Source organism: Ricinus communis, chromosome 3, assembly GCF_019578655.1.
Source record: "Ricinus communis isolate WT05 ecotype wild-type chromosome 3, ASM1957865v1, whole genome shotgun sequence".
In the NCBI taxonomy this organism is placed as follows: domain Eukaryota; kingdom Viridiplantae; phylum Streptophyta; class Magnoliopsida; order Malpighiales; family Euphorbiaceae; genus Ricinus; species Ricinus communis.
This window is the reverse complement of record NC_063258.1, coordinates 626,280-698,368: the sequence shown is the minus strand read 5'-3', so window position 1 is coordinate 698,368 and position 72,089 is coordinate 626,280. Positions and strand designations below refer to the sequence as shown.

At 32.0% G+C, this 72,089-nt stretch overlaps 5 protein-coding genes and 1 pseudogene across 6 annotated transcripts; 2 read left to right on the top strand and 4 right to left on the bottom strand.

The window, feature by feature from the left end:
• Positions 1 to 10,232: 10,232 nt before the first annotated feature.
• Positions 10,233 to 21,987, bottom strand: LOC8270704 (WD repeat-containing protein 75). Its single transcript, XM_002533178.4, has 16 exons — positions 21,689 to 21,987; positions 21,396 to 21,572; positions 20,885 to 21,064; positions 19,882 to 20,290; positions 19,299 to 19,417; positions 19,154 to 19,231; positions 18,537 to 18,677; positions 18,342 to 18,386; positions 18,054 to 18,220; positions 17,023 to 17,101; positions 16,854 to 16,939; positions 15,294 to 15,423; positions 14,494 to 14,626; positions 13,445 to 13,599; positions 11,710 to 11,908; positions 10,233 to 10,834 (listed from the first exon to the last, which is right to left on the bottom strand). Exons 1-16 carry the CDS (start codon positions 21,806 to 21,808, stop codon positions 10,629 to 10,631), a joined length of 2,424 nt encoding a protein of 807 aa, XP_002533224.2. The 5' UTR covers positions 21,809 to 21,987; the 3' UTR covers positions 10,233 to 10,628.
• An 8,968-nt stretch (positions 21,988 to 30,955) lies between these two features.
• Positions 30,956 to 34,342, bottom strand: LOC125369455 (annotated as a pseudogene).
• A 5,166-nt stretch (positions 34,343 to 39,508) lies between these two features.
• LOC8270703 (probable nucleolar protein 5-2) lies at positions 39,509 to 42,714 on the top strand. The gene is made up of 9 exons (XM_002533177.4): positions 39,509 to 39,667; positions 39,815 to 39,912; positions 39,997 to 40,038; positions 40,177 to 40,356; positions 40,443 to 40,607; positions 40,695 to 40,895; positions 41,266 to 41,763; positions 41,853 to 41,987; positions 42,077 to 42,714. Exons 2-9 carry the CDS (start codon positions 39,835 to 39,837, stop codon positions 42,464 to 42,466), a joined length of 1,689 nt encoding a protein of 562 aa, XP_002533223.2. The 5' UTR covers positions 39,509 to 39,667; positions 39,815 to 39,834; the 3' UTR covers positions 42,467 to 42,714.
• A 116-nt stretch (positions 42,715 to 42,830) lies between these two features.
• LOC8270702 (LEAF RUST 10 DISEASE-RESISTANCE LOCUS RECEPTOR-LIKE PROTEIN KINASE-like 2.4) lies at positions 42,831 to 44,978 on the bottom strand. 2 transcript variants are annotated; one of them, XM_015727815.3, is made up of 3 exons: positions 44,820 to 44,978; positions 44,597 to 44,716; positions 42,831 to 44,234 (listed from the first exon to the last, which is right to left on the bottom strand). In XM_015727815.3, exons 2-3 carry the CDS (start codon positions 44,712 to 44,714, stop codon positions 43,006 to 43,008), a joined length of 1,347 nt encoding a protein of 448 aa, XP_015583301.1. In that variant the 5' UTR covers positions 44,715 to 44,716; positions 44,820 to 44,978; the 3' UTR covers positions 42,831 to 43,005. The 2 variants fall into 2 exon arrangements, with proteins under 2 accessions (XP_015583301.1, XP_015583300.2); XM_015727814.3 differs by lacking the exon at positions 44,820 to 44,978 and having other exon boundaries at positions 44,597 to 44,813.
• A 1,414-nt stretch (positions 44,979 to 46,392) lies between these two features.
• On the bottom strand, positions 46,393 to 52,965 carry LOC8270705. Its single transcript, XM_015727812.3, has 4 exons — positions 52,530 to 52,965; positions 52,346 to 52,443; positions 46,828 to 46,894; positions 46,393 to 46,746 (listed from the first exon to the last, which is right to left on the bottom strand). Exons 1-3 carry the CDS (start codon positions 52,783 to 52,785, stop codon positions 46,841 to 46,843), a joined length of 408 nt encoding a protein of 135 aa, XP_015583298.2. The 5' UTR covers positions 52,786 to 52,965; the 3' UTR covers positions 46,393 to 46,746; positions 46,828 to 46,840.
• A 6,390-nt stretch (positions 52,966 to 59,355) lies between these two features.
• LOC125369454 lies at positions 59,356 to 61,992 on the top strand. Its single transcript, XM_048371884.1, has 6 exons — positions 59,356 to 59,513; positions 60,079 to 60,269; positions 60,552 to 60,555; positions 60,726 to 60,897; positions 60,997 to 61,309; positions 61,604 to 61,992. The coding sequence occupies exons 1-6, from the start codon at positions 59,356 to 59,358 to the stop codon at positions 61,990 to 61,992; spliced, it is 1,227 nt and encodes a 408-aa protein (XP_048227841.1).
• The last annotated feature ends 10,097 nt before the right edge of the window (positions 61,993 to 72,089 follow it).

The following is a 72,089-nucleotide window of genomic DNA, read 5'->3' as shown; positions in this document are numbered from 1 at the left end:
TTTTATAAGTTCTCAAAAAGTAAGTTTCAAAAGTCTTGTTAATATCACAATTAATAATTTCTAACATAGTTCAATAATGAGGTATGGGATAACAATCTTTAGTGGCTTTACAATAAATTGATCATCAATGTAAAAAAAAAAAAACGATGCGGAACCATATGAGTTTTTTTTTTGTAGCATTTTTTACTGTTAGATATATAGGTAAATACATCCTAACTAAAATTTGAGATACATTTCATATTATTGAAACTAGCACTATAAAGCTATCAATTATTTTAATCACAAAAAGACTACTATATAATGAACTATTTTAATATTTTTTTTTTATAAAAATTAACCATAGTATATGGTCAATTATGAATTTGTAATTTTGAAAGATATATAAAAAGAGAATATATTAATAGATAAATATACGTACTGAAATAATTATAGGTCCTTTTTTTGATAAAAAAGCTAATTATATTTTGTAATATCTATCTTTAGTTTTAATTAAAGATTTAGAAAATGGAAAATTCTGGCATCAATTTAAAAAGAATATAAAATTTGAACTTGTGCGTCTAACCTTGCCATAGCTATTAGAATTTCTAGTAAAGCATCAAGCAAATTTCTTATTATTTCTTTAGCAAACTGTATGTAGACTAGTTGAGAATGCAGTGATTAAGATTCCATTGACGTATGTTGTTGTGATAATCTATTATATTTATTTTTGAAGTAATATATTAAAGGATAGACAACCAAGAGCCTTAAAAATTTAGGGAGTTTTCAATTAAAAATTTGACTATATAATTGTTCATAATTTATAATAAGAAAATGTAATCTACTAAAGCATATATATACCTTTGTAATTAATCTCATGTCTAAATCGAAATAATAAAAATAATGTACATGTGATAGAATAGGAAATAAAGAATGTTTATATTCCCACTTTTACATACAGAATATTTAATCAAATCATGAAAGTTATCAGTTAAGTATAATTCTAACAAAATTGAAGAGAAAAAGACTAATACACACATCACAAATATTACAAAAAAAAAAAAACCAAAGAAAATATAATCTATGCATTCACAAAACAATAGAAACTAATTGATAAACAAAACTCACTTACCATCATAATTTTCAAAGGTATCTTCCAGCATAATATTATAATGAAGATAACTTTTTCTATTCTACTTTATATGTAAGAAGTAATCAATAATAAACTACTTAAACAATTTTAAGAACCAAATTGTTCCATTTGTTGCTCTTATGATGGTACAAGAATCTTTATCAATATAAAAATGAAACAAACAACTTAACATTCCTCAAATTACTAATTTAAAACATTTCCAATCTTAACTCTAAGTTATAAAAACAGAAATCACTATATATGTTAAATATCATAATATGAGTTCAAGATGTTAAATATTTTCATTGATTGATTAAGTTTTATCATCGAGTATTTTACCATTGAATATTGAGGAAACTATAAGGAAAGGAACGTTGTAGATCTTCCAGACTTACTGCTACATCCCATGTCTAGTCTCATCTATATTCTAGCATTGAAAATAAAATTAAATATCAAAATACTAATAAAATTTAAAATAAAAAGAGCCAGATTGAAAACTTAATGATATTTTTTCAATTTAAGATTCCATCAATCGAATCCTTTCAATAAAAATATATTAATATAGGACACGGCTTATGGAGATGAACATGAAAGGAATTTTTCAAAGCAGACATATTTTCAAAGTTGAGTCTGAACCTTTCACTTTCTCTTTTATATTTTTCTGACAATTCAATAATTCTTTTCTCCTGCAGAAATGTACTCATATGCATTCAACCTAATCATGTTAATTGATTTTCCAAGAATAAAAGAGATAATACCCCATGATTTAAGTAGAGGAATGGTGACAATGAAAATATCTAGTTACTAATTCCAATCTGTAAAGTCGTACATCTAGTGTAGAGTCATATTCCATGCTAACAGCAAAAAAGATCAAGAAAGAGAAAGAGTAAAGAAAGAAATAAAATGGACATAATGGTACAAGCCATAGGGAATAATGTAACAAAAAAGCCACAGAGAATATGAAGAATATGCTTTATTTAATATCATAGCTGATAATATGCTTGTAATTGAATCTAACATAAATATATCTTTAAATGAAAGTACTAATAGGTTATCAGGGATCCTACTCAACTATAGATGCAAGGGCTATCAAATTCAAAGAATAACGAGATAATAAGAGGAAACAAATATGAAAATAATTTGCATTTTAAAAAAGACGAAAAGTAATATTGATATCAATATCAGAATATATGAACATGACTTAACTCAAATTAACAACTATAAAATTTAAAAAGGAATGTTTATGAATTTGGATACTACCTTAACAACTGGTGTTAGTTGCTGCACAAGAGTTGAGGCATTGAATAATAAATCTTGTTTATCCTTCAAACTACTTGATATGGATATATCAAGGAATTTAGAAATGGAAGAACCTAATTGATTAATTTGATAGCAATAGTGTAACAATATAATTCAAGTAGAGTAAAAGACAACTTATGAATCGTATGCATTCCTTGTATTTGTATAGAAGATGAAGAGTCGGAACCCAATTGAGAATGGAGTCACAAGCCTTATACTTGATAGATTTGATAGGGAGAGGAATAGGTAATGACACAAAAAATATAAAAATAAATAAATATATAAATGAATTTTCTTAATACTCCACCTTACTACCTTAATGAAACTCTTAAAACACTTATCATCAAGTAGGTGAGAATGCTTTTCTCATAAAATAAAATGCTACAAGAGACTGAAACTCTAACAATTGAGAAAATAGTATTAAAATCAATATAGATTGCCAAGTAATAAAGAGAAAGCATGTTTAGAACATTGCTTTCATATATATATATATATAGATATACTACTTAAAAAAATAATAATCTAAAGTGAAAGTCATGAAAAAAATTTCAGAAAGATATAAATATGTAAAATAATTATATATCATAATTAAGGTGTTAAAATTATATATAATACTTTATATAAAATAGTAAGAAAATATTAAATTAATTAATTCTCTAAGAATTAAAAGAATAACTTAACATTCACATAATATTGCCATATAGAAGAGAAAATAATATTAAAATTTTAATTTATCTAAAGTAAAAATTATGAAGAAGAATTCAAAAGGATGGAAGGATGTGAAATAATTGTATATTATAATTAAAGTGCTAAAATTGTAATATAATATTTTATATAAACAGTAAGAGAATATTATTAAAATGATTAATTCTCTAAAGATTAAGAAAAATAGCTTAAGACCTATAGAATATGTTATGCAAGAGAGAGGAAATAATATTAAAACATTGCTTTATATATATATATATATATATATATATATAAAGGTATTCAATTTAAAATAAAAATAAATATTTTTAGAATTGTGAGTTGATATAATATTTAAAATTGAATATTTATTTAAATATTAAAATCTTTTATAAAATAAATGGATATATTTACAATTTAAATATGATTGCAGCCAATTCTAATTTTAATCTTTCTAATTATTATTTGATCCTAATTTAACTAGAAACATAAAATAAATATTTATATTATTTTAAGACAATAAATAATTTTTGATAATTTTTTCTATTTTTTAATTTTTAACAATGATATAAAATGGTGAATATAAATATAAAAATAGAAATAATAATTAATTTATTATAAAAGTAAATTTAAAATTAAATTATGATTGATTAATTATGTAAAATAAATAAGCTATATATATATATATATATATATATATATATATATAATAAAATATAAATTTATGTTTTATGTATATTTTTGGACCTCTAGAGTTATTATTAATATTATTTTATTATGAATTAACTAAAGAATTTACTAGCACTTCTTTTCCTTGGTGCTAAATAATAGTTGTTTGTTAACAAGATATTTATAAATTTAGCAATAAAAAAGATGCTATTAATAATCCCTAGCTGAATAATAATCCCTTCAAGAAAAAGTGTTAAAATGAAGTTCGCACTTGCCCATATTAATCAACAACATTTAATAAACAAGGCATGCAATGCTTTTGGGTGACTGGAAATAGGCACGTGTACCCTATTGTAGCACGTGTTGTACAATCATTAATCAACATTCAACAATCACGTAGTAACTTAGGATTTCTATTATCTTTTTACAATTGTTTAGAATTTTGTGGTTTCATATATAAATAATTTAATTCAATACATTCTTAATCTTAATAGAATTAATTATTAATTAATCTAATTCAATCAATAATTTTATCATAATTTTATTTATAATTTTAATCCTATAAATAATTGATGAATTATTATATCACACTATATACATAACTACGAAAAAATTTAAATAGCTCAATACAAATTTTTACAAAAATTAAAAAAAAATCAAAAAAGTAGATAAAATAATTGAACTTTTATTCTATTGAATATTAACTCATATTATAAATGAAATGCTTCAGTATCTTATAAACCATAATGATAATTTATTTAAAAAAATTATAAATAATCGAGTAATTTTGACCCATATAATTTATTTAATTACAACCTCAGATCATGTAAGCATCTAAAATCATTATATTAATTTAGATATATTTCAATTAATTTGACCCACTAAAACTTAAGAAATCTACAGAGCTAAGTCTTTTTTTAAGAGTAGGTATCATTAGTATAGTAGTATGTTGAAAGAGAGAGGAAAATCCTTTTCATGAAAGTAAAAAAATAAAAATCTCACATTCAAAATTTAAATTTCCAGCACAAAATAAATAGCAAGTTAATTAAATATTAATTCATAATGAAGGCAATGCCAGACAGCAAAGAGAAAGGAGAAAGGGTACTCCTGTTTTTTGACTTACTCGAATGGTTATGATAAACTTTGATTCACAGTTTCAGAGGGTTCACTTAGTTTGAAAGGTGAGGAACACCCAACTAAATGGATACGCCGGCCATATTCATCATACCCAGAAGTACTCATAAAGATAAAATTATATTTTTAAATTTTAAAAATTTAGTGAGTCTAATGTTTTAATTTCTTAATATAATTTAAAAATATTTAGATGTATATTTTTATAATATTTTAATATTTTTTAATAATGTAATTCTGTGTTTTCTGTCACAGATTCGTAAAGTAATTTTGATTTTATTTACGGACTAATAGATCAGTTTTATATTTTATTTTCTATGATTCCTTCTTAGAATATAAAAAACATTTGTTGAAAAAGAAAAGAAAAAGAACATATTGGAAGGTTGGTAAGTTCAAGATGGACTTGTTGGTATCGTAACCTTTAGACAAGGAATTAAAAAAGAAAAAATAATAACGTCTTGGTCCCTCTTTTAGAATCTCATTTTTCAAAAGATTTAAAATTTCATTTATATTTATTAGACTTTTTTCATTTTAAAATTTTAAACTTTTAAGTTTTCTAAAAAAGATTTCTATATAAGTTTCAAAATTTTGTAAAATATTCCCTATAAATTTAAAATTTTCATTTTGGTCAAAATACTTTAAGATTTTTAAAATCTTCTCAATATTTTCTTTTTATTTGTCCCTTTAATTGTTTTAAAAATAAAAACAATACATCTTTTCCTTTCTGAATTTCTAACTCCGTCTCTGACTTTATGATAGGCGATTTATTTGAATACTTTACTAACATTTTTACTTTTCACTTAAAAGGAAATAAAAAATAAAAAGAATATATCTTTTTTTGGGCGACGGTTTTGGCGCATACCTAAATGTCTTTAGTGACTACAGTATTGTAAGATTCTTCAACCTAGTTGGAAACACGCTAACTAGTCACAAAAGCTAGCGTGAAGATGAGAGTCGCCATCCGGATGACCGGAAAATTTTTATTAATGAGTAACGTTTTTTGGTTCCATAAAGAAGCTTATGTCACAAATCGAGAAATGAATCTGAAAGCCAACTTCCTTATTTGTGTATGTATGTCTTTAATTTTATGGTTTAATAGATTATTCTCTATAAATACAACATAATATTTATACACATCAAACACTACAGCATATGATGTCCATCTAAGTCTAGCCAATTTTATTATAGCCCAACTAATCTTTAAAGTTATTAACCTAATTTTCTAGTCAATTATGTATAAGGCCTAATTGTGTGATCTTAAATCTAATATGGTCAAATTATAATTAAAATATGGCAAAACTCACTAGGTCTATATTGATTTTAGTTTTAGCCCAATTACCATTTGATTAACCTAATGAACTAAATTTTCATGTTGGATCCAATTTTTAACCTAGAGTTTATGTGTCTAGTTTTAATTAAACAATCACAACTCAGTAATTTGACATATAACAGGCATAAAACAAAAATAGAATTGCAAAAAAACTAAATATAGCTATTACAACCCTTCCTACAACTAAAAAACAAAAAAAAAATAATTACCTAAAAACTAAGTACAGAACATGAAATCGTCAAAATACATTAAAAATCTAAAAATTAGAAGCCAAGATATGTAATGTCGATTGGCTCTAGGGCTTTAGATGATCTTTTTGTGATTTTCCTTCAGTTTATCGCACTCAAAAGCCGATTTCACATGCATAAAAGTTAAAAAAATCAATCAAAACATGTAAAATGAAATAAGAAGCATAAATAACATGAAATTTAACTAAAAAATAATACAAACCTTAAGAAATTATAACATACATTAGATAAATATAATATTTAAGATAGTTTCCAAATTTCAATTATATAACCCTAAAATCTAATTCAATTACATAGAAATATAAATAAATTATGTTTACTTTCTCATTAACTAATCAGATTTAAAATCCAATAAAGTCATATTATCATATTTAAAAACCCAAGAACGTAAAAGTTATCTATTTCAAAATCCAAGAAACATGCATATATATATAACATTAAAAGAAATAACAATCATAGAAAGAAACCATAAAATTCTAACATGTTTCTAACAAGAAAATAAGAAAAAATAATAAAAGAATTAGAAGAGAAGAGAAAAATGATGATGTGGATGCTTTAAAATTCTCGGATTATCACCATATTATAGAGATCTTTGAGTCTCAGGAGTAAAGGAGGAAGTTGAATCGAAAGTAGGGTAGAAATGCAGAGTGTTTAAGGTTTGTGTTTTATCGTAAAGATAGGTTCTTTCGCTTCCAGCTGACGGATCAATACCACATTTTTGTAAGTATATGTATTGCTAAAAACTCACTATCATTTTGCTGAAAATTGTCTCTCCTAAGCTTAGGGTTTCTTTTTTTATTTATAAGGAAAGGTTTAAAGAATCCTTAGAGACTCCTATATATATTCTAATTTGTTTGATAAATATCCATACTAAAAAACTTAGTTTATGGTCTTATAAAAATATTTAATGACAATTATCGATAAATACTGAAAATATTATTAGGACAAATAATTATCAAGAAAACATTCTAGAAGATGTATTTTTATTTATTTTGTCGTTTGAAGTGAAAAATACTAAAAAACGATGTAAAAATTCGATATTTAGACCAATCGACACTGCATAGAGACAAATCAACTATGTGCAGTGCTAATTATTAAGCCGATCGGCTTAGGAGGTAAAACATGTTTTAAAATATTTTATGGTTTAGTCCTTAAACTAGTAAAAATTATCATTTTACCTCTTAAATTTAATTTTTTCAGCCAATTAGGTCCAAATTGATTCTAGAAAAGCAATTTTAGTTCGATTATTCTCAATTCTAACTAGAATTTGCTCGTCTTCAACCTTACGAGACTCGAGAAAAGCAGTAACTTTCATCATTGGATTTTTTATAATTTTTTCGATATCTAAATTCGAAAAATGAGTGTCGAACTTTTTAGTTACAAATCAAGAGAATTAGACTAGAGTTGAAATATGCAATTGCATCAACCCTCACGTTAACTACGATGGGTGCAAAAATAAGTGTCTTATGCTCACTTTGCTCGTGGGATGCAAACTTAAGAATATATCATATCTGTTTTTATTTTTACCGAAGAGCAATAATATAATGATATTTACCACCATCATTTTTTTATTATTATATCACAAGTAGTTTTATTGAAAAAAAGTATATATATATCACAAGTAGTTTTATTATTATTATTATTATTATTATTATTATTATGAGGTTAATACAGTAAAAGCATGCAAGACTTGTGACGGGTTATGGAGATAAATTATAACATGGATTTCAATCTATGAAGTTACATGGTCTAATTTAGATATACGCGTGCCTCAGATATTAATACAACGTGCATAAGAAGTTGGCGTGCATTTAAAAAAAAATTATATTTCTTAAATTTGTATTAAATATTCATTAACTTAACTTATGTCCATTAAATATGGATTAAATGTTTATTATTTAAATTTTAATTGTTAATTGTTTGCTAACTTAATTTTGTTCAAAACATATATGTATCACAATATAAATATTTGTAATGTAACTTTAGTTTGATTTTCTTTATTTATTTACTAACTGTGTATGAAAGACGATTTATATATTGTCTATATTATATATGCATGTTTGAATGAATTATTAATATAAACTAATGAATATTATGCCTATAAATAATGAATGTTTATATTACACATAAAAAAATTCAATATCCATCACAAAAATAATGAAAACTTTCATAAGTAATTGATATTTTTATTTAAAAACATTGTTGAATATTATATATACAGATAATGGACGGTGTAATACCGGATAATGAACATTAATATTAATACTGATGAATAATACATTAAACAAAATGAATATGAACATTAACTATAATGAATATTAAGTTCACAAATAATGAATATATAAATAAAAGAATAATTATTATAGTATCTAATGAATATATTATACATATAGAAAATGAACAATTTTAGTACATGTAAATGAACAAAAAAATGCATTAATATGTAACTGATATAACATAATTTTTGACATGTTTTACTGTATTCTAATGCATATAATTTTTATTTTGACACGTGTATTTATTATTAACATCTAGAATTCAAGTTTATGTATAATTTTTTTTAATTTTTCTATTAATTTATTGATAATTTTTATTTTATTGTATAAATAAAATTTAAAAATATAAAAAATAACAAAAATATTAAAAATATTTAATTTTTTTATTATTTTTAAATATTTTAAAAAATAAACACACATTATAATAAAAAAAAATAGTGATACTGAAATTATTGCAAGAGTTGTATAACTCACAAATAAACAATTAGTTTCTATAAATATTTAAAAAGTTTATTCAATATTTAATTTTTAACATATTATTAGTTTTTCTAGATTTACTATACTATAATTTCAAGAAATGGAATAAAAGTTTCCATATTATACAATTTATAAAAAACTAAGTGAAGCAGGCAAAAACTCTCCACATTGTATAATTTCGTTAAAAAAACAAAAGTGGAGAAGCAGAAACAGTCTGCACACGTGTATCATGGTTCTCTGGTCCACAGTACACTGGATCGGAGTCCATTGATATAAGAATTGGGTTGTGGAACCTCAGCCCTTATTGACTAGATGTGGTGCAGGTTTGCGAGTAGGTTGACTCGGTGAATCTGTAACTCGGATTACTAAACATTGTTACCGGTTCGAGTTTTCCAGACGAACGATTTGAAGGCTACTAAAACTGAGTCGAGTCTTTTATTGAATCAGATAGCAAAATTGACAAACTGACAAAGTGCAATCCAAGCAACACATCTGAGTTATTAATGCCTCCCATTATAGCTTTTTACATTATTTTATCGCCAAATGCATATTTATTTTATAAGCATATTTGTGAATCTGAATTTGTACCGATCAGTCAATTTAATCTAATCTAACAAACACCTGCTTCTTTTTAGTTCAATATCTAAACAGCTTTAACTTCGAATTTAATTCTAACACTCGCTTAAATTTTATTTTCTAACAATATTTAAATACTTTTATAAAATACATATTTGACATATTTAATGAAAACACGTATCAAAAAATATTAAAATATTACTGGATGTGCCTGTTAAAATAATAAACTAACAAGTTACGCAAAAATTAGAATATTAAACTAAAAAGTACCAAAGTTCTGAGGTGTAAATATGCAATTTGGCCATAATTTATCATAAACTTCAGATGATACAATATTCAAAAAAAAATTCTTTAAATACTTGATAAATATCAAACAAATAATATATGAAACACAATACATGAAAAAACATTTAATGTTAAAGATGGACAAAAGATCACAGTTGATAAAATGATCATTAAAATGGCAATTTTATCCCTCCATCTAACTTTTACAACAATTGCTGATCCTACCATTGTAAGCAGCAGAGATATCTTTCCTACTAACATCTGTTGTAATGCTAATTCTGAAGAATGTTATGCTGCAATTGTGAAGTTCATCACATGATTTATACCCTACCAAAATTTCTGAAGCCTATTACCAGGCCCTTCGGTTTGACATAATTTTTTCTCATAAATATGACACATGCGCCTCCAAATAATTTTCAGCAATATTTACAATATAATACCTGTAACCGAGAAGCATCCGGTTTGCTACTGTAGCTGATGAATTTAAATTGACTGATACTCCAGAGGTGTCGTGTCTAGTCATATTCGCATACTGGTATCTAACATCACTCCACAACAGAGGTCCTCTTTTCCAACAATGACTCCAGAAATGCTGAACACAGCTTGGTTAGGGGTGGAAGATTATGTGATGACCCGCTAAATATGGTATCCCATGGCCTCTCAGATGGTACAGATGGAACCGATGAAGCCTGAGTTTTAGTAAAGTCGAACTCTGGTAGTTCCCCATAAATAGATGCATACCCAAATTTCCCTGACAAAAACAAAGGAAAAAGAACTGCTGATTAGGATCATCAATGCATATCATCTTCTCATTTAATCTTTAAAATGAATTATATTGTTTTTCCTGCTATTAATTAAAACATAAACTGAACAAAGCAAATACTCGCTTGACATGTATATATATACAAAAGGTATGAAAAAGAAAAAGAAAACAGTCTGCAACTAACGATAAAGTAGCTTTCCCTTTCTTATTAGCTAGGACTTGCAGAAACCCATTCAGTTTTAGCTATTAGTAAGAAAGAATCAAACTGAAGGATACTGCATTTTGACCCCAAAATGATTAAGTTAAAGTAGTTGCAAGGAAAACATATCACTAACTACTAATAGTATTAATCTGAAGTTACTTTAGGCGGTAAAATTGTTCTTTCTTGAAACAATTTACATTATAATTTTATGGTTACAAACAATACATATTATACATAACACAAAAATTCGTATATATATATATATATGAATTGATAATTACATGTTATCTTTCGCATTTACTCTGATTTATACACCAAATTTAGCACTATGTCTATACATCAGATGTTCTGGCAGCAGTCATTTTGCTGTCCAAAGACAAGTGGTTTAGAATAATATAGTATTTGATGTGGCAAACAATTTACAAATTTAAGGTTCACTTAATACCATCTAACTCCTCAACTTCAATTAAAATCATCATCACAGTTCAAGAGTTCATTTAGTATAGCTAAAACTTTACAGTTTAAATTGAAACTATACTTGAAATTCAAGGTGTTTTATGTAACTACTTATCTAATACAAAAACTTAATGCCAAACTTGAGTCTGAAATCAAAAGATATATTAACATAAAAAAGGGACTGCAAAATTATTAAAAGCCTCACCTGCTTCTTCGAGATCAAGGACACCATCCCTTCTAGATGTGCCAAGTTCATGAGCTTCCTTCCCATGTGGGTCAAATAGGACATACTCATGATCCCCATTCATGTACGCAAGCAACTCTCTAGGTGGAATCGCATCAAACGTTCCTTCTACAGAAGAAGATTGACTTAATTGAAGAAAAGCAAGGACCCCTCCCTTGGCCTGCACAAATGGATAGTTGACCAGAAGAATACAAAGTCATTCTAGAATACCCTGTCATTCTACTATGATTCACTATCTATATAAAATGTACAAAAGCAAAGGAAAAGTTTCTTACCATGTAGCATTTCCTGTTTATAGAACTATGCAAATGTCAACATTATTTTGTTAATAAGTGTCATTTGCTCTTCTGTATATTTATTTACATGGTGTGTTAAACCATGTGCATTTAAGAATGATATTAATACACAACAGTAGTTAGTTAATTTTTTTTATTAATCACTACTACTCACTTTTATTACTTTTTTCCCTCTGAACCTTCAACTCAAGTTATTTTACAATAAATTCTTTCTTTTAAGTTCAATTTAATTTAAATAAATTTTTATAATACCATGATGATTCCTATTACCATCATAACTAAATGGTTAATTAAACATACATATACAAACTAAGAGGCTACTCAAAATTAATAATTTTAAAACTTGATGTCAAATTCTCCATCCTGTTAACATAATTGGGTAAAATCTCATCAAATATAACAAAAGAAAAAGACATCCACCAATTTCCAGCAATAGAAATGTAAAGCAGACTACTTATCCCAAATCAGTAGCCGAATGATTTTTACAACCAGTATTTTCTCAAAATCAAAATAGAAATGTGGACAAACCTTAGGCAAAGAAGATGATCTTTCCATATTATTTATCTGAAAACTCAAAACATTCATTATATGAGGCATTGAAATGTTGTTTATATATTTCTTTCAATTATACCGCACACATAATATCAGTCAGCGTATCACGCAGGTGTTGACTAGTTCAGCCTCAATGCAAAAGAATTAGATAGTTCTTGATGTTATAGCGCCGGTAGAGAGAATTAGATAAGCCATAGCATGCCATTAATCTTTAGGCATTATTTCATTATAATGAACTCTTAAACAAAGGGAGAGAAGAAAAAAAAAATAACAGAAAAAGGAAATTAGTGAGTGCAGGGGGAGATTTTACATGGTATGTTCCTTTTTCTGTTCACTAATTCTAAATCCTAGAGAATAATGTAATTTTTTATCTTTCTTTAGTTAAACATGATAAGAAAATGAAAAATAACGCATTAAATATGCTGTAGTCAAAAAATTTAATAATCAGCCTACACTGCCACTCGACCATTGCAGAAGTTGTTACTCCAGAAGAGCTTCTAATGATTAGCACATTTAAAATAAGCTCATGTTTAGAGCACTGATATTTTATCACCTGAATAATGCCTAACCTTACATGTTTTTTAAGGTAGTAAAATTCTTCTGCTGTTTGGTGGAGGTTTTAACTATTTACAATACAAAATCGAGCCAGTTTTAATGACCCCAGTAATCAGGTGTAATTATCAGGCTATCCAACCAAGTGAAAAAAGAAGATTACTGCAAGCAAAAGCTAATATAAAAGGCCAATGACAGTCAAGTTTTATATGACTTGAAAGAGAAACAACCTATTGGAGGCCCCCGATCAATTAGATTTTAACCATGCATGTGGCTGGAAATAGAATTAATCTTACCTTATTCACCAACCAGGTAGCCATCGGGATTGGATTTGCTGCATTGAAAAATAAAATTACTCCATCTCTTGATCCAAATGTTTCACTGGATGCAGATGATTCAGGAAGGAGGATCAGAGCAGCAAAACAAGATGCAGCTGCTGTGCTGGCTATAGCTGCAGAATACATACATAGCTTTAAGTCAAACAACAACCAGATTGATTCCAGTTACATAATTATTGCATGAAAGTAACTCCCTCTGCATTGTCCAAGAAATAATAATAACAAAAATAAATGAAAGCCAATGTTTTATGCTTTTGTCATGTGGCTTACAAAAGCATGTAACAGAAAATATTTCATTGCACAGATTGAATTGACAACATAGCTCTAATTAATGTAACACGACTTCAGGTTAACTAGAATTTAGTAAAGAAATATGGATATCAAATAAGAATTCAAATAAGTAGAAAAGAAACAGAAAAAACCCATTCTCACAACATTTCAGATAAAGAGAAAATGAATAATTTATATGGCTTTATCTATTTTCTAATATACAAAGAGATATGGAGAGTTTATAATCACCCACTAAGCAGGTGATTGCAATGGAAAAGTATCACCTTTCCATAACTTAAATAAAGCTTTACGTGAGATGATTCAAAATGCTGAAAACAAACATAAACCAGAGCTACGAATAACGCATTCCACACTAGTTAATCATGTGGTACCAAGATTAACCAACTGAAGTTCAAAGGATTACTCAATTGCTAGACTAGCACAACTGCACAACCCAAGGCCATATCATGAGAACATTACAACACATATTTCCAATGCAGTACATGCCTTTTTCCTTGCTGGCAGTCCTCAATGTCAGTAATCATACTCTGACAGCTTAAAGCACACCTTTTACTTTTTATCACATAGAGTATCAATTGGAAAAATAACAAAAGAAAAAGTGGCTACTATTTAAGCAGGAACAACAAGAATATCGATATTCCAGGAATTGGAAAGAAGGAACACAGTAGTTGCTAAAAAGTAGAAAATTTTTCATCTCGAAGAAAAGGAGATTTCACCTTCTACATGAAGCCTATATGACCAAGACATAGAAAGCTTTGACATGCTCCAAACAGAAAGTTGTGGTTTTGAACCCAAAGATGCAGAAGCAAGATACTCAGATTTCCCAACAAATGAGAGGGTCCGAATTGGCTGCAAGAAGTGGCATAAAATATAATTAAGAAGGGCATAAACTACACAGTGAGAGATAGTGAACATATATTCTTAACTGGCAGTAACATGGAACAAAGCAGTAATAATAAAACTAAACATGCCTTATGTAAAGCCTTTACGTTGTCAAAGAGCAATTCATTCCAGCGACATTCTATATCTATACTTATTTCAGCATCATTATATATCTGTAAACCTTTACTTTTGGTTTCTTCAGGCACGCATGACAAGTTTGTTATTTCTTTACTTGGTAAATGCTTCTACTTTCTTGCTTAAACAGTGGGATAGTGTCAAAGCTTTCACACTATTAATTCCCATATATATAACCTCAAACTACACCGTTGAATAATACTTTATAAGCAAAATGAGACTGTTATTTGTTATTTCCAGCAGATATGTCATAGGTGAAAAATGACACTTTAATGATGGAAAAGCTACCAATACGCAGAGAACCTAAGAGTAAGGAAGGAACCACACTTTTGTTCTTGTATGGTGAAGGAATATAACAAACAATTATGAGTTACATGGAGATACTGATGTGTATCATGCACAGCATGTATGCACACCTACACCTCACCACACATGTTTCTGTGCTTGCATGATATATAATGCATGTCAGACAATGATTTTCAGGATTTCAACGAATCACCGTGTCTGTCTCCCCAAGTACAGCTACAAGAATATTCTTGTCTGGGTCCCATAATGTAATAACAGTTTCAGCTGCAACGGCCAGAACAGAACCATCATTAGAAAATGCAGCAGCTGTCATTGGCTTTTTTCTGCAAGGAAAAAAATTGCAAATGGCAGAACATCAATTAGTTTAGATAACCAGAATAAATTACACAAGACCCAATTTATAAATAGGATGCCAAAAGAAGTATGAAGAGTGACCGAGAGGTAATATGAAGAAGAAAATTCAACTAGAGAACACTGAAGTGAAAACATTATTCAAGAGCCCATTAAGAAGGATCTTACTAACTGAACTAATTACAAGTTCAACTCAGCTAGCATATTGAAGCGCATAGCATATGCTAAGGGAATTGAGGCAGAAATTATGGAGCTAAGCCAGAGCAGGTTTAGGTATACATTAATAAGAACTGTGATCTAGAATTCATTATAGACCAAGGGTGTTGAGCTTTCGAGAGAAATTAAAGAATTTCTCAATGATGTAATCAGTGAAAGATACTATGGACCTAGATAAGAGATTTAAGAAAAAAGAACGAGTTACACAGGGATACTATAAAATATAGAGAAAGTTGAGTTAAAACAAGAGATTAAGCAAAGATCAGTTAACCAAGAGGATATGAATTTTCTTATTTATGAAGAAATTCAGAAAAGCACCAAAATACAAGTAAAAAATAAGGGAAAGTACAAAAAAATGCCTGTGGTTTGACCTTTTTCAACTTTAAACATGTGGTTTTTTCTCGACAAATTGACGCTTGTAGTTTAGTCTATTAATAGATTTAAGTATATTGTCATAGCACGGTTAGTTTGCTGATGTGGCGCTTACATGGTAGAAGAAAAGGATTTATGTTGCATCAGTGCCACATCAGTAAAAAAGTGACTCATGTCAGCGGAATATGTGGCATCATATCAGCAAAAAAATAGCAATATTATGGCAATATACCTAGTTTTGCTAATGGACTAAACCACGTATAGTAATGTGTCATGAGAAAAATGAGGTACTTAAAGTTGAAAAACAGTCAAACCACATGCATACTTTTTGTACTTTTTCCTAAAAAATACTAGAGGTTACTAGTGGCTCTCATAAGCACAGTCCACAAAAGAAACTTTGAGGCAACAATATTTAGAAATTTGATAACTGGGAGAATGGCGTTAATTTTTTTGGGAAATATTTTTCTTAGAGGATTAATTATTACTTAATATTAGTTAGTTCTCCATGCACATAAGTTGCAAATACGCATTGCACAATTTTCTTATTATAGCCACTCCCTCATTTATTCTTAATGGAAGGACCTAATACTGATGTTAGCAAAAATCTTAGATAGGAAAATTGTGGATACGTAAAGCTCTACAATTCCTTTGGCAACAATCCCTTTCTTCAGGCACTTACCAATATGGTTATGGTACAATTCCTTTTCTTTTTACCAGAACACCTTAGAGAACATGACATAAAATATTTCACAATCTACAAAGCAAAAGGCCGTTCAGAAAGAAAAAACACTAACTCTGCAAAAAAAGATCATACTTATATGAGGCGACAGCATGACAAGTCCATCTAGAATTTGTAAGCACTTGATCTTTCCGCAGAATGCCATAGTTACAAACCCATACCTGCAACATTGAAAAGAATATTAAAGTTGTGGGAGTTTAGAAATGTAATGCAATGAAGCAATATTACAGTGTTTCAAATTTACCTTAAAGTCCGCACCATAAGATGTGCTGACAGCCATACAACGGGTAGGATGAAACGTGAGAGATGAAATCTCAGCATCCCTGTATAATATGAATAACAATTAGTGTTCATCAGTTTAGCACAATACATTTATGGGCATAACACATTTTTCAGATTTCCATTTCAAAAATAGATATTGAACCACAGCAAACACTTCATTAGACAGAATGAACTTTCAAACACTTAAGATTCACCTACTTTTCCTTGGGGTTTCTTTTGCTTTTCTTATCCAAGCAGTGAGAATATAATATAAACCAAATCAAACAGACTGATTGGGTAATTTGCTGAACTGAAACCACATCATCAAAACCAACTAATGATTCAATCAATTTTGTTAACTAATTTCTAAGTCTACTCTCAGTCATTCCAAACCACAATCCATTTTGTCCAACCCAAAGCTAAAAGCAGTTGCTGAACCTATACCATCTGCAATAACAGCATAAATTCAAAAGTTGATAACCCTCATAATCACTAAGACTGTTACTAATAAATAAGAAGGGAAATCCCAATAGAAAACCTCACCACCAGATCTAAGAATATTAACCATGAATAGAAAATGAAACAGAAGTCATGCAAGGTTAAGAAAGTTGCCAGGTTTAGACTACAGGAAATAAATCAACTAAAAGTCGCAACAATAAGGAGAAAACAGAAAGGAAAATATGCTGTGAGTGAAAAATTGGAGATGGATGAGATAAGAATCTGGAATTGAGAAATGAAAGATGCATTCTCAAAAGTGTTCAATACATAAAAGATAAATTCTGCTTATAGAGTAACTGAGAAGTGAGAACGATATCACATAGGGAATGACCTATACCAAAAAAATCCACCAAAGTTAAAACCAAACCAAGTAGCCAATCAGTCAGGCAACATTTCTTAAAATTTATTTTGGAAAAATGAAACATTGCTGCCAATCTGGCTAATCTTCATACATCCTATAAAACCTTTATAGTTTTCTTCATTCCATTATTTTCAACAAATATGCAATGGTCAAACCTGTGAGGGTCATAAACAATGGTGGACAAGCTGAAGTTTTTGTTGTCTGATCCCAATGCCCAAAACTTAAGACAAACTAGTCCACCTAAGCCCTCCTCAGCAAGCTTCACCTCGGCAGTACTCATCATAGAGCCATCCAGTGACAGAGCAACTAAAGCCACTACTAGCTATGACAGAAAATGTTCAAAGATGTTAGAAATCCAAATACCACATTTGGAACTGTGCGTATAGATGGTCATCATGGCATCATCTGATGGAAAAGAAATCACAAGCAAGCAACTCTATTACCGTAATTTCATCACTCGGTTGATAGTTTCTCTCACAAACTTGGACCTGGAGGAGGCACATTTAGAGAATTCAAATTCCAACATGACAAATTCATAATCAAGAAGATTAGAAGGGAATAGCCATAATCAAGAAGATTAGAAGGGAATAGCCATAATCAAGAAGTTCTCCGTTCGCACAGCAACTAGACATGCTCACCTCAGATATTCCACGATCATCAAATAGACTATATAACTGGATGCAGTAGTTCTCCGTTCGCACAGCAACTAAACCAGAAGTGCGATCAAAGGCAACCCCACTAAATGAGACTTTGGACATCTTTGGAAATGAACATGGGAGCTGAAAAGTAGAGGATAAAAACCTTTCAATGAATTGGTAGAACAGTGTTAAAATGAAAAGTACATGGAATAAAAATGTGGGAAGTGTCAGTCTCAGACAGTCAAAATATCAACCACATATTTAAAAATCCTACTTCCTAAAACCCTACTTCTCAAAAAGCATGAATTTTGAGGAGAAAGATCGTACTATTGTAAACAAAGAAGTGGCCTTAATTTCTCTCTATGCATCCATTACTCTCTAAATCATCCCTTCTTCCTTCATTTCTTTTTCCTTTGTTCCTAGACCCTTCATTTTCTGTTCCTAAACCCATCACCTTCTATCCTCATCCTAATCAAAACGATTTATATTTCCCATTTTAGATATCATAAAGCTTACTATTTATCATATGCAATCAAATATGCAGAGATGGTGCACAAGGGAATGGACAATCAGATATAAACAAGCTATTAAAGTTTTGTAAACAGATCATAACTAACCTTGATCCCAGAAATGGACTTCAAAATTCCCATGGAAGGCATTTTCAATATATGAATTTGATTATCTGCACAAGATATCTAAGGAACATTATTTTAGTAAAACTAGTTCCAGAATTCTATTGCCCTACAAATGTATTCCACTCACTGAGGAAAGTGAAGGATCTGTAGAGTCCGTGTAATATAGGAGTGGAGATCCAATTCTTGGTAAAAATTTCTTCTTCCCTGTGTCTAGTTGCCAAACCACAAGAACTCCTTCCTTCCCACCTGAACACCATAACTTTGAACATGAACAAATATACAGTGAAGAGGGGCAAGCCATTACATTTACAATAAACAATCATTAAAGTAATCCGTGCCAATTATTATCTGACATTTTCAATAACCATAAGGTAATTAAGCATCATCTCCTATGAGTTCTGATTGCAACAGCGACACACCTTTCAACTAGTTTCTGAAAGGAAAAATGACATGACACTATTGCAAAGTTTGTAGCATATGCGTATTATATAAAAATGAGATGTCACTAACACACGGTCCACATTAGCTATACCACTGAAATTTCCAGTACATTTGGCATGTGAATCACTATAAATCAAACTTTTATTATTGACAACTCCAAGGAATAGCTAGACCAACCATTTCCCTCATTGAAGCCTGTAGTTTAGTCAGACTACAAGAATACGAGACCAAACAAGGTTTTACCCAATTATATATTATAGTTTCTGTACCTGAATACAAATAGGCTCCATCAGAAGAGAAAGAGAGGACATTTACTTCAGAAGGATGCCAATGCCATGTGGTGCAAGACTCTGCATCATCATCACCCCTCACTCCAGGTCTTTCTTCATCATTATTCATTGAAATTCCACTCATTAATATATCATTTACACCAAATGATCTATTTCCAAACCCCCTCCAAATCAAAATTCTACCAGTCACATCTCCTGCAGCAACAATTTTTTGAGTTGGGTGGAATGCAACAACTGTCATGTTTCTTGTATGATGCAGTGTGATCTTCTTAACTATTGCACGTTCAGAATCTGTGCTAGGAACAATCCATATGTGGAGCTTGCGCTTGGTCCAGATGCCAAAATATTTTCCAGATGGGCTAATAGTTATAAATTGTGGTTGCTTTGTCTGTCAAAGTCAAAAGGTCAGGAGAGCATAATAAACCCTACACAACATATAGAGCGTACTAAACAGAGAGCATAAAATATTAGATTTCAAATGCTTGGATAAAACGCATCATAAGATACTTGGACATATTGGACGCAGCTACAGGTTAGGATTTCTGTACGCATTTCCTACAATCTTCTGGTTCTGGAAGCATAGAGCTTTAGCACATAGCAACAGCCATAAAAACTTTGATAGGCACAAGACACGCATAGATTTACTGGTTAAAACTACAGCTAATTTTACTCTTTCACCAATCTCTTAATTGCCTTAGCAGCAAATAATTTAGTCTATACTTGTTAAATACTTAGTTTTTTTTTTATTCTCTTTGATCTGGTTATCCATACCCAAAATAAACAAGTCAAAAGCACATAGTCTCACATTCATTCATACAGAGATGAACTTTAAACTAATTTGATGTACTACATAATTTCTAACTTCAAATTACTTCTCCAGCCCTCAAAACTTGAAAAAGGTAAGTGTTTAAGATAGAAATAACATAATGCACAATAGAATAACAGTATAGTATCTAGAGAACTGAATAACATGAAATTCTACCTCTGTCAGAGTTACTCCACCAAGAAGTCGAGAATCAGTCAAGTTACATTTCTTGATTAGTCCACGTAAAGATTTAGACTGATCTTCTGTCTCTTTAGTATTTTCAATAGACACATAAGCAAATAGTTTAGACCGTTTTTCATTTGTCTCAGCTTGTTGGCTTAGTAGAGATGGAATAACCTGGCAACCAGATATTACAGAAGAAAAAGAAAAAAATATATTTAATAAATCAGCATTTATCCTAAAAAGTGTAAGCAGAAGAGATAAAAGGAAATGTTGATACATAAAAAAACTCCTCCCATTGTGGTGGACAAAAGTGCTTTTCAACCAAAAAAATTGTTCCTTTGAATTCTGAAAACTGCTTTCAGAGAGAAGCAGGTAATTTGAATCAATATGAACACAATGGGGATTTAAAATACAAAAAATCAAACTAATGAATAAATCAAGCAGGCACAAGTGATACAAATGTGGATTTAAAAATTTAAATACTTTGCAGCTTATAATTAATTACCATGGAGAATATGGGGAACTTAATATCAACTGTCTTGATTAATTCCGGAACCGAAAAATCCCAATACCGAATAGTCCCATCAAGCGACGCCGTCCAACAATAACACAGTATCTTACTCGTCGCTGGTACCACTATTACCCTTGTCACGAGAGCCGTATGGCCTTCCAGCGATGCAACCTGCAAATGAAAATACCAAATTTAAATCTAAATGAGTAAAATGATGTGTTCAGAGAATAAATATATGATAGAAAGAATTATAAAAAAAAAAAGAAAAAAAAGAGGGAGAAAGGAACCTGTAAGCCAGTGGCAGTGCTAAAGATGGAGACAGAGTTGCCAGAGCAAACGAGAAGTCGTTTGGCGTCGTTGGAGAATGCTGGCGGTGATGTGACGTAGCTCTTGCCGCCGGTTATCATGGCTAGGAGGACTGTTTCCGTTCCAAAGGAAGGGGAGAGAGAGAGAGAGAAACTTATGTTTAGCTGCTTATAATCGACAGGCAAAAGCCCTAACTAAACCCTTTGTTTTTTTTTTTCCCTCTTTTAATTTTTAGAGCAATGCTTATTTGGTTTTTCTTCTCTTTTCTTTGGCAGAAGGTTAATATTAGTCACCGAATTTTCTGCCAAAATACAATTAATCTCTTAAATTCTAAAATAACTCAATTACATCCCTAAAGTTTGAAAAACGGAACAATTAAATAGTTCAAGCGAATTTTATTTATTTTACCATATAATAGCATGAGATTTAGTTAGTTAAAAGCACAAAATAAATCATTTTATCTTTTTCTAACTTCTATTTTATTCATGTAAATAAATTTCAATTTTACTTTTTAATAGGTAAAAATCTAATAAATTATTTTTTATTTTAATAATAAAAAATCAACACAAATAATAAAAAAATTAGTTTTAATAATAAAATTATTTTATTTTTAAATTTAAAAATTTATAATTAAGCTATTATGAAATTTAAAAGTTTAATTGTGTCTTGACTAAGAATTTATCGTAACTTTTATCTTTTTTTTCTAAAGGAAAAATAGAAAAAAAGGTAAATTTACCGCCGCATACCTAAAAAATTAAATATTTGGTCCATTTAGGATAGTTTTTAAACTTTTTAGCTTAACTATATCCAAATCTAAAAAAACAGAATCAAACTAAAAACTAGGAATTTTTTTATGTTAGGAATATGAAGATAGAACTCTTTCATATATTTTTGAAACCAAAATAAATACTGGATTCCTTCAAAAAGTTTATAAATAGGATTCATTTGTCTTAAAATGATAAAAAAAGGTTTAGAATTCAAATAATTTATATTTGATTGAATTGAATGACACTAACTAAAGCAACAATAGAGTAGGACTAAAAAAAGAAAGAAAAAATTGTAGGCAAAAGGTGAAGGTCCATTAAGTCGAGGCTTGTGCTTAATAACAGTAAAGGAAGAGTGGAGCAAACCGTGAGTGTTCATGCTTTAGTGATGGGGACAATGGAGGTGTTTATGGTTGTTGACTCTTAAGAAAGATGGGATTGTGAGAAAAGAAAAAGTAATAATAATAATAATAATAATAATAAATTTGATCATACTACTCAATTGGCATTTTAGAAATTTACTTTCTTTTATTTTTTATTTTTTATTTTTTATTAAAAAATTTTATTGATATTTTTTTATTACATTTTAAAATATAAAATAGTTGAATTAATTTTGTTGTAACAAAAAATAATAAGATTTTATTACTTTTTAAAATTTAGTTCTATTAAAAATACTTGACACTTATATATTTAAATAGTAAAGTATCCGTACAATGCTGCGGTTAAATATATTTAGCTCTAATTATTTTATATTATTTATATGTAAAAAATTTAAGTTAAAATGCCAATTTACTTCTTGAGCTTGAGCCAATAGGCATATACCTTATTTTTTAATTTTTTAATTAGTTTATTTAGCAATTTGATAAAAATAGTCAATTCATCTCAATTAAATATTTAATTAATAAAAAATTAAATTTGATTCTTAAGTTGTATATTAAATATCAATTTTATAAAAATAATTATTTATCGATTTAAAGAAAAATTATTTAACTTAACATAATTTACTTTAATTATCTAATAAAATAATTAGATAATTTTTAATTAAAAACTAAATTAAATAATATTACTAAACTCATATAATATTATACTTTTAAATTATTCTTTTTAATAGAAATTAAAACTAAATATTGTTAAAATGAAAAAAATATTCTATTTTTATAAAAGTAAAATTTTATATGAGTTCGATAAAATTATTTAAATTAAAAATATTATTTAATTATTTTTGTTAAATAATATGACTAAATTAGGTTAAAAATAAATAATTTGGATAAATTGCCAATTTGGTACCAATCATTTGGACCATATTTCAAATTGATACTAATACTTTAATTTGAATCTAATTGGTACTCAACCTACATGAAAGTATATAGAGCAGCTTTCCAATTTTCGGCCAAATGATGCTGATTTGGCAATTTAAGAAGGTATATTCTGTTTGATTCTCCGCTTCAGCATGTGCTATGTCGTAAAAGTCAGTCCAATCAGCCAGCGAGTCCCACTCCCTAACTTCCCTTAATGACATAGCACATGCTGAGGCGGAGAATCAAACGGAATATATCTTTTCAGAACCAAATCAACATCAATTGGTCGGAAATTGGAGAGCTGTCCTAAATTGATATACTTTGGGTACCAATTAGATTCAAATTAAAGTATTGATATCAATTTATTGGTATCAATTTAAAATATGGTCTATAGGATTGGTACCAGCTGGGCAATTTACCCTAAATAATTTACTTTAACTAAATAATTTGATATTTAGTATAAAGTTCCATGACTAAATTGAACGGGTAAGTCTTATGATTGAGTTGAATTAACCATTTTTATCAAGTTACTCAATAAATTTGCCAATAAATTAGAATCTGAACTAACTATCTATTGATTCTAAATTCAAGTTACTGGATAAATTTGCCAATAAATTAAAATCTAAACTAATTATCTATTGATTCTAAATTCAAGAGCAAATTGACATTTTAGCCTGAGAATTTTAATAGAATTTTAATAAAAAATATAATCACGCACTAATTATAAAATCTTTGGTCATGAAATACAATAATTTTTTGAATATTCAATATGCATACTCTAACATAATAATTTATATAATCTATTAATTTTCTTAAATTATTGTTTCATCCTATATATATAAGTAGTAGAACAATTTTCTTTTTCAAGCAACATTGATTGTTTATGTATCAATTTTGGTTAATTCTTACTATTAAGACCTACAGTAATTTCTATAATGTTAATTATTCAAGTAATAAAACAGTTAGAAATTGCCAATTGGCAGAACACTAATAAATCAATTAGCATGGACACTGTTTAATTTTATTAGTATATAGCAATGAGATTACGAGTCATGAACAAAATTGTTATTTTAATCATAATCTAATAAAATGAATTTGATATAATACATGAAAGTGGGCATGCATGCTTCAAGTATTAGTGAATACACTTGCCAAAAATGGGAAGTAGAGGGAACAAAAACTAATGTAAGATTCTTATGACAATGTATTTGCATAAAAGAGACTTTTTATATTAATTAATTTATCATAAGCTGCTTATAATAGTGAATACAAGTGACAGTAAATTCGATTCTCTTGATATAAATTATATATAATGTATTTAAGCATTTAAAATCCAAAATACAGTTTAAACTATAGATCTAAATGTTAATCTCAACCACTGTATATAATATACTCCAAACTACATAGTAAAATAATAAAATCTACACGATGAAAGCTAAAAGAGAACAACTATACCAAAAGCTAGCACTAATTATGAAGCACATGTGCAACTTTTATATAATGTTGAGGCTAGCACCAACTATAAAGCACGTATATAACTTATCAGCAGTTGAAGATGCCACCCTATGGTTGATTTAGGACCACAAATAGTAAAAATATATAAACTGTAAGAAAAAATAAGTAAGAAAGAAGTAGCATTAGAATAAAAGAATAGAAAAACATGGATCTAAAGTCTAATAGCAATTTAGCAACATCAATCTAATCATCCAAACAATAACCTTATTGAATGATATTAAAATTACAGAAGAGTAAGCAAAGTGTGAGGTAGAGCCATATAAGCAATAACTGCAACCAGGCAGTCCCAAAATATTAAGCAAAATCACAATAGAACTTATCAGCCCAAAAACAGAAGGCTATATCAAACTAACAGTTCTCTAAATTATAACAAAAGAGCAATAGAATCGACATGCAATTGTAATACCTAAAATAGTAACATCCAGAAGCAACCATTAATAACCAATAAATAATAATATATCACATCTTATTTACCCAATTTAATCAAAGAATAAGGTATTAAAAATGAAGACAAGTCCACAAGAGATTCGAACAAATGTCAAAACTTGAGAAGATCTGCGCCTGTGAAGGTATTAAGAAAATTATTAGAAGGGAAAGATTTAAAAAAATAAAAAGAATTGGTTAAAAAAATAAAACGAAACCAAAAAAAAATTCTTCTTTTAGGAACAAAGAAATCACAAGACTCAATGATAGTAGCAAAGAGGCAAAATTTCAAATTCTTAAACATGTTAAATATGAATATATGTATAAAATATATTCTTGATATTCTTTTTCAAGCATGATGACTTCTTAAAAACACATTTTTTATAGTAAAATTTATCCAGATGGAAATATTTATATAAAAAACATACTACCTTCATCCGTATATTTAATGAATTTGTAATTGGAAAAGAAAATATTTACCTTATTATTCATTAGAAAGAATTCATACATATTCAATGAACCTCACTCGAGAAGTTTTCAAAACATCCAAAAAAAAGAATACCAGGAAGAGAAAAAGAAAAGGTTATATCCGTGGATTCAAAAAGTTTTTAGTTCTAATATATGCTTGATCAAAGTGAGAAGAATATACCTTATTGTTGTTCTAATTATTGTTTTCTAGGATGTTTGCCTCCCTTTTGAACTTAAAAGAAAATACGCATAATTTTATTAATTTCTCTAAACATCCAAGTATTATTTGACAAAATAAAATTGCATGTATAATCAATAATTTTTTTAAATTCAAATATGCAGAATACACACCCAAAAAAAGCAAAAATAAGAATACGTATTTCCACTATCAGTAAAAATCCTCAAACCATATCCTTATTGAGTTTGCAAGTAGTATAAACAACCATTTTTAGAAGATATTATACCTAGGTCAATCAACATACACAATAGTAATATCTTATACTTGATGTCTCTCTCTAAACTCATTAACCACCTCAGGATCAACTGGTCCACCAAGTTTTCTTAGCCTAGGTTGAACATTCCTTACTGTTGGCATTGTCCTTATCTTATTTGCTTAGGCAGTGCCCTCTTTCTTTGGCCTTCTAGGTTTTTCTTAACATTAATGAGAGGTATTAACAGAAATGTTGGTCAAACAAGCATGAACATATATCCATTACCAAATGACATAAATAAACATATAGTTCAATCCATACCTTAGATTTTGATACAATAAAAGTGTTGGCTGTAGCATCCTTATTGGGACATGTTTTCTTGTTATGTCCAAACTTGAAGCAAATTTGACATTTCATTTCTACACTAGTTATAGGCATCTTGTGAGGGTTCTTTTTCTCTTATTCATGAGCCTTTCTCCTATTAAGCTTGGGCCTACCAGATGGCTTGATAAACACAGGTGGGTATATGGGATTTTCAGTCACTATGGGCTAATTTTTTGGTCCGTTTAGGGAAGGTAATGATTATTGATAAGCAACCAAGTACTGAGTTATACAATAAAATCCATCAACATAATCAATAGGGTCCTTCCTAAGGTAGTAGATACAAGTTATGGTGTGACAACAAGGAACCCCATTCAATTTCCAAGCCTACAAGTATGAGTCCTAGTTAATAAATCAACAACATATCTCTCTTCAAAGAATGTGATCTCATACTTTCTACCCACAGCAGGTTTGAGCTTACAGAACTTCACCAATTTTTTTATTTTTTTAAATTTTTTTCTAATCTTAAGACAATTGTGGATTTTATCCTAGACTTGACAATATACCCATTGAAAGTTTCACAAATATTATTGTCTATTACATCACTCCTAACTCAAATAGAAATAAAAGACTTACAAAAAACAGTTGGATTTTTCTCTAGAAATGCCTCATATGCTTCAATAGATTCATCTTTTAGGTCCTTCAATTTGGAATGATACTATGCTTCATATGTGCTCTTTGCAGTATCCCAAAACAACTTCTTGAATTTAGGACCACTATACTCCTTTTTCCAGTTGGTATAAATATGTCTGGTACAATTTTTCATCTTTGCATTTAGTGCTAACTTTCTCAATACATTTATAAGTTCCTGCAAGAAGTAAGCATTAAAAAATGCCATTAACTCACACAACTTATACAAGCACAGTGTCATTAAAGTAAAATTTTTATTACTACATAAAGTTAAAAAGTTGGTCCACACAGTTATCTTATATTGGTCAGTAATAAAAGACCAACCTAAGCCATCCATCACTCCTAGATCTTCAAATAAAATCTGCATAAACTATGTCAACGTGGCTTCATTTTTATGCTCCACCACTGCCCAAGCCACTAGAAACATTTTATTATTAGCATCTTTGGCTACTGCAGCTCCTAGGGCCCCCTCCTAACATTGTCTTTAAAAAGCAAGCATCAAATCCTAAAATTAATCTACAACCAGCAAATCTCTAGAAAACACATCTATACTTATCATCTACTACAACTCTTTGAAGTTCAACTGCATATAACTTAGCATAGTGCTCTTGAAAGCTACCTCTAAAAATGTTGAGAGCCTTCTATTTGGCTCTGTAACATGTCATCAAAGTCATATTACAATTATATGTTAGCATCATATTATCTTCTATTTACTTTACTCCAAAATAAGGGTTCTTTTAATAGTAGCCAAATACTCCTTTGCAAGCCATTCTGGATTAATTTGTTTGTTATAACTTTCTTTTACATAATTATGCTCCCCATACAAGGTCCTAATCATAAAAGTGTTCTCATCTTGCATCTCTACTGCACATAACCTCCATGTACAACCTTACACACACCTTACATCTAATTTTCCACAACCACTCTTATCCCAATGAAAAATATGGCCATTAACAATGACCCACCTCTGTATAGCAGCTTGCACTCAATATCATCCTTGAATCTCAGCCCTAATTCAAATTGTAAAGTTTTATGGTCACATTTAGGATGGTACACCTTTGGCCTAGGTCTTTTCCTCACATGAGGACTAAGATCACCCTCTTCACTTGAAATTGGTGTGAGTATAGAATCATCTGAAGACTGATATTCTGTTTATATCCACTCTTTCCTTATCAGCCTTATATATATCAGTTGCCATAGATTTTTGGGGTACAATTTTATCAACAATCCTTTTAACTCTCTTTTTTGGTAGCTATTTTCTTCCAGCTTGTAATAGTTCCAGACTTCTTCCATTTAGTAAGTGGTTTACTTATGGCCTTATTGTTGTCATACTTATGAAATTCATGCTCATGTTGTCTTGCCCATCTCAATTTCTCCTAATTTACAAGTGTTTTTCATCATTAAAGCTAAAGTCATCATCTTCTAAGCCATCATCAATGTCACTCTTGTTAAGAGGAATATACTCGGGATCTTCACTGTCACTTGCACTACATTTACATCTCCATGCAGCTCACCTCATATAGCAGAAGTGTCACGACCCACTTTGGGGGCCCTTGACCGGCACTAGGGAATGGGTAGGCTTAAGGCCACCGAAACCCGTAGTAAGCCTTACCAACCCGCAAATCCATATATATAATTAACCAAATATAAAGTAGTCATAATTGTCTTGCATAATACATCATCATACTACCAACAGAAGTCAGAATAGTTATATAAATTTTAAAATTTCCTACTGCGGATACTCTAGAGTAAAAATGACAAGTATATAAGTACAAGATAATTACAAAAGTCCAAGAAGAAGAAGTCGGACTGTCGAATGCGATGGCGAAGGTCTTTAACTATCACCCGAAAAAATTACAACCGAGTCTAGAGTGAGATAAAATCAAATAATCTAGAGACTATTGCAGTCTTCACAGGAAATATTAATTATTCGAGTCCATATATCAAACCCCCGAACATAAATGTGAAATCATGATGTCATCATACCATAATGAAATAAATAAATAAATAAATAAATAAAAAATATCTTTGTTTCTTTTCTTTTCGGGACGAGTGGCTCAGTAGAACCCTAAACCCCAAATTCTAGTAGCCTTTCGGCTCTCTTAATCCAACAGTCTGGCCGAAGAGCAAGCTCGATCAAGGTCCTTACCTCCGACTGAACACTTGAATTCCAAATAAGCCAGAGAGCATTGCTCGATCGGGGACCTTAACTCCGTGAATCAACTCGAACTCTAGAGCAAGCTCGATCAGGCGACAAATTCATAATAACCTTATATCCATGATCATTACCGGCAAGACGCGTCCGATGTAACCCATCAAAGTGACATGTTCTACAAGCCACATTTCCCAAATCGCAATCACCACATTTAATAAATATTATTGTCTAAAGAAGTCATTCAACTATATCAAAATAACGATTAACAATTTTAAAGTAAGACATCATGCAACTCATGTGGAAAATTGATAATATTTGATATTATTATAATATTACTATTAATAATATTTATATTATCTTCAATAATCCAGTTGAAATTATTTATGTTGCGATACTAATAACCATATTATGCATAAACTTTCAAAATAACATATTAAATTCGGACTTAGCAATAGTGCAACGATTAAGTGACTTTAACTCATGATTTGATGCGTTCCACAGGCCCTACGCCTCGGGTGGAGTCAAGGAAGGCCGAATTATCTAATAACAAAAGACATACAATTAATAGACATTCGAAATTTTTCCTAAACTTAGACCCTAAGGTCGACCGCCTAGAATTAAATTGGACTCGAGGATTCTCACGAAATTTGTGAACCTCCCTAAATTACGGATATTTACCCCCCGTAAAACGGGTCCAGGACTGCCAAAACATATCGGACATGCTGGAATTTAATAACAGGAGCCACAAGAACTGCATTAATATTTTCCCGACTCCAAAACACCACAATCCAAACAATTTAATTTGATTTATTTTTAAACTACCCAACACAAGCAATTAATAGCCACAATAACTTTCTAATATTAAAACAAAATTTTTAGAGTCTAAAATAAAATTATACCGAGTTAAAAATTAAAATATTTCAAGGCGTCCGAAAACACCGGTCCCGCCATGTCGAATTCAATCCGGAGCGCCTACAGCTCAAGTTGGAGTCCAAGTACAAGAGTTTTGGCCGGAAAGTGGCCGGAAGGCGGCGGATCGGGGCCGGAAAGTCGCTGCTCACGCGACACTTCCCAAGGGTGTTACATTCTACCCTCCTTAATTATTATTATTACAACTAAGGGTGTTACATTCTACCCTCCTTAGAAAAAAAAATTCGACCTCGAATTTTAAACCATGGCCCACTTAGGATTGAAATAAATGAGGGTAGAGGCTTCTCACTTCCTGCTCGGTTTCCCAGGTACACTCTTCAGACAAATGATTTCGCCACAAAACCTTGACCATCGGAATAATTTTTGAGCGCAGCTGGCGAACTTGAGTATCCACAATACTGACTGGCTGCTCCTCGTAAGTTAAATCTTCACCAACTTCCACATGTTGCGGTTGAAACACATGCGAAGGGTCTGAAATATACTTTCTTAACATCGATATATGGAATACCGGATGCACGTGCGAGAAGTTCGGTGGCAAGTCTAGTTTGTATGCCACATCTCCACTCCCGCTTAATAATCTCAAAGGGTCCCACATAACGAGGTGCCAATTTGCCCTTCTTGCCGAATCGCAACACACCACGCATAGGAGACACCTTCAAGAATACATATTCCCCAACACTGAATTCCACGTGCTTCCGCTTTGGATCCGCATAACTTTTCTGCCTACTAAAAGCTGTCTTCAGTCGCTCGCGAATAACCAGAATCTTTTCTGAAGTGATTTGAACCAATTCTGGTCCTGCTAACTTCTGTTCACCAACTTCTTCCCAACATATGGGGGATCTACACTTTCGACCATATAAGGCCTCGAAAGGTGCCATTTCGATACTTGCATGATAGCTGTTATTATACGCGAATTTGACCAACGGTAGATACCAATCCCATTGACCACCAAAGTCTATCACGCACATCCGAAGCATATCCTCTAAGGTCTGAATAGTCCTTTCTGATTGTCTGTCCGTCTGAGGATGGAAGGCCGTACTGAAGTCCAACCTGGTACCAAGTTCCTCTTGTAACTTTTTCCAAAACCTTGAAGTAAGTTGCGGCCCCCTGTCAGACACTATGGAAACCGGGACGCCATGAAGACTGACAATCCTTTCCAGATACACTCTTGCATACTTAGCTACAGAGTAGGTAGTCTTTACCGGAAGAAAATGCGCTGACTTAGTCAATCGATCCACAATTACCCAGATGGAGTCATAACCAGCAGAAGTCTTGGGTAAACCTGATACAAAATCCATAGTAATCCTTTCCCATTTCCACTCTGGTATAGGAAGCTACCGCAGAAACTGACGGCCGATGCTCTAATTTAACCTGCTGACACGTCAGACATTTGGAGACAAACTCTGCTACATCTCTCTTCATCCCGCTCCACCAATAATTTCCTTTCAAATCATGGTACATCTTTGTGGAGCCCGGATGCACGCTGTAAGTTGTACAGTGAGCTTCTTCTAAAATCTCCTTCCTGAGATTATCCACATCGGGAACACAGCCCTAGAGCCCATCATGAGGGTGCCATCATCATTTATAACAAAGTTATTAGCTCGACCCTGCTGCACATCTTCCAAGATTTTCTGCAACTGTGGGTCCCGATTCTGAGCCATCCTGATTCTGTCGACAAGCACAGACCTAACCCTGAAATGTGCTAACAACACACCCGATTCTAATATTTCCACCTGAAACCCTTGATCATACAGTTCATGCAACCCTTCACCAAATGGCCTCTTCTACACCGACATGAGCAAGACTACCTACCGACTTCCCGCCTCAAAGCATCAGCCACAACATTCGCATTACCCGGGTGGTAGAGAATATTACAATCATAGTCCTTCAGAAGCTCTAACCACCTTCTCTGCCTCAGGTTCAAATCCTTCTGTTGAAAAATATACTTTAAGCTTTTATGATCCGTATAAATCTCGCGACGCTCTCCATGAGATAGTGCCTCCAAATCTTTAATGCAAAAATTACCGGTGCCATCTCCAAATCGTGGGTCGGGTAATTTTGTTCATGCTTCTTCAATTGCCTAGACGCATAAGCTATTACCTTTCTATTTTGCATCAGAACACAACCCAAACCCACTCTAGAAACGTCGCAATACACCGTGAATCCACCAGTCCCAGAAGGTAAGGTCAACACCGAGTCAAGTCAAATACCCTTCAACTTTTGAAAGCTTCTCTCACACGTCGGTCCACCGAAACTGACATTCTTCCCGAGTCAACTTAGTCAAAGGCTGCTATTCTCGAAAAGTCTTGCACAAATCGACGGTAGTAGCACCGCCAACCCTAGAAAGCGCGACTTGATCCTTTGACCGGTTGGCCTCTGCCAATCGATCACCGCCTCCACTTTCTTAGGGTCCACCAGATACCCTCTTTAGACACTATGTGCCCCAGAAAAGCAACGCTTTCCAACCAGAACTCGCACTTGGAGAACTTAGCGTACAATTGATGCTCCCTCAAAGTCTGAAGTACTATCCTCAAGTGCCACGCATGCTCCTCTTCGCTTTTGGAATAAACCAAGATATCATCAATGAATACGATGACAAAACGATCCAGAAATTCCTTGAACACTCGATTCATCAAATCCATAAAAGCCGCAGGGGCATTAGTGAGTCCAAACGACATCACCAGAAACTCATAATGCCCATAACGCGTCCTGAACGCCGTCTTTGGCACATCTTCACCATGGATCCTTAACTAGTGATACCCCGATCGTAGATCAATCTTGGAGAAATACACAGCTCCCTGAAGCTGATCGAATAGGTCATCGATGCGAGGCGGATCTGGGATTCTGAATCGTCGCCTTATTCGATTCTTAGATAATCGATGCAAAGACACAAGGTACCATCCTTCTTCTTTACGAACAGAACAGGAGCACCCCAAGGAGACGTACTAGGTCTAATGAAACCCTCACCTAGGAGGTCTTGCAACTGCTCCTTTAGCTCTCTTAACTCGGCCGCCATTCGATGGGGGCGGCGAAAGAAATAGGTGTTGTGCCCGTATCACGTCGTCATGAATTCTATCTCTATTGGGCGGCAATCCAAGTAGTTCTTCTGGAAACACATCAGGAAACTCGCAAACCACCGGAACATCTTCGACGCAACCTTTCCTTGCAGAGGTATCCCTAACCAAAGCCAAATATCCCTGACATCCGCGGCGAAGCATTTGCCTAGCTGTAATCGTCGACACGAGATTCGTGGGAGAAGGTATCTGCTCACCTTTAAAATAGAACTCTGAGTCTCCGTGGAATTTGAAAAGTCACTTGTTTCTCCGCAATTCAACATGGCGAAATGCAAAGCTAACCAATCCATTCCCAAAATCACATCAAAATCCATTACATCTAAAAGAATTAGGTCAGCAACCAAATCTCGACCCTCAACAGACACCGGACACGACAGATACACGACATCGGTCTCTAAGGCCTCACTTAACGGCGTAGTGACCGACATCGGAACTGGAAGCCTAACGGGCCGGACATCCAATCTTAAGGTAAAACTAGGGCGATACGAAGAATGGGTAGCCCCGTGGTCTAACAAAACTCTAGCCTTCGGAATGACAAACAAGAATAGTACATGATACCACGGCATTTGAGGCTCGCGATCTCGAGGAGTGAGGGTGAACACTCTCGCTTGCCCCCCGACTGGCTGAGACCACGAAGCTCGACCTTGAACCCCGCCTGACCGCCTCAAGATCTACCTCCAAAACTACGGCCCTGGCCGGCCAACAAACCGAGATCCATCTTGAAAATGTCCCGGGTTGCGGAAAAGTCGGGTCGCACTAATGACGAGCCTTGCGGAAAAGTCGGGTCGACCAAATAGCAAGGACACTCTCGAGCCATATGTCCCATCCTCACCACACCTAAAATAGGCTCCACTGGATGTTAGGCACGGTCCACGATGTGACCGCCACACATCCGACAAGGCCGCCCTTAACTAGCTTTGAGACTCACCCACTACCATGAAGCCACCAGTCGAAATACTCGATTACTCCTCCGATTATGCCTACCCTTTCTTTGGACACGGTGACCTCTCTGCAGTGCTGGTGGTACCGCCAGAGTAACTTCCACTACCATAGTACGGCACGACAGTCGCGCTGGGTGACCCTCAACCCCGGTTTTCTTCTTCCTACAATCGCCGGTCCCTCGACTAAACCTCGTAGCGTCATCTCCATCTCGCCTCGCCATGTCAAGAACTTCTAGGAAGCCGCTCCTCCTAGATTGAACCAAGAAAACAAACTCGGCCGAGCCTGAAATGTATTTTTGTTCTTCGCTCTTCAGTCCCCACAAAGATATGGTGCATACCTACTCACCGAACAAATTGCCCGGTATACTCGTACCACGGATGATTTTCCCTTGACTAACCTTTCAAACCTCTCCTGTACTCCCTGCCTTACACTGAAAGGGATGAAGTACTCTTCGAATCATCTCCGAATTGCCTCCACGATAACCCATCCGGGGAAAGGGCGGATATAATCTCCGAACCACGGGGATGCTATTCCCTTCAAGGAAAACTTCGGCCATCTCGATGGTCCTCCTGTCGAACAGTTGCAAATCGACGCCTCTTTTCAACCTCATCCAAAAAGTCCAGGAGGGTCTCCACCGTCCCATCAAACTCTACAGTCTTAACTTGGTATACTCGGACATAGGAACATCGTCCGGATTCCGACACGGGACCCACTAGCACGGCTTCCTGCACTGAAAGCACTGAAAGGCTAGCAACGCTCTAAGGCCCTATGCATCCCAAATACATCGGACACAAAAGCCTCCACCGGAATTTCACCGAAGCACCATGTACCTCCCGAGCCTCGCCTGATCTGGTTGGGCGTTGCTCGAGGCCTACCTCAGCCCGTACCATGGGTCGGGTCCGGAGGAGCCGTCCGAGCAGAAAACTCATCTTCGCCTTCCCCGGGCCGATCTGCAATGCCGGGTTCTCGGCATTGGCAAGAGCTCGAAATGAACAACAAGCTATTAACCCAACAGACTCTCTAACGATAGCGCAGATACTAGAATCAACGAAACATGCAAGGACATACTCAATTTATCCTAGTTTCCGCAGTAGTTTAGAAAGCTAACCTAGGTCGAAGGAGAAACTAAATCAGAAGCTCTGATACCAACTTTGTCACGACCCACTTTGGGGGCCCGTGACCGGCACTAGGGAATGGGTAGGCTTAAGGCCACCGAAACCCGTAGTAAGCCTTACCAACCCGCAAATCCATATATACAATTAACCAAATATAAAGTAGTCATAATTGTCTTGCATAATACATCATCATACTACCAACAGAAGTCAGAATAGTTATATAAATTTTAAAATTTCCTACTGCGGATACTCTAGAGTAAAAATGACAAGTATATAAGTACAAGATAATTACAAAAGTCCGAAGAAGAAGAAGTCGGACTGTCGAATGTGCGATGGCGAAGGTCTTTAACTATCACCTGAAAAAATTACAAGCGGGGCGTTCGAGAGTGAGATAAAATCAAATAATCTAGAGACTATTGCAGTCTTCACAGGAAATATTAATTATTCGAGTCCATATATCAAACCCCCGAACATAAATGTGAAATCATGATGTCATCATACCATAATGAAATAAATAAATAAATAAATAAATAAAAATATCTTTGTTTCTTTTCTTTCCGGGACGAGTGGCTCAGTAGAACCCTAAACCCCAAATTCTAGTAGCCTTTCGGCTCTCTTAATCCAACAGTCCGGCGCCCCAGAGAGCAAGCTCGATCAGGTCCTTACCTCCGACTGAACACTTGAATTCCAAATAAGCCGGCTACCAGAGAGCATTGCTCGATCGGGGACCTTAACTCCGGCAATCAATCGAACTCGTACCCTAGAGAGCAAGCTCGATCGTATGCATAAATTCATAATAACCTTATATCCATGATCATTACCGGTGCACGCCATTCCGATGTAACCCATCAAAGTGGCATGTTCTACAAGCCACATTTCCCAAATCGCAATCACCACATTTAATAAATATTATTGTCTAAAGAAGTCATTCAACTATATCAAAATAACGATTAACAATTTTAAAGTAGGACATCATGCAACTCATGTGGAAAACCGATAATATTTGATATTATTATAACATTACTATTAATAATATTTATATTATCTTCAATAATCCAGTTGAAATTATTTATGTTGCGATACTAATAACCATATTATGCATAAACTTTCAAAATAACATATTAAATTCGGACTTAACAATAGTGCAACGATTAAGTGACTTTAACTCACAGATTTGATGCGTTCCACGGTCTCCTCGCCTCGGGTGGAGTCATGGGAAGGCCGAATTATCTAATAACAAAAGACATACAATTAATAGACATTCGAAAATTTTTCCTAAACTTAGACCCTAAGGTCGACTGCCTAGAATTAAATTGGACTCGAGGATTCTGAAAATTTGATGAACCTCCCCTAAATTACGGATATTTACCCCCCAGAAACGGGTCCAGACCCTGCCAAAAACATATCGGACATGCTGGAATTTAATAACAGGAGCCGTGCCACAAGAATCGCATTAATATTTTTCCGACTCCAAAACACCACAATCCAAACAATTTAATTTGATTTATTTTTAAACTACCCAACACAAGCAATTAATAGCCACAATAACTTTCTAATATTAAAACAAAATTTTTAGAGTCTAAAATAAAATTATACCGAGTTAAAAATTAAAATATTTCGCGTCCAGAAAACACCGGGTCCGGTCCCCGCCAATGGTCGAATTCAACCGGAGCGCCTACGCTGCTCAAGTTGCGGGAGTCCGGAAGTACAAGAGTTTTGGCCGGAAAGTGGCCGGAAGGCGGCGGATCGGGCCGGAAAGTCAGCTGCTCACGCGACACTTCCCAAGGTTGCCGGCAAGGACTTTCCGACGGAGGAGGGTTGCTTCCGGGGTTTTCGGGGTTGAGGAACTCGTTTCCGATGCCGGATCGCCGAAAACACGCCGACAAGAAGGCAGCCCCCCTTGTTCTCGACAACGACGGAAGGGAGGAAAGGGAAGGGAGAGCTGCTTGCAGGAAGGGAGGAAGGCGGCAGCTACAAGAAGTGGGGAAGAGTGGGCTGCCAAATGGAAGAGAAGAAAATGGGGAAAGGGAAAGGAAGAGGGAGGAAGGAAAGAGAGAGGGAGGAGAAAAGAGAGATTTTTTTTTAATATATATATATATATATATAGAATTATTATTATTACAACTAAGGGTGTTACAAGAAGCTTCTATTATCACCATTGTCATCTTCATGCCCTTTAACTTCATCATTACCTACACCCTCATTTCTCCTAGCAAACTTTACAATTAATTCTACCTCAACATACACTCCTATAGATCTATTGCTAACACATTTAAGTATATCCATCATCCCTTCTTATCACCGTCCCAGTAAGCTATTTTAATGATTGCCTCATATCCTAAATCTCTTAAATCACTTAAAATATCTAGATAACACTTATATCTGGATCACATTCATCAAAATAAGCAACCTCCCCTCCAACATATTATGTAATCCCTATAGTATTATCCACAAATGTTCCCTCCATGGTATAGTTATCCATTCTGCATGTTTAGTATGATAACCTTTAATCCATGCATAATGTAATTTTTGAATATTAAAATTAATACAGAATCAGTTTCCAAACTATGATTATATTCTTTTAGTCCTAAATACATAGAAATAAGCAACTTAAACAAATGAAACTCCTTTTTCTCCAGTTCTCGAAACCCTAACCCACTTCAAAAGCCCCTATATTTTGGTTTATTTATCAGCTCCAGACCTTTAAAACACTATTTTATTCTACTAACAACCAACATTGCAATATTACATATTTAGAAGTTTTAATAATGTACCTTTTTTGGAGTTGTCCTTTAGTTCCTCTTAAAGCTTTGGGATAAAATGACAATGGTAGAGCAGAAGCTAAATTGAACGTCTCCCAGCTCCTAAGCTGTCTTGATTGAATGGACAAAAACCTTCAAGGACCACAAACCCTAGCTGGAAACTGTACTTTCTCTTTATTGATTGTCAAAGATAATGCTAAAAAGGAAGTTTCTTTATAACATTAGGGATCGTTGCTCCAGGTTTCTATTTTACCGTATTATTGGCATATAAAAACGATGCGTTTTAGTTAAGTAGATGAATCGGCAACTTTTACAGACTCATTTTTTTTAAAGATAAATATACACACAGTCAGGATAGTAATTCAAAAAAAATTAATGAACTTCGAAGCTTTGTAAGATAATGTTGATAATACAAATCAAATTATTAAAACGTCAAAAGTTAGGAAATTTTAAAGTAATTAGGCATACTTTTATGCCAAAAAATAAATTAAGACCAATTCGCTTCTCTACCTAAATAATAGAGGCAATCGTGCACTTTTTTTCAAAATAAAATAATGTTTTGATGGGTCTTACATAGTTTAATATTCAAAGAAAAGAAAGTAACATTTATAGAATACGCCAAACACATAAAATAACTTCCTTTTGATTTTTCATGTATAATTAAATAATGATTTTTTAGAAAATATTTTTCAAATGCAAGTTTTTTCAACGAAACGATAAGAAATTTTTATAATGTGGGTTAATGTGTGGGGGCAATAATAATAATAATGAATAATAATAATAAGAGTAATACTTTAGCAAAATATTATTTTTGGTATATGTAATGCAATCCATCCCTCTTAGCAAATGTGAATGGCGTAATGGATTCAAACTACGAACCCTAACGGGCCTATCTCTTCCTAGGTCAAACTATTCCCGGAGCCGGCCCGGCCCGGCCCGATCAGTTTCCAGCTTTGGCTATCGCTCTCCTTAACCCCTATCTTAAAACCCTAGTCCCTTCCTTCTTTTAAGCGCAGCAGAGAGCTGAAACCCTTCTTCTTTCTTCTGTCTCGTACGTATTATTGTAACAGAGGTAAAAACCCAATGAAATTACTTTATTTATGTTCTTTATGATCATCGCTATAATGGGTCACTTATCTATCCTCTTCTTCTTCTTTTTTTTTTTTTTTTCAAATAATTTGAAGTGGTTTTAATAATGTGTTGGCTGTGCATTGTACAGTTTTGGACTTAAAACAGAATATGTTAGTGCTATTTGAGACGCCTGCTGGCTTTGCCCTTTTTAAAGTTTTGGATGAAGGGAAGCTCTCTAAAGTTGAGGTAACTTTTCTTTGATTTTATTTATTTAGTTTTTGTTTGTAAGTTTTATTTCTTCTAAAATTGTTTCTGTGTCGTTTTTTGCAGGACTTGTCAAAGGAGTTCGCCAATGCAGACTCTGCAAGAAAGGTCCTCTCTAGCCCTTGTTTATTTATTTATGTATTTTTGTTTCTTTTTGGCATCTATGTTAACTATAAACTCTACTGGTTTTCTTTGTTATTATTCTTGTCTCAACTTGTAATTTAGTTAATAAAATTCGTGCTTCAGGTGGTGAAGTTGAAAGCTTTTTCAAAGTTTGAGAACACATCAGAGGCTTTAGAAGCAGCAACCAAGTTGCTTGATAGCGCACCCAGCAAAGGTTTACGCAAATTCTTGAAATCTCACTGTGATGGTGAAACTTTGGCCGTGGCTGATTCAAAGCTTGGAAATGCAATCAAAGATAAATTAGTAATGCAGAATTTCAAACTACAACCTTTTCTAGTTGGTATTTGTTTTCATTCTTCTTATAAGTTGGAGTATTTCTTGCTCTGTAGAAAATAGACTGCGTTCACAACAATGCTATCATGGAGTTGATGAGGGGTCTGAGAAGTCAGTTGACCGATCTCATATCTGGTCTAGGTGCTCAAGATTTGGCACCAATGAGCTTAGGTTTGTCGCATAGCCTGTCTAGGTACAAACTAAAGTTCAGTCCTGATAAGGTACTTCCTTTGTAATATTCTTAATATCCCAATACTTGGATTTTTGCTGGGTTGTCATGGTCTTAATGTTTGTTGCTGTGTTTGTAGGTTGATACAATGATCATTCAGGCAATTGGTTTGCTTGATGATCTTGATAAAGAGCTCAATACTTATGCTATGAGGGTCAGAGAATGGTATGGTTGGCATTTTCCAGAACTTGCTAAGATTGTGCAAGATAATATCCTTTATGCCAAATCAGTGAAATTGATGGGCAGTCGCGACAATGCTACCAAGCTAGACTTCTCTGAGGTAAAGTTCTGTTTTAATTAGAGTATTCACATGATATTTCCTGTATTTGAGTTTTCCTGTGTGGGCCATGATATCCTGTCTTCTACCCATTTAATTGTATGATTATTTTGTTTCATTTTTAGTACCTTGTGGCATATATTTTTAACCTGTGCCATCACTTGAACAGTTAGTTTGGGCTATCCTTTCTGTGGGACTGACCTTATTTTTATTGAACCTTTGTTAAAATGATACATTTTCTCAGTATAGAAATACTTGTTAGAACATGAGGCTACCAGTATTATTTTCAATGAGAGGAAAGACAGTTTGGATAACATTTTTTGGCATCTACTTTCAATAACATTCTCCTTCTCTTCTTTCTTCTCATTTACAGATTCTTCCGGAAGAGGTCGAGACCGAATTGAAGGAGGCAGCTTTGATATCCATGGGAACCGAAGTTAATGATGTTGATTTGATGAACATAAGAGATCTCTGCGACCAGGTTCTGTCGCTTGCTGAGTACAGAGCTCAACTGTATGATTATTTGAAGAGCAGAATGAATACCATTGCACCAAATTTAACTGCTCTTGTTGGAGAGCTGGTTGGAGCTCGCCTCATTGCCCATGGTGGCAGCTTATTAAACCTTGCAAAGCAGCCTGGGAGCACAGTTCAGATTCTTGGTGCAGAAAAAGCTCTATTCAGAGCTCTGAAGACCAAGCATGCAACTCCAAAGTATGGGCTTCTTTTCCATGCATCCTTGGTTGGTCAAGCATCTGCAAAGATGAAGGGAAAAATTTCTCGATCACTTGCAGCAAAAGCGGCATTGGCTATTCGATGTGATGCTCTTGGAGATGGCGAAGATAACTCTATGGGATTGGAGAACAGATTGAAGGTACTTGATACATAGATATCTCTGAGTTCTTATCTTTAAATCTATATTTCTTCTCTTGAGGGGAATTTTCATACACAAAATTCTTGTAGCTTGAAGCCCGGTTAAGGAATCTTGAAGGTAGAGAATTGGGTCGTTCTGCTGGATCAGCCAAAGGCAAAACTAAAATAGAAGCTTATGACAAGGATCGAAAGAAGGGAGCTGGGGCGTTGTTAGCTGCTGCAAAGGTCCGTGCTGCATTTACAAAAAGCTCTGCTTGTACACTTTTTTCTTAATATATATCTGGTTATTAAGTTAACTGTTTTGCTTTTTCTAGACATACAATCCTTCTGCGGATTCTATACTTGGCCAAACGTTGAGCTTCAACACTGTGAATGATGAAGAAATGGTCCCAGTAACTGAGGAGACTCCAGTTACAGCTGAAAAGAAGAAAGAAAAGAAGAAAAAGAAGAAAACAGATGACGAGACAGCTTTGACAGCTAATGGGAATGGCACTGCTCAACCAGAAGCTGAGGAGGTCACGAAGAAGGATAAGAAGAAGAAAAAGAAAGAGAAAGCTGATATGGTTGAGGCACAAAATGGCAGTGAGAATGTTGAAGAGGGAGAGAAGAAGAAAAAGAAGCGAAAGCATGCAGAACAAGACGAAGAGGAAACAGAGATACCGAGCAAGAAAGAGAAGAAGAAGAAGAAGAAGAGTGATGATTGATAATATATTCATAATGTATTAGCCAACAATTTTGGATGACTTAGGCAGCTTAAAATCTCTGTAAAATTCGATTTTCTTTGCTCAGTTTTTTCTTCTTTCTACTTTTTCCTTGTTATCTGTGACCTGTTTGTATTAGAGGAAGATCCCATCATTGCAAATGTATTTTGAACTGTTCAGAATGCATAGACGGTCGGAATGTCCTTGCTGAACTGAAATATTTTTGGGTTTTATTTATATTTATTGCATGACCGAGTCTTTTCGTGGGCATCTTTTTGAGGGATTATAGTTCTAATATGAAGGACAAAACGTTGCTTGGCTAGCCAAACTATGCCTTGAAAATTGGATTCCGGTCTTACTGAGGTTATTTTCCTGAAATGTCCTTCAACTAGGGGATTAAATACTGAAATTTCAATGTAAATTTCAGTCCATGATTGATTCATATTACAGATATATAAACCTTGACACTGTTGCCTATCGCTAACAAGCAGCTAACTAATTTCAGAAGTACGATTCCTAGATGCAAGGTAACGTTGTCTTCCTTATTCAGACATGCTCGAGTCTTCAATACTGCTATCACTGTTCAATGCCAGGTTCTGAGCTGCAGATTCCAAATACTGAAATGGGTTCTGAGGCGGATGCTGTATTTCCACGCCTCCTTCCAGCATCTTCACCACATCACTCATCAGAGGTCTTGCATCTGGTGAATCCTGAATGCACAAGAAACCCACACTGCACATCTTCTCTGCTTTCTCTTTATCCTTCCCTTCAATTCCGCAGAGCGCCAGCATCACTCCCAATTCATTATTCTTGTACATATCCCATGCCCATCTCGGAAGCCATTGGCGGGACTCGCTAAGATTAGCATCAAAATGTCTTCTCCTGGCAACAATTTCGAAGAGAAGAATCCCAAAGCTGTACACATCACACTTGTGAGTCACAGGATGGTTCCGATCCCACACCTCTGGCGCAGAGTATCCAAGTGTTCCTCTGCCGCCACTCAATGCTACCTTACTACTTTCCCTTCTGTTACATAGCTTTGCCAGTCCAAAATCCGCAACCTTTGGGTTAAAGTTGTCATCAAGGAGAATGTTTTCAGGTTTGATATCGTAGTGAACAATCCTTTGCTCACACTCCTCATGTAAATAAGCTATGCCTTTCGCAGTTCCTATTGCAATCTGATGCAGCTTCTCCCATTCTGTCTCTCGTCTTTCGTCGAACAAGAATTTGTTTAGAGATCCGTTCTCCATGTACTCATAAACAAGAGCCATCATAGAAGGGTCGAAGCAGAATCCGTAGAGTCTAACCAGGTTGACATGATAAGTTCTTCCTATAGTGCTCACTTCTGCCATGAACTGTTCTTCCATTTTCTTATTACTTGAATGATTAGTGAGAACCTTGACAGCTGCTAGCACTCCGTTTGGTAACTCTCCTGCAAAGACTACTCCGTAGCTGCCTGAACCCAATATCTTGGAGCAGTTATTGGTGATTTCTTCGATCTGCTGAGGTGAGAACCTGACAGGTTTTTCTCTTGCTATCTTGCTGAGAAATCTTTCCACTGTTGCAAACTGAATACGTGAGTCTTGATTAACTGGGACCTCCGGCTCCACTCTGATAGTCATATGGTCAGAAGATTCTTGTTTAGAAGCTTTGTCAATGTCAATGTTTGCAATCCTGGCATAACCTGGAATTGCATTTCCTACTTTCTTCAAGCAGTCAATAATGACATATACTATAGCCACAATTGCTATAATTATCACCACACCCATAACTGTAAAAGAAACAAAAAGAAACAAAAAGAAATCAACATTATTACATGAGTCTCAGATTAAGATTGTTTCTAGCGGTGAGCAAAACCAAACGGAAACTGGAAAATAAACCAAATCGAACTCTTTAGTTCGGATATTCGTAATTTTTCGGTTCGGTCCGGTGAATAAAAAGAAAAAGAAAAGTTCTTTTAATAAGAGAAAAGAAAAAATGTTATACATGATCACAAAATAGTCAGTAACCACCTTTGCCTAGTAGTAAGGCGAGACCATTTTAGGAGCAAACATCACAGTTTAAATCTGAAACAATGTTTAAAGCAACAAAATTACAAATCCAATCTATAAAATCAATTAGTTAGATGGTTACCAAAGGATTCTGCTACTCCCCATTTCATGGTAGAGTTGGCCTGTTCAGTGAATTTGTTGAATGCATCATCTGCATCTTTTTGGGATTTGTCATAATCATTTGGGAATGAAAAACTCATGCCTGTTGTCAAGAAAACAAACTCAGAGAAGGTGAATTGTAAAGGGGAAGAAAAGAAAAAGAAACCAAAGCACTGAAGTATGTAATCTGTAAGTGAAGAATTCACCATAAATTGCCGTTGGCTAGTCAGTCAAGACGCGTTTTATTTATTTATATAATTCTCAATGGAAATTTCGTATTGACTTTAGAGAATTATTAATTTCCTTGAGTTTGATGTTCTTGTCCATTGCCCATTAGCATGTGAGTATAAGGTGGAAATCTATGAGGAAAATCTCACTAATTAAAAAAGCCTTGCCTCGTAGAATTATCTGTTGTCAAATTTGGACAACAGCAATTTAATAATCAATACCAGAAGAGAAAAATAACAAAAAAGAGTTTTGTTTGGGATTTTCTCTGACCTAAATTTACTCAGTTACTTACAACACCAAAATTACGAGGTAAATGTCAGCCTGTGTTCATGTTTGTTAGGAGGTAATGAAGTATAAATTATTATTTTATTACATTACTTTATTATTTTGTTTATGTGGTATTATATAATATTTAATGTAATGTTTTATTCATATATATAAGTTGAAATAAAATATATTTGATGCATTAGCATAATGTTCTTGCTATGTGAATTTATTTTGACACAGACATAATGGTAAAGGGTAATTTCTATGTTTATTTGAATTATTATATTAATAATGAAAACTAAATATTAATCAATATATTACTTTCCTAATTATATTAGAATTTTCAATTCCAAAAGATAGTTTAATTGACATATTAACAAACTTATTACAATATCTCTATTGAATTGTTAATTATATGTGTTCAATTTAGTATAGTAAAATGTTATATATAAATAGTTTTTTTAATAAGAAAATCCAATTTAAATTTTTTGGATACAATTATAATTAAAATAATAGTGATATCGTGTATTGTCCAAGCAAATTACTATTTTGATATAATATTTTTAAAAAATAAAAATATATAAAATTATGATTGCTTATATAATATATTTATATTTATTTTTTTTATCAATATTCAATACAATTCTAACGTTTCGACCATACTAATTATCAGCCGCTTACTGCCACTGTCGGGCCAGTGATTAGAATCCAATCGTTGGATTCTGTTAGATTTCAACCATTATAAAGTACTTTTTTAAGAATAAATTAATAAATTAAATAATTTTTATAAAAAAATTATTTACTTAACATTCTATATTTATACTACTATCACAAATAAACTAAATGTTATAATTATATTTTTTTATTATAACTAAATATGGTAATAATTAGTATATTGTAAATTTTCATTATATTAGATTTTATATTCTATTTCATTATGTTATATTAGACATAGTCTGAATGTTTTACACTTATATATGTATCTATTCACTTGGTCAATAAATAAGTAGAATAGCTAGTGTTAAACTACTTCAGGGACAAATAAATAAAACTTGATGGTGCTTCTAAAATTACAGTATGAATAGAAGTTGATTGAACATCAATTTATTTTTACAAATTTTATAAAACCCTAATTGTAAAATTTCTTAAATTGAACAACTTTATTCAATTTTATAAACCCTAATGCATCTCAAAATATCCAATGCATGAAAGGCATACAAACAAATCCCACAATTTGGTTTTCATCAATTAGCATTCATAATTTGATCACCCAGAAGAAAATCATGGCCACAACATACTGCAAGTTAATACTTTAGTTCAGTTACCAGAACAAATACATCTCCACAACTTGGAGTTCTCTAATTAGATTGCAGTTCCATTAAGTCCATAACCAATAAAAAAAAACTTGGCACAAAAAATAGACTTTCAAAGAGATTACATAACTTATAGCCTAATGCACAGCCAAACTTGGTTAACTGCTGTATTAGATAGCAAAATGCAGAAAGGCAGATCTTCAGTAACTCCGACAACGGTCCCCCCTTTGAGCATCCAGATCACTGTTGCCTCCTATATATTAGGTATATAGAGAGATGGTATACAAAGGTACTACAAAATGCGTCCTCGACCAATTTGGGAAAACTGCATGCCAACAATTGCTTGGTCACATTGAGTCAAATAATGTGTTTGGTTAAAGAGAAAACTGATACAAGATGTCATTACCATCCCAACCATGTTACACACTCTGTACTTTGCTTGATATGTCTTTAGCTTTTACATCATCTTTTTCCTGCATAGAGAGTGGAAAACATCAAACGAGGTGAGAGATTCATCCACTGTTATTAAATGTTCAAGGAAGAGTATCATAGACATCAACGCCAAATAAGGTAGGCACATTAACAGTAAGGACAAATAACCACTCACATGATCACATTAAAAGTTTCAATCATTCATCACAACTGCCATATCTTCAGAAAAACCTAAGAAAGTAAATTAGGATATTTTACAGATATAGGGTCCTATTAGATAGAAGTATATTCAGTGATTCAAAGAATCAGTTTATCATCAAATGATTATTTATCTATAATGCTTGACTGAATTTCATTGAACAAACTGAATGAGATAATGACAGTTTCTTATTTTCTTTACATTTTACCTTTATATTTTCTTTGAGATATAAGGTATAAATTATTAACTAGGTTGTGGAGTAAAAGCAATCCTGTTGCGCAAGACCTAGTGCATCTCCTAAAGAAAATATGAAATCTAACAAAATTTTCAATTCTATACTTAAATGATATATTCTATAGCCAGAATAACCAATAGATATTCCTGCAGTCCTTTAAGAGAAAGGGAGGTGAGGAGAAGAGTTCGACTATAGCAATTTATTTAATGCAGAATGGATGAGGACATTAACTCTGTGTTCCTATATTAGAGTGCATAAAACTAGATATGGCACTGATAAAAATGCATTACAGTACTGCACAAACTTTATGTGGGACAAACCAACGACGTAAAAATGGCATAAAAAATCAAAGTCCTCACTCAGAAGGAATTACATTTATCGCTGTGCCTTGCAGAACAAATCTATTTATGCATTCTGAGGCCTTTTCAGCATGTAGACTTTTTTGAAAGTAGGTTTTAGATGGAAATTCTGCCTCACAAAGATCCAGAGTTTCAACATGTTCTCAATTTATTTCCTTGAAAGGCATTAAGCCAGCAGCTTAAAGTGGCAGTTGTGTTTAGTCTTAGCTGGGAGTTTCCCTCCCTACAGAAAAAAGTGTAAGAAGAAAAAAATGCAAGGGAAATATTAATGATCTGGGCTGCAACACCACATTGAAAAGATGTGAACAATTTGGGGACCATTTAAATGGTGGATGTGAAGAGGATGTTAACCCTAGGATTAGAGCAGGGTAGACAAAGTGTAGGAGTTCCACGGGAGTCTTACGTGATTGAAAAACTCTATTCAAGTTAAAAGGAAAGTTTTAACACATTGTAATATGGCTGGCTATGATGTATGGTAGTGAGTGCCAATGAAGGGGCAATTAGTCTCTAAGATATTGTTGCTGGGATGAGAATACTGAGATGGATTTGCAGGCAAATGAGAATGGATAGTCCATAATGAATGTATTAGGGAAATTGATACAAACCAAACTAGCACAACAAATCCTACTCCAACAAGGAGTTTTGATAATACAAATCCTACTAGCTCCAGGAATTCTAATCCAGTAAAGAGTCATGACTCAACTAGGAATCCCGCAAGGAGTCCTGATGATATTAAAATTTCAAGCAATGAAAGAAATTCTAATTCAACTAGGAGTCCTAGTTCGATTTAAATTGTAAGTCAATGAGCTTATCCAAGACATTTGGACTAAGAACACATCAAGGCTTGAAAAATTGGATTTAAGTTCAAGGCTCATTAATCTAATTCAGTTTATTGGGCTTGAATGAATTTAATTGAGCTTAAAAAGACCAAAGAAGCTGAATTTGAGCATATGAAGACTTTGGGCCTAACTTGGCTTATGTTATGAGTCTCATCTATATGACTTATATAAATTAGGGTTTTATGGCTTATTTTGAGTGGCCACACATATATTTTAACCTAATTAAAACTTTGTTTAAGTTATCTCTTTTAGTTAATAAGGTTATCTTTATCTTAGATGAGATATAAATTCTTATGCGTTAAGATTTAAGGTTCTCTAAGACCTATTTAAGGCTAGTACGAATTTTAATGTAAAAATTAAGTTGAATGATAATTTTACCTTAAAGCTCGTTTGCTTTATCTTTGTGTTCTTGTTTGAATACAAATCTTACTTATCAAGGAGTTGATCTATCCTTGTGGTGTACTTGGAATTTGGGTTTAAAGGACTTAGTTTTCCTTAGGTTCTAATTCTTGATCATTTTTTTAAGAAATATGTTTTCTAACCTTTCTTAGGGATTGAACCGAATTGGTTCTTCGAGTTTTCATGTTAATATGTTGGGGGTACGCAATTCAAAAGGGGTTTTCAAGCTTATTTGTGGAGGTTACATATCATTTGGTATCAGAGCCAGGTTGATATGGAACCTCCATGAATAAGCTTGAGAACCCCTTTTGAATTGCGGACCTCAATACATTAACATGAAAACCCCAAGAACCAATTCGATTCAATCCCTAAAAAAAGTTAGAAGACAGATTTCTTAGAAAAATGATTAAGAATTATAACTTAAGGAAAACTAAGTCCCTTAAACCCTAATTCCAAATACATCATAAGGATAGATTAACTCTTTGATAAGTAAGATTTGTATTCAAACAAGAACACAAAAACAAAGCAAACGAGTTTTAAGGTAAAAATACCAATTATCATTCAACTTCAACTTAATTTTTACATTAAAATTCGTACTAGCCTTATATAAACCTTAGAAAACCTTAAATCTTAACTAATAAGGATTTACATCTCATCTAAGATAAAGATAACCTTACTAACTAAAAGAGATAACTTAAACAAAGTCTTAGTTAGGTTAAAATACATGTGTGGCCGCCCAAAATAAGCCATAAAATCCTAATTTACATAAGTCATATAAACGGGCCTCATAACATAAGCCAAGTTAGGCCCAAAGTCATCATATGCTCAAATTTAGCTTCTTTGGTCTTCTTAAGCCAATTAAATTCATTCAAGCCCAATAAACTGAATTATATTAGTGAGCCTTGAACTTAAATCCAATTCTTCAAGTTTTGATGTGTCCTTAGCCCAAATGTCTTGGATAAGCTTATTGACTTGCAATTGGAATCAAACTAGGACTCCTAATTGAATTAGGATTCTTTTCGTTGCTTTAACTCCTAATATCATCAGTACTCCTTGCAGGATTAGAATTCCTAGTTGAGTCAGGACTCCTTATTGGATTAGGATTCCTTGAGTAGTAGGATTTGCATCATCAAGACTCCTTGTTGGAGTAGGACTCGTTGTGCTAGTTTAGTTCGTATCAGAAATGGTGGGGGGTGGCTTCTATTGAGAAGTAAAGATAATGTAGATTGAAATAGTTTGGGCATGTGGCTTGCAGATCTATTGATGCTCCAATTAGAAAGATCAATCATATTAAGGTTGGTGGAGTGAAGCAAGGAATGGATAAGATCTAAACGAACATGGAGAAAAGTAGTACAATATGATCTAGTGGCACTACATTTTTCTGAAAATGTAGCCCAAAATCATTTAGAGTAGAGAAAGAGAATCTGTTAGTTGTTTTGAATTAAGGAGTATAAATTGCTCTTTACTCATTTTACTGTTAGCTATCGACTTTTGAGCCAGATAAGTATACCTGTCTCTCCCTCTCAATACCCTCCACACTCCTAAGAGTAAATACCTTTAAAAAAAAGGTTTTTGAGCATTCCAAAAGGATATCCACATTCAATAAGTACAAATGTACGCTCTTACGCTGCCAAGATGCTCAGGTTATTCTCATTACTGTTGGTCTTTTATCTCAGTGGAAGCAGGCTCAAGCACTTCGTGGTTACTCGGTCCCATCCCCCTCCGCTGGTGTCTCTTGTGTTTGGCAAAAGCCTTCTGCTGGTTAATTCAAGTGTAATTTTAATGGCTCAATTTTTGCTTCTCATAGAAAGAGTGGTTATAGTTGGGTTATTCAAGATGATTATGGTTCGTGGGTAATGGGTAAAGGGCAAAGCAGGTTTGTTCTCTATTCCCGCTGATCCATTTCTTGCAGAGATTATGACCTGTAGGGAGGCCTTGAGTTCGATGAAGTCTAATGGTTTCAGAGATGTCTTCCTAGAATTTGACTGTCATCTTTTGGTTTCTGGTCTTTGTTCCGTCTTCTTATTGATGATTGTAAACTCCTTTGGTAGGAGATTAATTGTAGTGTTGCTTTTGTTTATAGATTAGCGAATCACCTTGCTCAACCTGCGATTTCTTTGCCTCGTCTGGAGGTTGTTTATAACAGCCCTCCTTCTTTTCTTTTTGATGTATTGAGTTGTGATGCTTTTAAATGAAGGTTTTTTCCGTTTCAAAAAAAAAAAAAAAGTACCCTCCTTGGCCAAACAACTAGAACTGTGGATCTAATAACTAATTTTAGCGACTATCACCTTATACCAGTTCATTTTATACTTCAGGATGCAAAACCATGTAGAAATAGGAAATCCTTCTAAGAAATTACTAAGTTTTTGAAATCCATTATCTAACAGTAACCTATTCTTTGCCATTCACGCTTTAATTGCAAAATATCATATAAACTTTTATTCCCCAAGGTGCATGCACCAATTTAGACAATGATACATCTAGTTAAAGGACAAATAGGGTGCTCCAAAGCATAAGGCTCCCCTCGTTACGAGCATTATATTAGGTCAAAACATATGCAACCTTTCCCTTTGCTGTGAAAAACAACTATAATTAAAAGGAACAAAAGAAGACAGTATTTCTGTGATTTGAACGCAAGAACTTAGATCACTGCAATTTCCAGTTACATTGCAGAGAAGGTACTTCCTCTCATTACGGATACTCATAAGTGCATAATCTGTAGACTAAGCAGCTAGGGTACTTGAGAGTTAAGTGCTTCAGAGTAAACAACCCAGGACAGCTGAAGGAGGCTGATTGAAAGCAGATTGGTCAACGGACTAAGAAGATCAGATAACAAATTATATAATTATTTCCCAACTAAAATACAAACCAAATCCTCATCATACTATATGCTGTTCAAATTATCACATTATGGCATTAGGGCTCTTGTTTGTGAATGAATAGATCCCAGAAAAAAGAAGAAGAAGAAGAAGAAAACGCAAAAGCTCATTTAATCACCGAAAGCGAGTGAATTTCATATGCACTGAAAAACGTATCAGAAAACAAATATTCCTTTACACAAGAGAAATGGATAGCAGAAACAATACATTAATTAAAATTAAAGTAGAAACAAAACCATTAGAAACAGAATCTTGTTTGTCTTAGAATGAGGAACAATGAAGCAAGATAATGAGTGAAAGCAAATGAACAGAAAAGCAATTGCTTCTAAGCTACTTCCAGTTTAGCTTCAAGGAGATTCATCCTACCAACCTAAATAATGATACTCAATTAAGACAGTCATATCTGATGCCACAAAAACAAACTTTTAAAGCCAAAAAATAAAATAACAACAACATGATGAATGGTGACAGCGGTGGTAATCTAACAAGAAAAGCATATTAAGTCCTTTAATTAAGCTTAACACATGAAGAAATTCTAAAAAACAGTAAAAGAAAGCATTTGATCAATGAAAGAAGACATACCAATTCCTTGGTCTCATAATAATCATCCAACGCCCACTGATACTTAGACTGATTTAACCCGAACCAGCGTGCTAAATGCTCATCTAAGCTCGAATGTGCTGCAGAAAAAGAAACACCCTTTTCAACTTAGTATATAAATTAAAAGACAAGCAATGACAGTAATAATCTTGATTTTGAATTATACCATTTTGAACTTTAGTGACAGCATTTCTGAAGAATCCAGAAACGGACCCATTTGGCAAAGTGTGAGAAGAAACAGACTTGTCGATTTGCACCGGAGGAGGCTGAACCGGAGGGGGCGTAGAAACCATCTTTTTAGGGGATTCAAAAACCGGCTGCTCGACCGGTTTAGGGGTGGAAGGAGGGGTCATAAAGACAGTGTAAGGTCCGATTTTGCCAATCATGGGAGGGGACGTTGATGGGTCTTTGTTGATTGGCATTGTGATTGAAATGACGGGATGGGTAATCCGAGGAAGTGAGTGAGTGAATGTGTGAGAGAGAGAGATGTTTGTTTTAGTGGAAAGGAAGATGAAGAAGAGTAAAGAGTAGTGATAGATTCTACAAGGGTATGTGAACTGTGAACTGTGAACTGTGAACAGTTTGCACACAAACCAACTTGTTAGATCTTTGTCTTTTAACATGTCTCCTTTCTTTTTCTCTATTATTATTATTTTTCTCAAAAAAAAAAAAAAAAAAAGAAAAGTACTTGCCTGATTTTGAGGCATATCTACTTTTATACAGTAAGTCCTATATAATCTATAATTATATATATATTTTTTGGATTTACATAAAAAATTATGTTTATTGTTATTAAATAATTAAATTATATGCTAATTATTTGATATTACGTAATAAATAGATGAGGATAAATAGAAACCGTCATATCCAACTGATTATAAAATCCCAATAAAGTAAATTGAAAATATTAGTTAGTCAAAAATATAGTTTTAATTACTTTAATTTTCTATCAAAAAAATTCCTTTAATTTAAGAAATTAGATTAAATAGTTAATTTTTAAAATTTAGTTATGAAAATCTACATCAATGGAATCAATTGATTTTATTTTATATTTTTATAATTTTTATTTATATTGACTGTTCATCATTAATTCATGTATTACATAATAATTATTATTATTTTAACTATAATTAATCATATATAAAATAAATATATAATTTTTTAATGGTGCTCCTAATATTTTATGATTATTTGTCATATTTTGATAATAATAATAATTTAAAATAATTTTAAGTTCATTTAATAAAATTTAATATTATTAAGATTTTATCAAAGTATATAATAATCATTTTACAAATATGTCTTAATAAATCAATTGATTATATATAAAATTAATACTATAAATATAATTGCTATGTTATTTTTTAAGTTTAAAAATTATTAAAAAATTAAAAAATTAAATTATTGGGCAATATAATACAAAACAATTATCATAATATTACTTTTTATAATTGTAATTACTAATTTGTTAGAGATCCCACATATGGATTAAAATTTAACCAATAAAGTGATTAATTCTAATTGTTTTGATATTAATTGGATTCCAATTCTGGCTCTATAATTTACCTATTTATTAATATATTTAATTATGAAAATTACATATTAGTTAATGTATTAATTATACAATTAATATAAAAACTATATATTAGCATATTATTATAAAAAAATGCAAATTATTTTTTGTAATTTATATATATATATAGATTTTATATAAATATAATTTTTATAATATTTTTAAATAATTTTTGAAATATAAAATATAAATTTTTAATATATTATTTAAAATAATTTATAAAACCGGTTAATTAAACTAATTTTATTTTCTAAAACTTTTTAATTATAAAAAAATCAATGACTGGCTTATCAATTATCAAATAAGCTAAATTAATGGTTTTTTTGCTTATGTTTTTAGTTGAAAAAATAAAAATAAAAACTAAATCAGTCTAATTAATGTTTTTCTTAATTGAGCAATATTCTCTGTAGGGTATATTATATTCTAGAGCCAGATACACTGTGTATTATATATGTGGTATCTAAAATACGGTCATTTTATTTAAATGAGGAAGCTAAATTTTTAAGACACACGTATGAAAAAGTTTCAATTCAAATATAACGTCTTACCTATCATTACCGATTTAAAATAAATCACGAGCTTTCTTTCAGCAATTTGGTTTGATTTTATTTTTTCCATTTTTGATTCTCCATCATTTAGAGTTTCAAATTAGATTCTATAAGCTTGTTCTTCGTTCTTTTTTTTTTTTTGTTGCATAATATTTTGTTTTTCATTTTTTTCTTTCATTTTTATTCTCATACATAGATTATGTATATTTGCAGATTTTAAAAATTTATTTTTAACGAACATAAATTTTTCATTTTCTTTTCAATCTTCAGATCTTCAAATCAGATTTTACGAGCTTTAATCATTTTTTTTAAATATGATAATAGTTTCATTGCTGGAAAATAATAGGTTCACTATGTAGGACATTGAGATTCATTACATATGAATTACAAGTTCATTATTTTTTTGATAATAATTTTATTTTTAAAATTAAATAGGTTTATTTTGTAGCAAATTAAGATTCATTATATATGAACAATATATTCATCATTTTATTCATAATTTTGGTAACAGTTTTATTCATGAAATGTAACCGGTTCGTTTTATAGCACATTGGGGTTTATAAAATATGAACTATGAGTTCATCATGTTGTTCATAATTTTAAAAATAAATTTAATTTTAAAATGAAAAAGATTCATTTTGTAGTACAATGAACTTTATATCATTAACAGATAAATATAAAAGTTTTACATAATGGGCAATATACCATATATGCATAAAAATAAATCGGTATTCATTGGTTATAATAAAAGTGTTCATTATCTACAAACAACAGGTTCATTAAAGTATCACTTGAAGTTCATTATATACAAACTGCAAGTTCATCAAGTTATTCATAATTTTAAAAATAAATTTATTTTTGAAATAGAATATATATTCATTTGTAGCACAATGAACCTTATATCACTAAAAGATGAATATAAAAATTTTACGTAATGAACATGTCATATATACATAAAAATAAATCAGTATTCATGGGGTAATAATGAACAGATTCATTATCTATAAACAACAAATTCATTAAAGTATCACCTAAGATTCATTAAATATATAACACAATTTTATAGCATAGATTTATTATTCATAAGTTATAGTCAACAAGTTCATCAACGTATCACTTGAGGTTCATCAAATATATAATAAAAATTTAATAATTATAAGTTATAATAAAGAAGTTCATCATACATACATAAAATAATTTAAATGAGTATTTTCTTCATACAAAATAAATAATATATTCATCAATAACAAAATTTATATAAAATGTTAGTTTTTCAGTCATAAATTTTAGTTTCATAAGATTTAAACTGTAAGTTCTTTAATATTTTTATTATTATTTTTGTAAGTAATTTATGTAATTATATCGAAATTCCACTTCAAATAAATATGAATATGTTTATAAAATAACGAAATTTATAGAAATTTTAAATTTTAAAAAAATTTAATTGAAAATTAACAAAATTATAAAGATTGTAATTTTAAGAATAGGAAAGCGTGTATAAAATAAAAATAAATAAAAATATAAAAAAATAATAAAAATTGAATTTTTAATATTGAAAAAAATAATATGTGTTTTAATTTACGTAAAAAATTATATTTTATTAAGCTGACGATTTTTTATTTCAATTGTGGATAAAATCATCGATTAGACTTTTTTCTAGAAAACATACAAACCACACGTGGTAGTAGTTCTAGTCACATAAAGCCAAATGTACGTGGCTCCACAATATAACAACTCCTCTTTCTTGTATTTAATAGAATAGCATTATGGATGTTGAGCAATTAATATGTGTTTAGTAATCACATATTTTTTTAATTGAGACCCATACATGATTACTTTATTTTCAATGTTTCAACGTATCTTTTTTGTGTAATTCCTTTTTCTACTTTTTTTTTTCACTAATTTGAATAGTTTTTCTTTTATTTTCTATTGTATTATCATTAATAATTAACTATTACATTTTATATTTTAATTTTATGTTTCCTGAATATTTTATATTTCCTTTTAATTACAACACTAATTTTTTATAATATGCTACTATTTTTAATAATAAAAATACGAATATATTAAAATTAGATTTTATGATAAAATCAAGGCTGATTCTTCACCACCAAGCAAGCCACGAATGGATCCATTGAAATATGAGGGTCCAATCACACGAGTTAGAAGTAAAAGATTCAAGGCTGCCTTGTGTTATTTCATGGTCCACGTAATGGACAAGATGCATTCAAAAAGCAAGGTTAGTGAGTTGGACTTAAAAGATTAAGATTCAACTTTGATTAATTGTATTTCATTCAGGGATTAAAGCCGAACGTGAAGATATGAAGATCATATCTGATTTATGTTGAATTCAAGCCCAAATGTAAAGCCAAGTCCAAGGTTGAATATTTAAAGTCAAAATAGGAGTGTTATTTTAACAAGTCCAAGTTAAAATAGGAGTTTGCTACTATTTTACTTTAAGTTTTGTTTATTCAGGAGTCTTGACCGCATATCCTAGTCATTCTAGGATTATGATTATTTTGTTTTAAAGTCTATAAATAGAGCTATGTAATTCGGCAAAAGCAAAAATCTTTGATTGAATAAAAACCTTGTTTTTGCTTAAAGAGTTTCTTTGAGTGTTCTTGAGATTAAAGCTTATTGTTTAAGTTTTGATTTCACTTCTACCTTAATTTAATTCTATTAACTTGTTAGTTTCTAGGATTAATTAAGTTCATCTCATTATAGCTATTGGTCTTATTTCTTTATAAATAAAGGTGATAGTTTCGCAAATAACTTTTGGCAAACCTTATAAGTATCGATCTTGGCGTATAATCTTCTCTTCCATAGAAGGTTTACATCATTTGGTATCAGAGCTAGCTTACAAGGTTTAGTTATGTTTCCTATTTGTTATCTTCGTTATTCTTCTACTCCTCTTTTGTTTTCAGATTCCTCTTTTCATCTTATTCTCTTTGTCAATTTGTTTGGTTAATGTCTTCGAGACGTTCTAGATAAATTAGTCTGTGATATCTTTATTTTGTTATTTCGTTTCCTTTAGTTTGCTTGATCAAAGACTTCGAGATGTTTCAATCAAATTAAGCTCTATGTGTTTTGTTCTTGTTTGGTTATAAAAAAAAAATTATGTGCGGATTTGAAGTATTGATCCAAAGTGAGGCTTAAAAAAAAGGAAAGAGTATAGAAAGCAAGATTTGGAGCTGATTCAAAAAAAGATTGACTTGGTCAAGGTCAAAATCCAAAGAAAACCAGGTTTGAAGATATCACATAACCTTCTCTTTTCAATTCCTTTTCCTATTCTACTTTTCCTTAATTGTTTCCTATTCAGTTTCTTATATTCTTCTTTATCATTCCGTTATTCTTTATTTCTTCTACTTCCATCCTTATTCTTAGTTCATTATTTTATTCTTATTTTCCTCTAATTCATCTTTAGCTTAATTAATTTCTGTTCTAGCTTGTTAATTATATTTTATTAAGTTGGTTGTGATTTTACCTTTTATAATTTGAGTTAATTTTGAAGGGCACAAAGATAAACTCTTTTTTTGATTGAGTGTAAACACATGAGGAAGAAACCAATCTTCTTGAAACCATGTCTAATCAGTCTTCTTCCAAAGATTCTGATCATGGAATTCCAGATATGAGAGTATTCATGGAGGCTATAAACTCCAAACTTGAATGACAAAGACTTGATAACGAAAATAGGTATGCTGAAATGATGGATGAACTAATAAAAATCAAATCTGAATCGAGAGGTAGGAGCTTTCGAGATGAGGAAAGTATGTCTAGAGCGAGGAGAGGAACATGGAGAGATGAAGAAGAATGGGGAGATAGAACCGAAACTCACCATGGGAGAAATAAGGTAGATTCAAACTTAGTTAGTATTAAGCTTACAATTCGTTCCTTCAAGGTAAGAGTGATCCCGAGTTGTATCTAGAGTGGGAGAAGAAGGTTGAGAGAGTATTTGAATGCCATAACTATAGTGAGAAGAAGAAAGTAAAATTTATCGTAGTTGAATTCACCCATTATGTCGCAATTTGGTGGGATCAATAATAAGTAATAGGCGTAGGAATACTGAGGGGGAGATCCAAACATGGGTTGAAGTGAAACGAATAATGAGAAAACGCTTTATTCCTTCTCAATACCATAGAGAGTTGTACAATAAGCTACAAAGTTTTGTACAAGGGGGAAAGAATGTAGAGGAGTATTATCAAGAGATGGAGATTGCTTTGATTAGGGCCAATATAGAAGAAGATAGGGAGGCTATTATGGCTCGATTTTTGCATGGTCTTAACAAAAATATTGCTAATCTTGTTGAATTGCAACATTATGTAGAGATGGAGGACATGCTACACATGGCAATCAAGATAGAGCGGCAATTGAAGCAAAAGAGCAAGAACTCATCTTCAACAAATTCTAATTGAAAATCCAATTGGAAAGGTACAAATTCTGCCCAAAATAAAGGAAAGAAAGTGTCTAAAGATAATAAAGCCGAAACAAAGAGGGATCAAAATAATAAAAGCCAAAAAGATCCAATGCTTCAAATGCCTAGGCTATGGACATATCTCTTCTCAATGTCCGAACAAATGCACTTTAGCATTAAAAGGAGGCGAATTGGTGTATGCTAGTGAAGAAGAAAGTGGAGCTGAAAGTGATGAAGATTCAATGCTCGAATTGGAAGATTGCTATTCCGATGATGGAGCTAAGCAATAGGGGCATTCAGGTGATCTATGTGGAGTCACCATTAGATCCTTGAACGTACAACAAGGGGCTAATGATGAAAGCCAAAGAGAGAACATCTTCTGTACACGTTGTTTGGTAAGAAAACTCCTTGTGTTTTAATTATTGATAGTGGTAGTTGCACTAACGTTGCTAGCACAATGATGGTGGATCAATTGAAACTTCCAACAACCAAACATCCAAAACCATATACTCTTCAATGGTTGAATGATTCAGGAGGTATCAAGGTTTCAAAGCAAGTTAGGGTAGCGTTTTATGTGCAAAAGTTCCAAGATGAAGTATTGTCTGATGTGATCCCAATGTAAGCTTGTCATCTACTTTTGGGAAGATCATGGCTGTTTGATAGAGATGTCATCTACAAGGGGCATTCAAATTGCTATTGTCTTACACTTCACAACAAACTTTATACTCTTACACCTTTAAGTCCAAAGATTGTTAATAAAGATCAACGTACAATGAGACTTAAAGTTGCTGCCTATGAAAAAGAAAAAGAAAGAGAGTGAGAGAGTGCATGTGAAAAAAAAAGGTGCACAAGCAAAAGGAGAGCTGTGTGGAAAACCATGAGGGGTGTGAGAAAAGAGAGGAAAAAGGAGAGAAAGTGAGTTTGCGCAAAAAGAAAACATTGAGTTGTGAGGTGTAAGAAAATAATGAGTTGAGTGAAAAAGAGAGGAAAGTGAGCTTTGTGGCAAGAGAGAGAGATGTGAGAAAAGCTTTAATGTCACAAAAACAAATACTTGTGCTTGTTTACAAAGAAAGTTTTCTAACCACTAACGAGCTTTCTTTGCCTTCAAGTTTCAAGTCTCTTTTGCAAGAGTTTGAGGACGTGTTTCCCAATGAAATTTCAAGTGGTTACCACCCATTCGTAGAATTGAGCACCAAATTGACTTTGTACCTAGTTCTACCATACCCAATAGGCTGACATATAGAGCAAATCCCGAGGAAACCAAAGAACTACAATGCCAAGTGGAAGAACTTCTTAATAAAGGTTATGTTAGGGAAAGTTTAAGTCCATGTGTTGTTCCTGTTATACTTGTTCCTAAGAAAGATGGTTCTTGGTGTATGTGTGTAGATTTTCGTGCAATTAACAAAATAACTATTAAATATCGTCATTCTATACCTAGGTCAGATGATATGCTTGATGAGTTGCATGGGGCTGTTGTTCACTAAGATTGATCTAAAAAGTGGTTATCATCAAATTAGAATGAAAGAGGATGATGAATGGAAAGCAACATTTAAAACTAAATTTGGTTTATATGAGTGGTTAGTCATGCCGTTTGTTTAACTAATGCACCTAGTACATTTATGAAATTAATGAATCATGTTTTGCGTGCTTATATAGGCAGGTTTGTGGTTGATTATTTTGATGATATACTTATTTATAGCAAGTATTATGATGAACATGTAAAGCACGTGAGTTTAGTTCTTGAAACTTTACGCAAAGAAGTTTTATTTGCTAACCTCAAGAAGTGCAGTTTTTGCATAAACAAACTTGTTTTCTTGGTTTTGTTGTTAGTGCAAAAGAAATTGAGGTTGATGAAGAAAAGGTGAAGGCAATCAAAGAGTGGCCGATTCCCACAAATACAAGTGAAGTTCGAAGTTTTCATGGACTAGCAAGCTTCTATAGGCGTTTTGTGAAAGATTTCAGTACCATTGCCACATTATTGAATGAATTAGTGAAGAAAGATGTGAAGTTTAATTGGGGAGAAGCACCACAATCGGCGTTTGACTTGCTCAAATAAAAACTTACTTCTTCTCCTATTCTATCTCTTCCTAATTTTGATAAGACTTTTGAGATTGATTGTGATGCTTCCGGTATAGGTATTGGAGCTGTTCTAATACAAGATGGAAAGCCAATAGCCTATTTTAGCGAAAAGTTGAATGGAGCAAGCCTAAAGTATCCAACTTATGACAAGGAACTCTATGCACTTGTTAGAGCTTTAGAAGTATGGCAACATTACTTGCTGACCAAAGAGTTCGTGATCCACACCGATTATGAATCCTTGAAGTACTTAAAGGGTCAAAACAAGCTGAATAGAAGAAATGCTAAATGGAGTGAGTTCATTAAAGCAATCCCTTATATCATCAAGTACAAGCAAGGTAAAGATAACATAGTGGCTGATGCTTTATCTAGAAGATGTGCTTTAATTATTGTTTTAGATACCAAATTACTAGGTTTTGAATAAATAAAAGACTTATATCATGATGATAGTAATTTCAGCCAAGTGTATAAGGCATGTGAACAAGGTGAGTTTGATAAGTATTACAGGCATGATGGTTTTCTTTTCTTTGAAAAATGTTTATGCATTCCTTCTTGTTCTATACGTGATTTACTTGTGAAAGAAGCACATGAGGGTGGTTTGATGTGACACTTTGGTGTTCAAAAGACTTTAGATGTATTGCATGATCACTTTTATTGGCCTTGCATGAAAAAGGATGTTATGCGATTTTGTGCAAATTGTATTGTGTGCAAACATGCTAAGTCTAAGCTTCAACCACATGGTTTGTATATGCCTCTCCCTATATCTAGTTCACCTTGGGTTGATATTTCTATGGATTTTATACTTAGATTACCTAGAACTAGGCATGAGCATGATAACATATTTGTTGTTGTTGATAGGTTTTCAAAGATGGCACATTTTATAGCTTGTAAGAAAACTAATGATACACAACATATTGCTGACCTATTCTTTAGAGAGGTAGTGCGTTTACATGGTATGCCACGCACCATAGTTAGTGATAGGGATGCTAAGTTTTTGAGCCACTTTTGGAAGACTTTATAGGGTAAGTTAGGTACACGCTTGTTATTTTCAATAACTTGTCACCCACAAACCAATGGTCAAGCTGAAGTAGTAATATCACAACTACTACGCACTATGGTAAAACGCAACATTAAGAGTTGGGAAGATTGCTTGCCGCATATAGAATTTACTTATAATAGAACCATGCATTCTTCAACTAAATTCTGCCCTTTTGAGATTGTCTATGGGTTTGTACCTTTGAGTCCTTTAGATTTGATTGCTTTACCTTTAAAGGAACAAACTAACCTTGATGCCAAGAAAAAGGCCGAATTTGTGCTTAAATTGCATGAACAGGTTCGAGCTAATCTAGAGCGCAAGAATGAAGCAAATGCTAAACACACGAACAAAGGAAGAAAAGAGGTGATCTTTGAACCCAGAGATTGGATGTGGATATACTTGCGCAAAGAAAGATTCCCAAACCAAAGAAAAAGCAAGTTGATGCCAAGGGGAGATGGACCTTTCCAAGTGTTAGAACGCATGAACAATAATGTTTACAAGATTGATTTACCCGGTAAGTATGGAGTTAGTGCTACATTCAATGTTGCTGATTTATCTCCATTTTCTTTTGATGAAGGTCTTGATTCGAGGACGAATCCTTTCGAGGAGGGAGGGGATGATGAAATCAAGGCTGATCCTTCACCACCAAGCAAGCCACAAATGGATCCATTGAAATATGAGGGTCCAATCACACGAGCTAGAAGCAAGAGATTCAAGGCTGCTTTGTGTTCTTTCATGGTCCATGTGATAGACAAGATGCATTCAAGAAGCAATGTTAGCGAGTTGGACTTAGAAGATCAAGATTCAACTTTGATTAATTGTATTTCATTTAGGGATTAAAACCCAACGTGAAGGCATGAAGATCATATCTGATTTATATTGAATTCAAGCCCAAACGTAAAGCCCAAGTCCAAGGTTGAATATTCAAAGTCAAAATCCAAGTCAAAATAGGAGTCTTCTTTTAACAAGTCCAAGTCAAAATAGGAGTTTGCTACTCTTTTACTTCAAGTTTTATTTATTTAGGAGTCTTGGCCGCATATCCTAGTCATTCTAGGATTAGGATTATTTTGTTTTAAACTCTATAAATAGAGCTATGTAATTCGGCAAAAGCAAAAATCTTTGATTGAATAAAAACTTTGTTTTTGCTTAAAGAGTTTCTTTGAGTGTTCTTGAGATTAAAGCTTATTGTTTAGGTTTTGATTTTACTTCTACCTTAATTTAATTCTATTAACTTGTTAGTTTCTAAGATTAATTAAGTTTATCTCATTATAGCTATTGATCTTATTTTTTTATAAATAAGGATGATAGTTCCGCAAATAATTTTTGGCAAATCTTATAAGTATCGATCTTGGCGTGTAATCTTATCTTCCATAGAAGGATTATATCATTTTATATATACATCAAATCTTATTAATGATTTAGTTTTTTTATAAAAAAAAAAATTTAATTACACTTTAATATATTCATATTTTAAATTATGTTAAGATTTATTTTTAAATTTAAATTTATATTATTTATTATTATTACATAATAATATTTAAATTCTTACAATTTAATAATATTAATAAAGTATTAAAATTAATAAATTTATAATCATAATTATCAATTATAAACCGTAATCATATGTATGAACACAAACTTATGAGTAGACGTTTTAAACATCAATCATAAATCTAAAGATTTATAGGCTGAAAAGATATATTCATAAACTGAAAATATAATGTTCATAAATTATAAATTACAGGTTTATTACATTTATGCATGAGGTTCATATATTATATTTTAAAAATTCATAAATAAGTTACATGTTCATAAGCTAAGAATAAAAAATTCATAAATTTTAAAAAATTTATCACATGTACGCTTAAGATTCATAAATTATAATTCATAAATTAAAAAATTAAAAATAAATTCATTTATCAACTGATAAGTTTACAATTCACGAATAATTAAACTACAGCTTATAGTTCATGAACCTATAAACGACACTTATAATCATGTTGCTTATACTTATATTAAAAAAAAAAAATTTTCAATAAATTTACATTTCATGAATGAAGAATTTATATTTTATAATTGATAACATGTAAATAATACTTACTAATCATGTTGCTTTTAACACTGAATTTTTAATAATTCTATTAAAAAATTTATAGTTCTCGAATAATGAATTTACATTTTATAAAGTGATAACCTATAAATAATGCTTAATTGTTTTGTTGCTTATACTTATATTTCACACTAAATTTTCAATGAATATACACCGTACTACTAATGGATTTACAATTTATATTTAATAATTTATAACTTATTATAATATGAAATGTGTGACATTACAATATTTTATAAAAATATAAAATTATCCTTAAAAGCCATTTTAAGAAATTAAACATAAAAATGATAAAATCTATATATAAAATAGCATTGAGAAGTTCATTAACTCTTTTAAAATAATTAAATAATTAATATCTGAAAAACAAATTTAAAATTTAAAATTCAATACTTAATACTTAATAAAATTACTAATTTGCCAAAGATCAAATATAAAAGATATATCATAGATTTTAATCAACTAATTAGGACAAGATAATTTTACTATTCAACAAGCTAAATAAAATAAATTAGATACAATCAAGAAACTAACCAAAACAAATAAAACATGCATATAAAAGACTAGTTAGATATTTATATATACGAGCTAATTTCAAGATAAAAATAAATATATTTTAAAATTTAACACATGTACGAAATAACTTAAGTCTATATTGTAATATGGATCTGGGTGCATAATATAATTTATCCTTTTAATATAGGTTGGCATTTTCCTATTCTACTTTCACTTTTTATTTATTTATGTAGTTACTTTCTTTTTCCTTTCTTTTACAAGTTGGATAGGAATTTTTCCTTTTCTTTTGTTAAGGGTGAGGGAGAAATTTGATAGGAATATTTAGGCACATGGTTCTGTCTGAAACTCTTTGTCCATTCCATATTTACACTTGTTTGATGGCTGAATAATATTAAAATATGCTTTTAGTTTTTTTATTTTCAGAAAACCTTTAAAACTGTTTTTGATTTTTCATTATCAGTATCTCAAAAACTATTTATTTAATTTAACTATTTTTATTATTTACTTATCATGTAATTTATATTTATTTACTTAGGTTTGATGGAGAGGAGATTAACAAATAATTTGAATATGATTAAAGTTTACAAAGAAGAAAGTGAGAGAGATACCAAAAGATAGTTGTTGAGAATGTACAAAATCCAAAATCCTAAAAATTAGCCACCATTTTTTGTTCTGTAAAAGAAGTTTTTAATTTTCTAAACAGTTTTAAAAAAGTGATAAAACACAAACACAAGATAAACAAAGTCTTTTTTTTAATATAGAAATTAAAATAAAAGAAAAGAAAATACAAAACTTAAAGGATAACAATCGCCCCGTTAAAAGTGAGTTTATCTTCTGCAATTTTCTCTTCTAATTTTTTCATTTTATAATATGACTGACAATTTCTTTTTCAGCAAAAATAATATGACGGGCTATAACACATGATCGTTAGCGACCGCTGCAGCGGACCTACTGCTATGAAGAGAAAGATAAAAATGGCAAGATATCGAAAAATAATAAAATAAATTTAATTTGACTATTAATTTTATTATTCGAGTTCAATTTAATTATTTTTTAAATTTTTGGATATCTTAATCTAAATTTTTATATATTTAATCTAAATTAGCTAAACTCTTGCATATTTAATCTAAATTAGTTTTGTTTTATTATAAAAATAAGAGAATGAGTTACACACTCCTTAAAAAAAGAGTGGATAAAATAAAAATAAAAATATTAATTTATTATACTAAATTATTTAAATTAAAAATATGTATTGATATTTAAACAAAATATAATAAAAAAATATTGCTACAATGTTCTTACTTTTTTTTTAATAATGACGTTGAAAAGAGCGATTCTGATGAGTAATGATGCCAAGGATCGTAGAGATGAGAGTAGTTTCAGCGAGAATAATTATGGTAATAACTATTTATTACTTAATTATATTAATTTTACTATTTAACTTATAAAATAGTTTTTAAATTATATTATAATTTTTTAATTTTTTAATTTTTAAAAGAGAGCGACACTCATTTTTTTTTAAAATATAGTTAATTTGAGCTAAATATATAAAGATTTGAGTTAAAAGTCTATAAATTTAAAAAAGAACTAAATTGAGCCCATGAGACAATGTTAATGGTCAAATTACACTTTATTCTGAAAAATAATTGTCTTGTATACTATTTAGGATAGCAGTTGGTTGTGGCATAGGCGTCTAGGATATGTCAACTTACATTTAATTTTAAAACTAGGTAAAAAAGATCTTATTAAAGTCTAACCAAGTTGAAATGTAAAAAGATCATCTATGTGATACATGTCAAAAGAGGAAACAAATAAAGTCTATTTTTAATCTAGACCTTTAGGATTGTTGCATTGTGACTTGTTTGGGCCCATAACTCCTCAGAGTCTGAGTGGTAGTAAATATGCATTTGTGATAGTAGATTACTATTCATGGTTCACATGAGTTCTGTTTACTGCATCAAAAGTAGATATCTACTCTGCATTTATACATTCGGCAATAGAGTTTAGAATGAGAAAATGTTATTATATTACATCTATTAAAAGTGATCATGAAAAGGAGTTTGAGAATGAAATATTTAATTCATATTGTAAAAACCATTTGATATATCATAATTTCTCAGTTCCAAGAACCATAATAAAATGGTGTGGTAGAATAAAAGAATAGAACCTTAGCTGAAATAGCCAAAACCATGTTGCATGAGAGAAACCTACTAAAATACTTATGGGCAGAGGCCACAAACACAACTTGCTACATACTAAACAGAGTCTTAATCAGACCTATTCTGAATAAGACGCCTTATAAGCTGTAGAGAGGAGAAACTCGAATCTGTCATATTTTCATGCATTTGGATGCAAATATTTCATACTGAATAACAAGAAGGATTACCTTAGAAAGTTTGATTCCAAATTAGACAAGAAAATATTTCTTGGGTATTCAATATCAAGCAAAGCATATAAAATATTTAACAAACATACTCTAACTATTGAGAAATCCATGCATGTTATCTTTAATGAATCTAACCATGCTATAAGAAGAAATTTTAAAGATACAAATAAGGATGAGGATGAAAGAAAAGATGATGAAAAAGAAGCAAATATCCAGAAAGAAAAAGTAGAGGAAAAAAGAAGATGCCTGCAATGATGAAGAGATATCTAACGATGAAGCTGAGACATCCAACGTAGCACCTGCAGACATCTCTATTCAATAGACATATGGCCTTTTAAGAGATTGGAAGTACCACTGATATCATCCAAGTGATAATATATTGGACAGTCCATCACAATGAAGAATGACCAGAATAGAATACAAACAGTTACATGGAAATATGGTTATTGTTTCACAAATAGAACTAAAGTCTTGTGATGAGACTCAAATTGATGAAAATTGCATACCTGCTATGCAGGAAGAGCTAGATCAGTTCAAACGAACTCAAGGTTGGAAGCTGGTACCTAGGCCAAAAAAGCAATCTATCATTGGAACTAAGTGGGTGTTTAGAAGCAAATTAGATGAGCAAGGTAATGTTATAAAAACTAAAGCTAGATTAGTCACCCAAGGGTACAACTAAGAAGAAGGTATTGATTTCGATGAAACTTTTGCTCCTATAGCTAGACTTGAAGCTATTAGACTTTTGTATGCTGTCGCGTGTTTTAAGGGTTTTAAACTTCATCAAATGGATGTAGAAAAAGCACATTCCTAAATGGACATCTAAATGAAGAATTCTATATTGAACAACCACTTGGTTTTGAAAACTATGAGATACCTAATCACGTTTTTAAACTTACAAAGGTTCTCTATGGTTTTAAATAAGCCCTAAGGGCTTGCTATGAAAAGCTAAGTAAATTTCTATTAGGAAAAGGTTTTTCTAAGAGAAATATCGACACCACCTTGTTTATAAAATCAAAATAAAAAGATTTCTCATTGTTTAAATATATTTAAATGATATAATTTTTGGTTCTACTAACAATTCTCTTTGTGAGTAATTTTCTAAGGATATGCAGGGTGAGTTTAAAATGAGCCTCATAGGTGAGCTTAACTTTTTCTTGGGATTACAAATAAAGTAATCAGATAAATGCATCTTCATTTGTAAAAGAAATACACCAAGGAATTGATAAAGAAATTCAAGCTTGAAGGACTTAAGTCCATTAGATCTCCAATAAGCCCCTAAACTAAGTTGGAAAAGGATGAGAATGGAAAATCTATTGATATGAAGCTTTACAGAGGAATGATAGGATCTTTGCTAAGCATACCAAACATTCACTTTAATGTATGTTTATGTGCAAGGTTCCAAGCAAACTCTAAGGAATCACATCCTACTGCTACAAAAAAATATTTAGATAACTAGTTGGAAGCATCAATCTCGGTCTATGGTCTCCTAAATGTGAATTCTTTGATCTTGTTGGATATAATGATGCTGACTATGCAGTTAGCAAAGTTGATAGGGAGAATACATCATACACTTGTCAGTTCCTAAGACACTTCATAATTTCTTGGTTCAGCAAGAAGCAAACGTCTGTTGCTCTATCCATAGCTGAGGCAGAATACACCTCAGTAGAAAAGTGTGTTGCACAAATCCTTTGGATGAGACAATAATTAGAAGACTATGGATTGTTTTACAAACAAATACCTATTTGATATTATAACACTGGTGCCATTAACCTCTCAAAAAAATCATGTTTAGCATTTAAAAACCAAGCACATTGAAGTAAGACATCATTTTATCAGAGATCATGTTAAAAAAGGAGGCATCTAATTGGAAATTGTCCTATCAGATGAGCAACTGACAGACATCTTAACTAAGCCTCTTGGTTAAGATTAAATTTGCAAAATTAGAAGATCTCGTGCTATTGGTACCCAATTCAGCTAAGTTATATATGATTTACTCTTCAATAATAATTTGACTGCCACGTATCATATACTTCAAGAGTCATGAATATTTTATTTTAGTACTCATTTTAATGTGATCCCCCTCACATTATTTTTGTTGTTTATTTATTTTGAAGTGTCATTGATAAATTATTTTAAAGAGACTAAATCCAAGATCTTTTATTCTTCATATGTACATAATCAATTTTAAAATCATTTTGAAAATATGATTTAAAAATAAGGAAAAAACCTCTTATGTTTGGCGTGTAAAACATGAAGAAAAGAAAAGAAGTATGACCTAATTGAGAAGAAGAAAAAGTGGTTGAGTGAAAAGCGAAGAAAATGACTTGATGGGATTAGGGACGAAAGAGAAAACTAGCAAAAACTGGGAAAATGGCTGCACAACAAAAGATGACCGTTATCAAGGATCAAATTTAAAATGTGAAGTAGCCATTGGGTATTTGAGACTCATATCCTTATCTCTATTTCAAAAAGGAAAATACAATCCCCATCTTCTCATTATCCTTATCTCTTTAAAGTTTTACATTTCAAAATCCCTATTTTTCTTTCTCACATCTCTTTTAATCCTTTGATCTCTCTATATACTTCCCTCATCTCACACACATGGATAGAAAAACAAAAGACTCCAACACTTCCACTACCTTAACGAGACAAACCAAAACAGAAAAGAAAGCTCAAGCTTTTAAGATTTCCATTTATGGAGACAAATATAAAATGGTGCAACCTAGGATTTTTGATTAGAAGATATTTGGTGACAAAGTGATAAAATTTAAAGAGTGGTTTAAATTTCAAGGCTGAATTTTGTTTATTCTGACTAAAGAGAAGTTTTACGAAGAGCTTACTCTAGAGTCCTACAGATCAATCACTAAAGTATGAGATGAGCTGGTTTGGGTGAGTATCAACAATGAGCCAAAGAAAATCACACCTACTTTGTTGGGAACTATTCTAGGATTGCTAGTAGAAGGAGCAAAGATTACTAAACACACAAGCGACAAGGATATGCTTGGATATGAGAAGAAGAGATTCATTCAAGAGCTAAGGGCCAACCAACCAACCTCTAGTAAGGAACTCCTTACTGACTATGGTCTTTATGGTAGAATGTTGCATAAGTTTATAGCTCAATATTTTATTTCAAGAATGGGTAGCTTAGACTATGTCACTGAACTAGACTTAAAGATCATGTGACACATACCTAAGAAATAGAAATTAAACCTTCCTTATCTATCGTTGAATGTAATGGAAAATCTGAACCCTACTAGTGGAATGCCTTATAATATATCTTACTCCGTTGCTTCAATACTTTAGTGTTCCTTGTAAAGATGGAACATAGTTGAAATCAAGTGATGTTTTTGGAAAATTTACCATTAATAACAGTAAGTATAGAGAAAATAATGAGGTTAGTTTGATTGAAACATAATGGGAAACTCTCAGAGGAATTAGTGAAGTAAGGAAGAGGAAAACTAGAGCAAAGAGACATTATATGTTTAATGGATAAGGGGTCTGATAACAACAGTAAAAAGAATGAGGAGCCTTGAGAAGAAAAGTTTATAGGTGAGAAACTGATGCAAGATTTTAGGCATTTGAAGAACAGAAAAATGAATAATTGATTGACTTGGTTTAGCTAGACTAGAGCAACAAGATTTAGAAGGAAAATAAATGCTTAAAAAGGTCAAAGAGGAGCTTTTTACAAAATCATAAGATGCCTAAGAGGAACCAATTGAAGGAATAAAAAGTTGGACGTCTAGCACCGATAAGAAATCTGATGATGAGGAAGAAAAATTAGATGAGTCAGAAAAGAGCCCTGATTTGGTGGAAAAAGAAAAAGAAGAAACAAAGAGAAAAAGTAAGGCAGAGGCATATGTTCGTCTTGGTGTTCTGAGTGACTATAATTCAATAAGCAATTTATTGAATAAGATCACTGCTGCTCTCAATAGTCACTTGACTGCACTGTCAAACTAATAGCTATGTATGGATCTTGATCCTAGCTTAAATGTTTATCAACTATTGAAAGAGATCCAAAAGAATTAGAGTGATTTAGAAAAGACTGTTAGTGCCTTTAAAAAGAGCTTAAAAGAAGAGTTTCAATAGTTTAAATCTCTAGCAACTAAAGAATTTAACATGAGCATGGAAAGCCATGCATCAATGTAGAAGGAGATGTCTAACATAGCTGAAGGACTTAGGCGCCTCTCATCTCAGACTGAGAAGACATCTATTGAGGAAGGTACTACTGCTGAAAAGAAAAGGAAAGACAAAGCGTCTGAAAGCGAGAACCTGTTCAGCTCCATTGATGAAGAGAGACAAGAAAATAAGATCAAGATTGAGCAACTCAAGCTTGCAGAGGAAATGGTAGAAGAGAAGGGTGCAAAGAGTGCCAAGGTCTCTGAAACCACCAAAAAGGGAAAGAAAGCATAGATCTGCCTAGCCCATCCTCCGAGTCTACTACTTCATTTCTTCTTCTTCTGTCTTAAAGCTTTTCAAAAATCTTTTGATAATCTGAATAAATTTATTTGTGAATGCTAAGTATCCTTATTTTTATTAATGACAGAAAGGGAAGGAAATATATGTGCATGTTGGATATGCTCAAGGAGAGCATACTGAATTTTCTATTGCAGGAACACAAATAGGTATCTGCTTAAGGGTAGTATGCCTTAGAACAATTCAAACAAGTTTTTATCTTCAGTGCGGTGTTGGTTGCTTTATCTTGTATTTTATAGATGTGTTTGAATATTAATTTGCTGAAACTATGTTAATATTGGATACATATACTTGTCTTCAACTTCATAACTTCTAGGTACAGACATCTAACTACAAAGTTAGATATCTTCAGTGTGTAAATTGCAAATGATTTAAAGTGTCTTTCCAAATAGTGTGTTTTGTCATCATAAAAAAGGGGTGATTGCTAGACCCAAGAAGCTAATAATTTGAGTTTTGATGATAACAAAAATATTGTATGTTTTTATACTATGTACATGGACATCTAATAGTGTAGGTACAAAGTGGATATGATAAAATGACTAGCAAAGTAGAAAGTTCTAGCAGACATCTACCTTAATCAAAGGCAACAATAGATGT

Bases quoted from the DNA above. Each gene is read 5' to 3' on its own strand.
- LOC8270704 (XM_002533178.4), bottom strand. From the start codon at position 21,808: ATGATAACCGGCGGCAAGAGCTACGTCACATCACCGCCAGCATTCTCC. The intron at 21,065-21,395 runs GTAATTAATTAT...TCTGGTTGCCAG, and splicing joins AGTTCCCCATATTCTCCATG to GTTATTCCATCTCTACTAAG. The intron at 14,627-15,293 runs GTGATTCGTTGA...CACTTCTTGCAG, and splicing joins TACTTGGGGAGACAGACACG to CCAATTCGGACCCTCTCATT.
- LOC8270703 (XM_002533177.4), top strand. From the start codon at position 39,835: ATGTTAGTGCTATTTGAGACGCCTGCTGGCTTTGCCCTTTTTAAAGTT. The intron at 40,039-40,176 runs GTCCTCTCTAGC...TTCGTGCTTCAG, and splicing joins ATGCAGACTCTGCAAGAAAG to GTGGTGAAGTTGAAAGCTTT. The intron at 41,988-42,076 runs GTCCGTGCTGCA...TGCTTTTTCTAG, and splicing joins CGTTGTTAGCTGCTGCAAAG to ACATACAATCCTTCTGCGGA.
- LOC8270702 (XM_015727815.3), bottom strand. From the start codon at position 44,714: ATGAGTTTTTCATTCCCAAATGATTATGACAAATCCCAAAAAGATGCA. The intron at 44,235-44,596 runs GTAACCATCTAA...TTTCTTTTACAG, and splicing joins GGGAGTAGCAGAATCCTTTG to TTATGGGTGTGGTGATAATT.
- LOC8270705 (XM_015727812.3), bottom strand. From the start codon at position 52,785: ATGCCAATCAACAAAGACCCATCAACGTCCCCTCCCATGATTGGCAAA. The intron at 52,444-52,529 runs GTATAATTCAAA...CTTTTTCTGCAG, and splicing joins TGTCACTAAAGTTCAAAATG to CACATTCGAGCTTAGATGAG. The intron at 46,895-52,345 runs GTATGTCTTCTT...CTCTCTATGCAG, and splicing joins ATTATGAGACCAAGGAATTG to GAAAAAGATGATGTAAAAGC.
- LOC125369454 (XM_048371884.1), top strand. From the start codon at position 59,356: ATGGTGGATCAATTGAAACTTCCAACAACCAAACATCCAAAACCATAT. The intron at 60,898-60,996 runs GTGAAGTTTAAT...AATTTTGATAAG, and splicing joins ATGAATTAGTGAAGAAAGAT to ACTTTTGAGATTGATTGTGA. The intron at 61,310-61,603 runs GTAAAGATAACA...AAAAGACTTTAG, and splicing joins TATCATCAAGTACAAGCAAG to ATGTATTGCATGATCACTTT.